General features: G+C 44.1%; 1 protein-coding gene and 1 long non-coding RNA gene across 3 annotated transcripts; one reads left to right on the top strand and one right to left on the bottom strand.

The window, feature by feature from the left end:
- Positions 1 to 11131: 11131 nt before the first annotated feature.
- Positions 11132 to 13265, top strand: LOC137419367 (uncharacterized). Of its 2 annotated transcripts, XR_013622555.1 has the most exons (4): positions 11132 to 11489; positions 11577 to 11705; positions 12137 to 12260; positions 12400 to 13265. It is a non-coding gene; the product is annotated as an uncharacterized LOC137419367 (long non-coding RNA). The 2 variants fall into 2 exon arrangements; XR_013622554.1 differs by having other exon boundaries at positions 11139 to 11705.
- Positions 13266 to 38150: 24885 nt separating this feature from the next.
- On the bottom strand, positions 38151 to 44248 carry LOC144890634 (uncharacterized). The gene is made up of 3 exons (XM_078771439.1): positions 44232 to 44248; positions 39271 to 39640; positions 38151 to 39132 (listed from the first exon to the last, which is right to left on the bottom strand). The coding sequence occupies exons 1-3, from the start codon at positions 44246 to 44248 to the stop codon at positions 38284 to 38286; spliced, it is 1236 nt and encodes a 411-aa protein (XP_078627565.1). The 3' UTR covers positions 38151 to 38283.
- Positions 44249 to 72089: the final 27841 nt, after the last annotated feature.

The following is a 72089-nucleotide window of genomic DNA, read 5'->3' as shown; positions in this document are numbered from 1 at the left end:
TTAATTAGTCTGTGAGAGTATATCGTGTTTCCAATGCAAGGCACATTTGAATAGGCTGAAACAAAATGGTGGCTAAGGTGTAATTTAAGGTGTTAATATTTATCCCAACACCCAGTTTTCATTCATGCACTCCTTTGGAGTTCGCTTAGTATGCATGCCAAGTTTTGGGCTGCTATATTTCATGGTTTTGGAGTTATGGAAGATACACTTTCTACAACATATAAAAAAACATTAAATTTTAATTTCTATTTTACTCACAGCTTTAAACTTACATTGCGTGTTCCTCTTTTCCACATAATCACCCGATCTTCTAACTGAAGTTCTTGTCCTGCTGGAGCGTTTGAATCATACCAACCAACAACCTTCAATTGCAGCTCGTTTTCTCCAACCAATTGCCAGTTTAGCAGTTCAAATATTCCTGGAGGATCTCCATTCTCATCAAAACTAATTTCATTCCGCATGTTGTTTACAAAACGCACATTTCGCATGTAGTACATCAGCTGAAACAGATAGTAAACCGGACAGTTATAGGATAGCTTTGATTCTCAACTAGACATTACACTGTGGATTGGTAAAGATTATTTTTAATTAATCATTACAATTCAATTTTTTTTTTCTTTCTTTCGCAATCACTTGCTGAAGTGTCGTCTATGGCAGATCACCGTAAATGCTATAAATATTCTGTTTCAGCTTCTTCTTCATCCGTTGTGAAAGACACCATGGGATCTTTATCATTCACGAAACGAATGCTACGTACAAGGGATGGCACACCACCCTGCCTGTGAATCACTAGGATGACAGTATCTAGCTGGGTTGGGTTGTTAACCCAGGCCAGACAGCTCAGAGGTGAGTGTGCATGTACTTCTAGGCAATCCTATTAACCGCTTTTCAGCTCATATAACCATGTTCTGTGATCGTTGCATTATTTAATTACTTTCAAATTAAATTATTTTGTGTGCACCTCTATCTTTACAAAGAAAGTCATGCACTCATTTTAATTTATGAAAAATGCAATCCCTGGAGTTTTGGCTACATACATACATACATACATACATATGTAAAGGAGTTTATGAATACATAAATAGTGCACAGCAGACTTGCTCGGAATCATCGGTGGTTTCCAGAGATTTGAAAGTATTTTTTAAACAGATGAAGGTTTTCTTGAAACAATCATTGCTGTTAAAGATAGTTCAAATTTACATATTTAATGTTGGTTTTCAGATTTTTCTATTCATCTTTATAAAAGAAGTGTCCTTGTGTCCCATAATTATGTTCGCCATTTCACCTTATCTCACACAATCTTGCATCATCTACGATTTAACATGTTATTCCACCGAGAGTGATTTCCAAATGTATGGTCATCTAAACTAAGCAAAAAGATGGGTTTTTGGCTAGGTTTTTTTTTGTTTTGCTCCTACTCATGGGTTCACTCATTTCTTTGATGGATGACTAAAACTTATTTGGAGAAAAGTATTCGTCGGCAATCATTACCCGCTTACATTTTGGTGTCAGGAGTGGGATGCAGATGAGACATCAAGGACAAAAAAACCCCCAGGGTGGCGTAAGTATACAAGTGGCTAGTGGTGATCCATCTAAAATTTGAAGATGTCCGTCCCGGGGAATATCTCGTGAAAATAGTGAGGAGAGGGTGGTGGACCAGTCAGATGAGATAATGCAAAGTTTAACCCAGGAATTGGAGGCACTTCAGGCAAAAATGAAAGAGGAAGAGGAGGATTTGGCTGCCAGAGCAAGTAAAACATTTGTTTTGGCAACAAGACGTCAACTTGTGTGCTTCAAAGATAAGCCTATTAAACTCAGGGGACATATCCCTGAAAGAACGGATCACTGACCTCAAAGTCACTGCCTAATTGAGAAATTTGAAGGATGAAGAGCATGCAATACTTATATGTGAAAACATAGGTGGACATGCCTAAGAATAAATTCTGGCCAGATGAGAGGAAATTAAGAAATCTCCTGACAACATTGTCAAAATTCTGCGGAAAGTCTTTGTGGGTGGGAACTATCTGCCATTTGCCCAACACAGGTTCTATTCTTACCGGTAGGCAGTGAGGCATTATTTGGTGACAACCTCCTTGGATCTTATCGAGTTGTATGATAAAATAATGGGTATCGATAGTACCTTTCTAGGCATGAGAGAAGTGCTGCTAAAGAGCCAAGTCACAGAAACTGCCTATCATGACATACAACTCAGGAAGATCAAAAGGCTTAGTAGCGAGCAACTGTAGCTTTCCTTCCTTGACCTAAGAGACCGGGCCATCGAGTGGCGAGGTAACACCCCCAAAGAAAAAAATAATCCAGATGCAAGAGCCTCAGGTTCAGATGGAGGACCTATTGAAGCACTAATAGTTCAAACTGATCAGACTAAGCGTTGTCCCTGTCAAATTATGACGTCAAAATTATGGCAGTGATGACATCATTGTTAACAACAGCTATTCCCCATGTGGAGTTCTTTTCAATGAGCCATGTTTTAAAAAAAATTCCATTGAGCGGTTTTGGAGATATAGAGGTGTAACATTTTTCGGTTTTTCCAAGATGGCGCCTGTACCACATGACCTACATCGTCATAATTATCATTATTATATTCTACAGGAGGAAGCGCTCCTATGGTGAAAATTTCGTGTCAATTGGACCAAGAATTGCAGAGAAAAAAATTCATACTGATCGAATAAAGCGTTCTACTTGTCGAATTATGACATCATAATTAAGGTAATGATGACATCATCATCAACATATATAATTTCCCATTGGGAGTACTTGACAATGAGCAATGTTTCAATTTTTTTCCATGGAGTCGTTTTGGAGATATGGAGGTGCAACGTTTTTCGATTTTTCCAAGATGGCGGCTCTACCACGTGACTTATGAAGTCATAATTATCATTTAAAAAAATTCTACAGGATGAGTCGCTCCTATGGTATAAATTTCGTGTCCATCGGACTAACAGTTGCCAAGAAAATGGATTTTTAAAATGTAGACGCGACATACATACGCACGTACGCCACACATATGTAACTGAATGCCTAACCCTGCTTTTCGCTTTGCGGGATGGTGACGTGAGGGGAGAGACGCCATCTTGTAGAGTCGGAGATATGTGAATGTTACGTGTTGTGGAATCAACTGGCTTGTGCCTTTCAATCAATCGCATTTTTTAGTGTCTGTTGAGCAACATAACAGTAGGGTTCTGTGAATTTATCGAACACAGAATTGTCACCACTGATGACACTCCCTTCAGGATTCCCCATCGCCTCATATCACCGAGTCAATGGCAAGAGGTCAAGGATTACCTGTGAACGTCTTTGGAGAACGGTATCATGCAATCCTAATGTGTCTCATGTTGTGCTTGTAAGGAAGGGAACTAAGCTGAGAGTCTGCAGTGACTACCACGCTTTAAATATCAAAACCTGGAAAGATGCTTACCCACTTCCAAGGAAAGAGGAAGCACTGACTGTCTGTCCTCAAAGGAGCAAAATACTTCTGCAGGTTAGATCTTGTGCACGGTTTCAATCAAATTGCAGTCTCAAAAAAATGTATTGAGAAAATAGCCTTCAGAGTCTGCACAGGTGCTCAAAAATAATTGGTGGATTAATTCAGTGACCTGATATGCAAATCCTCTTCAAATGTCGCCAATAGGATGAAAATTTATGATTTTAGAAATCTGACAAAGTCATTGACCTTTGGCCTACGTTGACCTTTTGATGTATTGAACTCAAAATCAATAGGCTTCTTGCTTATGACCAACTCTACCAATTCCTGAAGTTTTGTAAAGATTGGTTTAAAATTGTAACCTGTAGGCGATTGACATAGAGACAAACGGACAGACAGATAAACAGACAGACAGACAGAATGACGCACACGACCACCCAATATACTTGAAAAATCTTTGATTTTCATAAGTAACAACCAGACAGGGCTGAAAACTTAATCTCCCTCCACCTTTGTTGGACAGAGGTTAGTGTAAAGGCACTCAGTAGAGAGCATAATACCAGGATGAATAGTATTGTGGTTTTGGGAAACTCCTAAGAAGTAATGGCAACCACCATACAGGTCCCTTAGAATAGTTATTTCATAGCAGAACATTATCGTAGTCCCTTAACCTTTATATGGGTTAGTATGTCATGTGTTTGGAAGGGAAAGACAGGCCCTCTACTCATAAGGGGATAATTTGCCAGGCAATGCACACAAGCTCAAAGGTACACCATCCAAGCACCAGGTAAAAGTCCCTTCGAGAGGGCTTGTATGGACAGGGGAAGTGACACTCCACCAATCAGCAGCCCAGAGAACACCCTCAAACAGTCCCCACCTCTTGCCAGGGCTGGACAAAAAGGCCTTGCACACGTGCCTCTCGCTCTTGGCCTTGGACATTGTTCTCTCTGCACGTGCCTGCATGATGCGCTCTGCTGGATAAAAAGGCCTGGACTTTGTTCTCTCTGCACGTGCCTACTCTCTGCCTGCTGGTTTCACTCTGCACGTGGTCATTGGACTTTCTGCACGAGGCCACGACGTTCTATTTACTCTGCATGAGATCACGACATGCTTACTCTCCACATGTCCCCGGCACTCTTACCTGCATGGTTCCCGACGGACTCACTCTGCCGAGTTCCCGATGCTTTTTGCCTGCTCAAGTACATGCTGAGGATCACCTTTACCTGCTCAAGTTCATGCAGAGGATCACGTTTACCTGCTCAAGTTTGTGCTGAGGATCGCCTTTACTTGCTCAAGTTCATGCTGAAGATCACCTTTGTCGCCTTTACCTGCTCAAGTTCGTGCTGAGGATCGCCTTTACCTGCTCAAGTTTGTGCTGAGGATCGCCTTTACTTGCTCAAGTTCGTGCTGAGTATCGCCTTTACCTGCTCAAGTTCGTGCTGAGGATCACCTTTACTTGCTCAAGTTCATGCTGAGGATCGCCTTTACCTGCTCAAGTTTGTGCTGAGGATCGCCTTTACCTGCTCAAGTTTGTGCTGAGGATCGCCTTTACCTGCTCAAGTTCATGCTGAGGATCACCGTTGCCTGCTCATGTTCGTGCTGGGGTTGGGGTGCTCATGTTCATGCTGGGGTTGGGGTGCTTGGGTTCGTGCCTTTACCCACTGGGGTGCTCAGTGGCGACATCAAGACAAAGGTCGTCGCAAAGAGAAGCATCTGTTAACATCGTGGCCATTTTGAGATCATTATCCCAACGTTCGTTTCCCCTCTCCCTCCCCTGTGAATGTGTGCTGGGCACCCTTGTTGTGTTTATTCGTAGTGATCGTCATAAGGCTTAGAATAAGCTAAGTTTCTGTCTCTTGTCTCTTTTTCTTTCCTACCGATAAGTTTCACTGTAAATACTTGTAAATAAATCAAATCGTTAAACGTTTCCTTTCCCTCTGTCCGTGAATGTCCTTTCTTTAATTGGTCCGCCATTGGTCACACCCAGAGTAGCAATCGGCCATAACAAAATTAGCATCAGCCTGGCGGGTGCCAACGGTTGCTCGGCCATTAAAATTTCCATCCAGGAACAAAACTTCCTTGGGACCTCCGCTTCCGGTCCCTCAAGCAAGGAAGCGACTTCGACCTCTGCACGGCATCAAAGTTTAAGTATTTTCCCAATCGTGTCTTTGTCAAATTTCCACTTGTTATTTTATTATGTATATGTTACTGTGTGTTTCTAGTAAGTGTTGGTTTGCAATTCGTACAAACTTGTGTAAAATGAAATCGTTTTCTGTTCGCACCACTTGCACGGCCTGGTAACTTGAGGCTTCCCTACCCCCGTCGGTGTTTTGTGAAGTTCTTTCCTTCGCTGCATTGCTTATTTCGTAGATTTTTCTCTTCTCCCCCTAACTTCCCTGAACATTTACACTTTGTCTAACGTTTTAAATACAAAAAAAGATATTTTAAAAATTAATATTTCCTTCTCTCTGGGCATATGAGAGACAGCATGATTCATGAGATTAACGTTGAGAGCACATCATGAGACTGAGAGCACATCATGAGATTAACGCGGGCACATGCTTGTTGTCTCGCCCCGCCCCCTTAATATCCTTTTTTTCCACCTCTTCTTCCAACACCAGCCGATACTCGCCTTTCCAATTCTAGTTCCCTCCATCTCATTTGACCCTTTCTCCTTTCTGAGATCCACGCCCTCACTTCAGGGACTTTTCCCAGATTGTTTTCCACGGTTTTGTTTAAATATGTTTAAACTTTTGCATGCAGTGGAGAAGGTGAAGTTTTTGGTCAAACCTCGACTCTGATTCTGCAACTGGACCAGAACGCATCAGCCCAGGGGTCCTACAATCCTGCTCTGCCGCTCTATCTCACCCTCTCTCTGTTCTCTTCACCCTCTCTTTTGCTCAAGGTCATCTGCCATCTGCTTGGAAATCAGCCATCATTACCGCTTTAAACAAAAAATGTGCAAAAACAGATTCTTGCAACAACAGACCAATCAGCCTGCTACCAACAATCAGCAAGGTCATGGAATCCATCATCGCTTCTGACATCAAATCCTCCCTCTTCTCCAATGGCTTGATCTCAGATCAACAATTTGGATTCAGACCAGGTCATTCCACTCTGGACATGCTGCTTCTGCTGTCTCAACAATGGATGGAGGTCCTTCATGCCAAACAGGAAGTAAGAGCTGTCTACCTTGACATATCATGTGCCTTCGATACGGTCTGGCAAACCGCCCTGCTTACCAAACTCTCCTCCTATGGTATCCATGGAAATCTCCATGCTTGGCTTGCGGACTTCCTCTGTGGTCGTAGTCAACGTGTGGCCCTGAATGGATTTCTCTCATCGCCCCTCCTGTTCTGGCTGGAGTTCCCCAAGGTAGTGTTCTGGGCCCTGTGCTTTTTCTAGTCTTCATCAATGATCTCTCCGACTCTCTGGAAAATCCTCTCTATCTCTTTGCTGATGACTCCACTGTCTGCAGCTTCATACCTAATCCCTCAGATTGGAGGTCCACAGCCTCCTCATTCTCAGCAGACCTGGACAAAATCACAGACTGGTCAAACAAGTGGAACATGTCTTTCAATCCTGACAAATTTCACACTCTTTCTATGTCTCTGCGAAAAGATCGACTGGACAACCCTCCCATCTACTTTCTCAACAATCCCCTCCAAGAAGTTTTGTCACTCAAGCTTTTGGGTCTCACGATCTGCCATGACTTTTCCTGGGAAAACCACATTTCCAAGCTGGCCTCCAAAGCCAGACACCGACTGGGCATCCTCCATCGTGCGAAGTCCTTCTTTGGCACATCTGAGCTCCTCACCACATACAAGACTTTCATCTGCAGCTCAATGGAATACTATTCTCCCCTCTGTGCCGGTGATCCTCCCTCACACGTAGCTCGGCTTCACGCTGTTGAAACCAAAGCTTTCAGAATCATTGGAGTCTCACACGATGAAGCTAACTCCGAGGGCCTTTCACTCACTCACCGCAGGCAGGTTGGTGGTCTTTCTGTCTTCCACCGACTCTTCTCCGTCCTTGCTCCCCCAGCTCTGTCTGTACTCTGTCCCCCAAATATTCATCCAGGTCGCACAAGATCTGCCTGCATCCCTCTTATGGTTAAACTGCCAAACTCAAGACTCTGTATTCACCTTCACTCTTTCATTCCTCTTTTCTCCCGCATCTGGGACAAACTCTCTCACTCTCTTCAATCCCACTCCTCCCTCCAGGTCTTTATAACAGCTCTTCACCACCATCTCTTATCTTCCCCCATCCAAAACCTTGATCTTTTCTACCCCCATTAATTCACCCCAGAGCCACTTTTTTGAAATACCGACTTCTTTCCTGGAAGCCCTAGCAGTGTCCATGTGTTTCTATTTTTTACCTCTCCTACCCCCCCACCCCCCCTTATCCTGCCTCCTCCCCCCAAGCCCTCTCCCTCCCACAGATCTCCCGATGTCCCTGCTCTCTAATGTTGTACTTGTGTGCTTCCCTCTCTCTCCCCATCTTGTCTCCCACTCCCTTTATCTTATGTTTTATGTGTCAGTTTGTCTTTTTGTGATTAATGTTAGCTCTTTCACGAGCCTCGATCTTCTTTCCAAAAAAATAAAATAAAAGTGGTACACCGGAAAAAAACAAGTTCCCCGATTGAAACCGTCACATGGACCAGGTAAGCAGTGTCAGACGATTGGACCCTGCTATCGCGCGATGGACCAGTTGGGCTTCGTAGTTGCTGGTTCACAACCTACCGAAGTACTGTATGAAGTTATACGTGCGGCAGCCTCAGGTCCGGTAAGTTCGGGAGGGAACGGTGGCTAACCCCCTCATATTAGACCCGAACCCCGGGACGTAACAATAGTTTATCATTTGTATGCCACTGATAGGCTGGATCCCCATCCAGATCTTTGCCAAAATCGAATCAATTTGTCCAGGTCACACACCCAACCTGTTCACCAAGTTTCGTCTGAATCCGTCCAAAAGTTTGAGATATCCTTCTCACCCTATCTCTCAATGGATGGTGAAGAATCACTGAAAAAATGAAAAATTCTCGTATCCGGATCCAGATCTTCACCAAAATTGATTCAATTAATCCTTCTCATACAATAACCCTGGTGTTGGGCTAGCGGCTAAGGTGCTGGCCTATGATTCCTAGGATCCTGGGTTCGAATCCTGGTCGATCGCTGAATTAACGCCAGGGGGGTTGACTCAGCCTGTACATACCTTCCGAGGTCGGCTAATTGAGTACCAGTTCACTGGTAATTCCCTATTTGTCGTTAAAGGCGGCAAAAAGGGTTGGCGTCAGGAAGGGCATCCGGCCATAAAACATTGCTTCAAAAAGGGGACCAAAAAATCAACAACAACCACGGTTCCCGAAAAAGGCCAACTCCCGCTTTGCGGGGAAAAATGGCCTCTAAAGGTGGTTATACACACAACCTCACCTCGCCGCAGGCCATTTTAAACAACCTTTTATGATATCTTGCTCACAGACAAACAAACAGACACTAATTACATTGAAAGGCATAGTTCTCTGAATTCAGAATTTATTGTCACACAATATATCATTCTGACCAGAGACTCTTAAAACAAATTAAGTTTGGGAACCTTAGTTAGGTAAGCCAAATACTTTTTTGAAAGAATGTTACATATTGTTGTTGCAAATCAACATAAGGGCAAAATATATTATTATTCCCTTTCGGGAATAACGATTCCACGATTCCCCTCTCAGCACGTGTCGAGTGTCCCAGGGATACTCTACACGTGCTGAGAGGGGAATCATGGAGGATAGAAAGAACAATTAAGAGAGGGCTTTGGTGCTTGTGTGTACAAGTTGGATGATTCGTAATCAGTAAGTTTTCATTGGTATATCAATTGTCAAGAAGACAAACTGTTTAAAAATGCTCAAGGAGTGCATTAATCATAGCAACTTGACATTGTGCCTAAGATTAACTGTCTCACTATTGTTTCACCAGGAATATACACATTTGAAATACGGTCAGAATAAAAACGAAACCTTTTAATTATTGAGTTCAAATAGAGAATTGGTTCCAAAAATGAACATTGCAATCCAACAAGGAGCAAGACTCACCTGCCAGGGTTCAAAGTTGTCAATACTTTCACAAGATCCATTTTTGAAAGGGCAATGACTGGGTGTTCTTGAATGGAGATCATGTAAAGCGTGCGCAACAACATAAACTGCTAAGTATGATAAGTAGGATACACGAAGCTGTGAAACATCCGTAAATGATGGAAAGACTTCATCTAGTCTCTCAAGTCTGGTGCATATATTCATCTCGTCATGAAAAAGATTCCAAGAACAATTGAATGTTTCTTTCCAAAAATCATCCAAAAATACATTTGTGGAAGCAACAGGATTTTCAGAGCAGGTGTTATCTGTATAAAAACTGAGGAAATATCGTTTTTTGAGAAATTTTATTTCATACTAGCAAAAGTACGTGCATTGCCGGAGTCAATTTGTGCTGTGAATATGAAAAGAGGGGGGGGGGGGGGGAGAGGAGGGAGGGGAAGAAAGGGGAGGAAGAGTTGTGGGAGGGGAGGGGGAGGAAAGAGGAGAGGTTGAGGGAAGGGGGAGAGGGTAAAAGGAGGGAGAGGGGAAGGAGGGGTGAGGGGAGGTGGCAGGGGGAGGGAAGGGAGTGGAGAGTGGAAGGTGTGGAGGAGTGGAAGTTGGGTAGAAAGAGGGAGGGGAAGGAGGGGGAGAATAGGGAGGGGAAGGAGGGGGGAGAGTGGGGTGTGGAAGGAGGGAAGTGGAGGCTGGGAAGGAAGGCGGAGTGGGGCGGGAGTGGAGGACAAAGTGGAGGAAGGGAAGGGGAGAGGGAAAGGAGGGAAGGGTAGGGGAAAGGGAGGGAAGGAGATAGGGAAAGTAAGGGAGATGGGGAAAGAAGTGGGAAGGGTAAGGAAGGGGGATGGGAGGAGGAGGGAGAGTGAGGGAGGGGGGAGAATAGGGTAGGGGTAGATAGGGGAGGAAGGAGAGGGTTCTGAAAACATGAGGGTTCGCTGACTGATACGATACATGCTGTGACAACTCATATTACCCAGGTAGCTGGAGCCTCATGCTATCACATCACATTCCATTGAAGCTGTAATTTTCAGCTCAGCCTTCACTGCCTTCAAAACTGATGAATTTGATGTGGCCCTCGGTACATTCCATTCCAGCAGAGAGGGAGGGCCCTCACTGCCATCTTCTTGTGTTGTGTGTGTGTGTGTGTTTGTGTGTGTGTGTGTGTGTGTGTGTGTGTGTGTGAGTAGTGTAATAATGTTGCTTCTGGGACACCTCCGTTTAACATGGGAAATCCCTATCTAATGTCATTTACCCCCTTGTCTTTTTCAAAAATCATAAACACCTCTATTTCTCCCACCCTCATCTTTATGAACCTTTTGTCTGTAGTACCTATCCTTAATGTTGTTCATTAGACCACTCAAACACTACAAATATTTGTTTTCTCTTATAGACCTATCATCCTTCTTCTACATATCATCTGGCAGATTAATCTTTGACCCATTCACTTCCATATTAATTTTTCCCCTCCCTCATTGCCCCTAAACACCTATATTTCTCTCACCCTGTTCTTTACGAACCTTCTAACCTTTTGACATGTTATCCTTATTCATTAGACCACTTAAACACCTGTGATCCTTCTGACCTCATGGACCTTTTAACCTTTTACTCTTAATATCATCTGGTGAATATGGCCCACTCAAACAACGACCCTACAAATATTTGTTTATGCGTGGGAAATAATTTAATTCTCCTCCAACTTCCATCACCATACTCAAACCTTTTTTTATTAATTCTTCGCTTTTGAGAAATGACGTTGTTTCAATGACTTGGATAACTTCCCAGAAAGATTTCATTGTCTTATTTCCTGTTATTCACACACGCTCAGGGCTTCCCCGAAATGACTGCATGTCGTCATTTCAAGAAAATACATTTTGTTCATTATAAAAGAACGTGTTCAATTCAATTTTGATCATTGGGGATCGACATGTCTTACTACTCCATCCTTTACTCTGATAAAGAAGAAGAATACTCACCAAGGTAAGTTTCATTTAAAATTAAAGTGTTTAAAGCTTTGTATGGGATTAATTATACAACAAATGACTTAATATTCCTTTATCTTTACAGCAATGCGAATATCCTGGCAGAACTTCAAACTGGTTGGAATGAAAATACTGCAGAATCTCAAGAGTTGCAAAACGAAATGAACTTGAACAACCTGCCTGTTTCACCATTCTTGGAAGATTCATATGCAAGGTAAGATACTAAATATTAATACATTTGTGTTAAACGACGCTGCCTTAGTGTGTGTGTGTGTGTGTGTGTTCGTGTGTGTATGTGTTTGTGTGTGTTCGTGTGTGTATGTGTGTGTATGTATCTGTGAATGTGTGTGTGTATGTGTATGTGTGTGTTCTTGTGTGTATGTATCTATGAATGTGTGTGTGTGTGTGTGTGTGTGTGTGTGTGTGTGTGTATGTGTGTGTGTGTATGTATCTGTGAATGTGTGTATGTGTTTGTGTGTGCGTTCGTGTGTGTATGTGTGTGTGTGTATGTATCTGTGAATGTGTGTGTGTATGTGTATGTGTGAATGTGTATGTGTGTGTATGTGTGTGTATGTGTGTGTGCGTGTGTGTGATGTTTTGTCAAGCTTACTTCAACATAGTAATTTCTCCTTATTTTGTTTGCAGCCTTGAAGACCAAAGCTTGGAGTGGGACGATTTTGATTTTCCAAAGAGTGGTTATTTCCCGTCAACATGTGGTACCCTAAATTTTCAACTCGACCACTTGAACACAAAGCTCGATTTTTTAGAGGTATGTATCCCAATATCCTCATATCCTTGTGTGTGTGTGTGTGTGTATGTGTGTGTGTGTGTATGTGTGTATGTGTGTGTGTGTGTGTGTGTATGTGTGTAATATTTTCTCTCCCCTCTTGTCCTCTTGCCTTTGACAGAAAGAGATTCCAAACCTGAAGATATCTGCTGCTGTTGAAACTACCTTTGTCTTATGTTGGGAAGAGATTGATGATTTGTGCTGGGAAGAAGTTGAATGTATAATACCTCAAGGAAAATGTTTTTGTAATATGAAGCTTTTGTTTAAAATATTATTTATATATATATGCTTTGTCCAGAATTATTTAATTATTAATTACAAGAAAAGAATAAAGGTTAGAAGGAAGGGGGTGCGTTCCCCCACCCTTGATTTCCCCCATCCCACCCCTCCCCTCCCCTTGTGTGTGTGGGGAAGGTGGGGGTGGGATGAGGGGGGATCAAGGGTGGGGGACGCACTGGGGGTGGGGGATGATGGGTGTGGTCTGTGTGGGCGGGGTCTGTGTGGGCGGGGTCTGTGTGGGCGGGGTCTGTGTGGGCGTGGTCTGTGTGGGTGTGGCTTATGATTTTAATTTATTTAAATTTTTTTTTATTACCACTAATTAAATTAGCTAATCTGGGTGGGGTGAATAGAAATGTTGTTTAATGAATTATTAGCTTTGTTTTTTGTAATTCTTGCGAGTAAAATGAACCCAAGATTTCCTCTCCATTTAAATCATATAATTTGTAGGTCCAAGGGACTGTATCCATTACATCAATGATTTTAAATAATTCACGAGTCCATTTTTGTGTATAACCTTTCTCAAAATGGCTTTTCCATTTGTATATCCTTACCATATCACCAACTTTGAACTTGGGCTTTCTCAAATTAATCTCCTTTTCATATTCTAATTTTGTAAATGTTTCTGATGGTTTTGATTTTGTTGATGAATGAACTGTATTGTTGTAATCATCTACAATATCCTGAATTAAATACACCCATTTTTGAGAACCGAGTTCTGTGAATTTTTTATATAATTTCTCTTTCAAAGTACGATTAAAACGCTCAATAACAACTGCCTTTCCTTCATTAAAGGTGCTGTATAATTTAATACCCTTCCCCTTAAGAAATTTCATGAATATTTTGTTATAGAACTCTGTTCCCTCATCAGTCCATAACTTCTTTGGTTTCCTTTTATCCCGATCAAATATTAGCTTAAAGGCTAACATTAAAGTATCACCCCTTTTATTTTTTAAAGGGACAACCCAGGCAAATCTACTCCTCAAATCAATAACGGTTAAAGCATACCTGTATCCCCTGTCATTATTCAATTCAATTAAATCAGCGGACCATATGTGGTCGGTGTATTTAGAATAAACCTTCCTTCTTTTAAACTTTGTGATTATAGGTTTGTGTAATTCTTCAGCCAAAAGCTCCTCAGTCTTGATGACATCATTAGAGCCTAATAGTTTTTTGAGGAATAACCAAGACCAAGTTTCAATTTAGCATTTATCAAATTTCTCACAATAAACCTATCAACTTTCTCTCTCAACGTTGGATTTTGTATCAAAGACAAATTATACAACATTTCGCTGTCGGCTTTATGTTTTTCAGTCAACGTAGTGGTTTTCCCATAAGCAATATCATGCTTCATACACACTTCGTCAACCCTATTTGTAGGTTTAGACCAAGGTTTAGGATTGTCAGCCTCATCTAATCTTTTATCCAAGTTTGTTCCTGGACCACAGAAAGAATACCCTGGAAGGTGTAATTCCCCTGGAATTCCAGTTGTTGTAAATTTACTTCCTGACAGAAACTTTTGTATGTCTCCTCCTCTTTTAGGAGAGATGAATTGGCACTTTTTAGAGCCACATACTTGACATATTCCTTTTTGATAAACTCTATTATTTTTAGCTTTAACATAAGAGATATTTTTAGATTTAGTTTTCTTTTTACATTTGAGACAATAACTCATATTTATTTATCAGAAAAATTCCGACAGAGTATCAAAACCTTTTTGGTTTTCAACATACACATTTCAATCTTTATTTTTAAAACATAAAGAATCCTAAGGAATGCCTTCACTCTCTCCTCCATTTATTTACAAATAAAAACTAACTAAAGTCAATGACACCAACATCATCAATCACATAATCTTTTCCTTCTTCTTCTTCTTCTTCTTCACCACTTTCTCGTTTAAATCTCTGAAATTGAAGACATTGACGTTCTTATTTTTGAAACCATTATCTTCATAAGAGTTGTTAATTCTTTAATTTCCTCTTCGGTGCGTTGAGATTGATTTATTTGCTTTAATACACTCAATCTTTTATGAATCTCAGTGATTTCCATCTTTTTATATTTTTCCTCCCTCTCTCTTTGCTCCCTCTCCTCCTCCTCCATTTTCTCCCTCTCCTCCTTCTCCTTTTTCTCCCTTTTCTCCCTTTCCTCCTTCTCCCTTTTCTCCCTTTCCTCCTTCTCCTTTTTCTCCCTCTCCTCCTTCTCCTCCTTTTTCTCCCTCTCCTCCTTCTCCTCCCTCTCCCTTTCCTCCTTCTCCTTTTTCTCTCTTTCCTCCTTCTCTTCTTCAACTCCTTCCTCATCCCTTGCTACCCTTGAGTTTGAACCCCAAAGAATATTATACATATACTCATCTGGATTTTGAGATATTCTTGTATCTATAATTATTTTTCTCATAATAGGATACCAATAAGATTTGTTGACGATTTCTAAAAGAGTTTTATATTTCATAACTTTGAGAAGTTCATTTTTATTTAATATTTTAAACAAGTCTCTATTTGTGGGTTTAACAATATCAGTATAAGGCCAGTTTTTTATGACAAAATTCCCATGTATATGCTCCAAATCATAAGGTATGTAATACCGAGCACCCTTTTCTTGTAGGTATCCTTGAATACAAAAATTATAATTCTCTTGTAGTCTTCTTCCTGCCATTTATGTATCAGAAATATATGTGAGATTAATACTATGACAGGTAATACCACCCCATCTTCCCACTACCAAATCGGTTTGTATTCCTCGGCTTTCTATCCTTATCTCATTACCTTCCTTCTTTGTCATGCGAACCATCGCTATACTATCATATATTTTTATTTTCTTAAAATCACGTATTTGTTGTTTACTAATTGTACTTCCACATAAATCCTTATCTTCACCAAGTGGATAATATTCTTCTTTACGAGACTGATTTAAATCATGTAGGTCTTCTATGTTTATTGAAAAAGACCAATTATACCCTAAATCAGGCATATCATACCCCCATTTATTAATTCGCATATTAACTAAATGTCCTTCTTTATAAAATTTAATTGTAAGCAGGTAGTTAAATTCAATGAGGAAAGGTGTATGGTCAGTATAACCAGGTGTTGTGGTTGTAAATTTTACTTGTTTCACAAAACGTGCTGTTTTCTTTAAAGATATATATTGTGATAAATCACTGAATCTAATCAAGTCATTCGCATCTGTAGGGTTTGGATAATTGATTAATTTATAAGTATTCTTCATATTAATATTTTTACTTACACTATATTTTTGTCGTTCAGCCTGTGCCTTTGTATAATAATTTGATAAATCAATATCCTGAGAGGATTTTCCAAAGATAGAACCATCTTTTCCAACATAGGTCATTTATATTAGATAAAAAATGATATCATAAAAATTTTCATTATTGTTGAGTTGAAATAATACATATAAACATAATTGGCCACAACATTTAGAATTAATTTCTTGAACTTGGAATGTTTGATAAACACCATTCTGTAAGAATTGTATTACTTCAACAGGTGGTGGCATACCATAACTATCAAAATAATATTTATCCTGACTATTATGAATACAAACCCAATGAGAACCATTCTGTGTGTCTAAATTCATAATAATATTCTTTGTATTCTTATTTATATGTGTTAATTCATCTCTCATACAAATAACCACATTATCAATTTTTAGTGTTTTACAATACTTAGCTAGTTCTATATTTGACGTTGTATTCTTTCCAAATTGTTTAAACCATTTATCCATTTATTTATGAGAAAGATACAATCCATTACCCCGTTTAGTTAGTTTAACACCCGCTTGAGCGATAGAGGAAAGCATATCTCCAACCAACAATCTAGCTTTATCAGGTAGACTTTCAAGTTTTTGAGCAAAATCTACAATTACACCACTTCCACTAATTTGTTTCTCCAACTCCTTGTTATGTCTTTCCAATTCTTTTTGAGCTTTTAGTTGTGCCTTCCTTTCGTTAGCAGTTTTTACCGCTGCTGAAATACCACCAGTCAATGCTCCCGCCGCACTTAAACCAGCAAATAAAGGAATTAGAAACGGGAGAAATCCTCCTCTTGACTCATCTATTGAATATTTCTTTAACATAGGTTTCGTCATTTTAATTTTAAGTGATCCAACATCATTTAGTGTTTTTACTTGTGTGTGTGTGAGTAAAACATCAATTCTTACAGCTCCTTTTCTTTGAATTGTATTAACATTAATAATACAAGGCTTTTGATTTTGAATACAAGATGTTAATTTATTAAGATTGATTTGATTAACATATACCCCAACCATTTATTTATGAGAAAAAACCTATGTGATATTAATCATAACACCATTATCTGTATTAATCTGTAATTCTGTTTCCTCCAAAAGCAAACAATATGCATTAACCTCTTCACTCTCCCCTCTTTCAATGTATAGAGAAGTATCCACTCGATTAGACTTTATAGTTTCCTTTTGAGAACTCAGGTCAATTGCGTAGATTGTATATAAACCTTTAAATGCAACCATATCCAAAATAGGATCATTATTACCATTACTTTCACACACCTTTTGGTAGGACTTGTAGGCTTCCGCATAATCATTTTTTTCCCAATCAATTTCCAATCTATCTCGCGGATAAAATGTGCCATCAAGAGAAACCCGAAGTTGTTTCACCTTAGCATTATCACTCAGCGCATTATTCTTATTAGTACCGTCCTCTCCATCTGGTTTTTAAAAAATGAGCCAGAGGTATCGTGGCTTTCCTTGAAGAACACCCAAATTCCAAGTGTAGGTAGTGTGTTCCAGTTTAACGTGTTGACATCTTCTTTTAAGGTATGATACATTTAGCGGTTTCTTTGAGTTAAGTCTTCTATTTAACATCTCTTCCGTTTTAAGATTAGGAGTATATTCACTGATATACCAACACAAATCATTAATAACAAATTTATTGTTGTCTCCAAAAGCATTTTCATCCCCAAAAAGCAACCTATTTACATTATCATTCCTTTGTAGTTGAAATCTAATTTTAAGACCATACAAAACTTTATCATAATCGCAAAATCCAAATATACCTTTAAGAGGTACTGCTACGGTAAAACTATTCACTGCTTTTGTTTCATCATTATACATTGACTTCCTTTGACTATAACCAGGGTCTGCGTTTGTACCCGTTGACATATCAGGAATAAAACCTTCAACAGCTCCCTTACCCATTCTATCACTAAACGAATATAGTGTAAATTTCATCATTTCAGATGTAGCAGAGACATAATCAACCGCTTCAACCTCTTGTGTTCCAATATACAGGCGGACACTGTCAAACATTTTCCAGAAGAAATCATTTACGAGTGTAGCATTAGTATTATTCGCAGCCTTAGTGAATTTAAATTTACACAGCAAGAAACTATCAGCTATATTCAAGTAAGTTTGTTGATTATTTATTTCAAAACTTTTTGTTCCGTTTGAATTCCAGTCTGTTCCTGTTATAGCATTTACCTTAAAATAGTCTTCCTTTTTAGTGGAGTTTGAAATGATAATCGTATCATCCAAATCATAGATACTATCAATCGCTTCCATACTTGTATTTATATAGCATTAAAATTGTTGAAACCCTGACCCAAGTATTTTAATGATTTTTTGTCGTTCTTGTGAAGATAGTTGAGTTTTACCTTTTTTTATTTCTTTGATTGCTTGTAATTTATGAGACTCCTTTTGAGCATCTTTTATACTCTTTATAGCACCCGCAACGGAGCCCACGGCAGAAGCAGTTGAACCAATTAGGTCTTTATGTTTAAGGATGGTTGAACCAATACCCATTAGAGTATCAATTATCCCATCTCCTTTATTTCGAAATTGATGACCTACACCTCGTTGTCTCTTAGGTTTATAGTATCCTCTACCCACATACCTTGTATAGTCTGGTGAAAGGAACATGCCCTCCCCTGTAATTATTTTATATTTTCCCAACTCGTGTTTTCTCACAATAACCATTATTTATTTATTGAAAAACTTCACGTAGGTGAATTCTGATGGATATAATTTCATCATTAAAGGATATCATACGATTATCTTGGTCGGTTATCCTAAAATTTACTCTGTATATGGTTTTTCCTGACACAGGTAAATAGACAAGATTTTTTGGTTCCATATTAAATTTATAACCAATCGGGGTTGAGTATGCACTGAATGAAAATATTGTATTTGTTCTTATTCCATCGTTATAAGCACCATCAATCAAATCACAATGAATTAATACTGAATTTATACCGGAGGATATTTGGATAACATTATCACTGTAAAACGTCCCGTTATTTTCAATCTTTTTTGAAGAGAAACCCAATAGCTCTCTAAACGAATTTTCAATCGTGAAATCAACTTTATAATTATTTTTAAGTTTAATAGTTGATTTTGAAGTGTGTTTTTGAATATCTATTACAATATTTTTTGGTTCATCACCTTTTTCTTTCATAAGGCGAGAGACTTCTGAAGATATTTGAGAAATCTCGTAAGCTCCAGGTGAAACAGTTATAGTTTTATATCCACTTCCTGGATTATAACTAAACTTGCTGTTTTTCTCTGTGATATTAAACAAGGTATTATAAGTTTCCATCGACAATAAAGATGCCTCATATGAGGTAAGGGGGTCAAGTTGTAGTGGGTAAGGGAATGAAGCTGTGTAATCGCTCGTTGTGAAATTAAAACTAAGAATTGTGCTTCTCATCTTATTTAATATCTAATAAAATATCTTTGTATTGACATTTATTAATTATTTTCATATTCATCAACTGATCTAAAATGGCTGAGGATTCATTAAAACAATTGTTGTTTCCAGCCTTCTTACTACCTAACAACAATAATAGCCTATTAACTAATTGTGATGGGTCATTTGGAAGAAAACTAACACCTGAACCAAGTTTACTTAAAGCATCAATAATATGTTTCTCCTTCTCATTCTTCTTACTTTTACCAGCAACAGAAACTCCATAATCAAGTGCATTTAACAACTCAATATATACCCTATCTTCCTCTCTTTCCATATCAAGTGGTTCCTCAAAATATTTTGAACCGCTGAATCCGGGGTTTGTTAGAAGAAACATTAATCTTGGAGTTAATTTAACATTTGGTTGAGTAGAACTCAAGAACATCAATTCATCATTAAATATCAATACCTTTTCTTCCACAAGATGAAACACTGCTGGTTCTTCTGTTGGAATGAGACCTGCTCTGGTTTTTGAACCCGCCGAATATTCATTGTTTTGAAGAGCTTCCACAACATAATTAGGGGGTTGATTTACCTGCTCAAGTTTCCGAAATAATCCCTCGTCATCATATTCTAATTCACCAAGTTCTTGTTTTGTTATCTGACTAAAATCTTTGAGCATTTGAAGTTTTTTCGGAGTAAATTCTACCGTGGGAACTGTAGGTGAGTGTTGAGTTTTCAAAAGTGGTTTAAAGAATTTCTCTTGTTTTCTTTCAAAGGCTTCTTCACCAGTTAGTTTCTGTCTCCGTTTCTTCTTTATCTCTTCCTGTTGTTTAACAACTTTTGAAACTAATTGTTGATGTTCCTTAAACTTTCTTTCTCTTTCTTCGGTATTCATTTTCTGTATTTATTTATTGAAAAATATCATTTAGTATCTCATCTTGTTTCACAACAATATATTTATATTTTCCAATCGTGTGTTTCATATAATTTTCAAATTCTTTTTTACTACATAACGTAGAGCAATTATCTCTCCAAAAATTATTTACATCTATTGAATTTAACTTAAATAAAATAAAAGTATTGGCATTGTTTCTTATTGAGCGTCGAGGGAGTTGAAAATATGATTGACTAAGATATATACAATTACAAGAAGAATGTCTCCCTCTTGTATAGTAGCTATCCATTACTGTTTGGTTTCTCTCATTAACACAATCATCAAAGATGACGAGGTTCTTTTTTGATTTATCTAAATCTTGAGGTGAAGGTATATCATCCGTATTATCACTGAGAATACAAGTTATGGGTTTCGATTTTGATTTCTGTGTATCACAAAATAATTGTATTATATCATCAATATTATAATCATTTAGTTTGTTTTGAAGTTTAAATAAACCGATAATGTCTTCCTTTTTAAGACCCGCATTAAAACCCTGTGAGAGTAGTTGATACTCGGGTTGAAAACTTGACTTTGTAAAAATTATTAAATTATCATAATCTAAAAAATTAGAACCAAGGAGCATCTTTAAAAGTAAACAGGTTTTTCCACATCCGCTTGAACCAACTATTAGACATCTCAATGAATTTGGAATGTTTTTATGGTTATTAAATTTTATCTTATTTTCCCAAACGGGTAAAAAATCATTCATTTATATATTTGGAAAACAAGTTATCCAACTTTTTTTGAGCTATTTGAGAAACTCTATATTTTATCCTGAGTTCGGGTTTAATTTCAAAATAATCCATTATTTTATTTATATAGTATCTTGTATTAACATTTCCATTAAAATTATTTTGAATAATAAATATCATTAAACCCTTATACATTTCCTCAATACAATTAGTCTCTTCCCTTGAAAGAAATGGTGTATTATCATCACAATACTTAACATTCATCTCTCTTATTAATCTTGTAAAGTAATTCATTTTTGGTTCTAATTTAAAAGAGTTATATATTTTTTTATATTTCTTATTATCATTAATTAAAATTAAATCACAGAAAATACATTGTTTATATGAATCCTCATCATTAAGCCCCACTCTATCACAAGCCGGACAATTCTCTAATTTATCATATGGAGAGTCTGGAAATTCTAAATATCCTTCAGAACTTATCATATTTATGTGGTAAATTTTTACTTAAACTAAACGCAAGTTTATTCATTAATAAATACAATGTTTCAAAGCACAAAAGACAAATTTCAATCAATCTCTACTTCGGTGGAAGATATAGAAAAATATGTCAAAGATGTTAAATTGAACAAAGATAAATATGGAAATTTTTGGGTAAAACCAGTTATGGAAAATAACATGAGCCCCTCTATTTCATTTAAAGGAAGAGCTCTAACTATACCTGGAAAGACATCCATTAAAGTAAATCTAACAAAAGTTTCTCCTCTACTCCTGGCAATTTATTCAAAGCTTGAAAAAGTGATTGACCACGATACTTTGAAAAAGAATGATAAGACCATTAATAATTCTAGAGGAGACATTTGTATTTTCTTTAATAATCCAAAGGGTGTAGATCTAAGTAAAATGAATGATGTTAATATTTCTGGTGAAATGTCATTTCGTTCTATGATAGTTAGAGATTATTTAAAGATAACTTTTGATATAAAAATTGTAGAGATTGAATCTGTTAATGAAAGAAAGTATATAGATATTGATGGGAATATTTTTCTTGCTAATTAAATATGAGTCAATACAGCAGTGAAGATTTTACTATTTCATTGAACTCAGACGATAGTGATGATAGTATTTCATTGAACTTGGACGATGGTGATGATAGTATTTCATTGAACACAGATGATAGTTATGATACTAATAGTTTGTGCTCAAATGATAGTTATGAGAGTAGCTTTATTGATGACTCTGAGTATGATTCTGAGTATTCATGTGATAGTTATGACTTAGATGATTCTGAGTGAAAAAGTGTTTTAGTTTAAGCACAGCGATATATATAAAACGGAGCTGTAAAGCTCAAAAGTGTTTTATTTTAAGCACAGTGATATATATAAAACACCACGTTTTCTCACGCTATAAATATGGTTTATTGTGATACTTGCGAGAAGGAAGTAAAATATTATAAACAACATATTCTCACCGCAAAACATACATACAACATTTTAAACAAACTTTCCCCTCTTCCACCTGAAACAAAACACTGTTCTACATGTAATAAAAATATCCTCAAGAAAGGCTTCAAAATACATCTTAAAACAAATCTACATTTATCAAATTTTATCACAACTAAAAACTCTGATGGAGCATTCAAAGGACATATTAAAATAAGAGTCTTTAACTTCAAACCTCCTGAACCAGAGTCTATAGTTGATGCTGTAGAAATAGTTAAACCTGCTGTTCAAACGTTGATTGAAAAAACACTAAAGGAAATGAAACCACTTAAATTTTATATGGGAGTAAAATTAGAAATGACAAAGGATGAAGGAGTTATAGATGCACCATACATGAGAACTGAGCCACACTTTATATCTTCATATCAAGATTTTAAAACATCAGGAGTCTATGATGAACTTATTAAACAAGAGCAAGATGTGGATAATTCAATCGTAGGAAGTGGATTCAATATAGGAAAAATTATTTACATAGACATTCATATTCTTAAATCAGATCCTCTAAAAGCTTCTTCTTACATTGATTTACCCAGTGTTATCAAAAATAGAAAAGCAGTTATCAATATCAAAAATAAAGACAATAAATGTTTTCTCTGGTCTATTTTAGCACACTTACATCCTCCACATTTTCATGATGAAAGAGTATCTCATTATAAAAAATATGAGAATACATTAAATACGAAAGATCTAAAGTTTCCGATGACTTTAAATGATATTCCTAAATTTGAAAAGATGAATAATTTATCAGTTAATGTTTATGGTCTAACAGAAACAAACAACATTCAGGTTTTAAAGCTTTCTGACAATTGTAAACAAACTCATATTAATCTTCTATATTTTAATTCAGACGAAAATTCACATTATACATACATCAAAGATATTGCTAAATTAATAAAACCACAAGTCTGTAAGAGAACAAATAAAATATATATTTGTTTGCGTTGTCTTAACTTCTTCAATTCACAAGAAAGATTAGATAAACATTCAAATTATTGTGGCGAACATAAATCAACGGTAATCAATATGCCTAAAGAAGGCTCAAAGATCACATTCAAAGATGAAAATAAAAAGATCAAACATCCATTTGTTATATATGCTGATTTTGAAAGTATTTTAGAAAAAATTGATACTGCTTCTCAAGATCCAAAAGAATCATACACAAATAAATATCAAAAACATACTCCTTGTGGTTTTTGTTATTATATCAAATCATCCGTTGGTGATAAATATAACAAGTTAGAGATGTATAGAGGCTCAAATACCCCAGAGGAGTTTGTGAAACGACTAGAAAAAGACTGTGTTCGATTAACCAAGATAATGAGAGAAACCAATAAACCAATGTCCTTAACAAGTAAAGAAAAAAGGGAATTTATAAAAAACAATGTCTGTCATATTTGTGAGGAGAAAATTGGTAAAGGTCTAAAGGTTAGAGACCATTGTCATCTCACTGGTAAATATAGAGGTCCGGCTCATCAAAGTTGTAATATTAATTATCAACTCCCCTCTTTCATTCCTGTCTTTCTTCATAACAACGCTCATTATGATACACATCTATTTATCAAGGAACTCTCAAAGACTTCTGGAAGTATCTCAGCAATTCCAAACACGGATCAGAAATACATTTCATTCACAAAAACAATTCACACATCTCCTATTACTCATATCAGATTTCTTGATACATTTAAATTCATGGCAAGTCCATTGGTTAACTTGGTTCAAAATCTAAAAGAGTTTCCATGTCTTTCAGAGTATTTTTTAGATAAAGATTTTCTAACACAAAAGGGAATTTACCCCTATGACTATATGGACTCATTTGAGAGATTCAATGAAACACAACTTCCTTCAAAAGAAAATTTCTATAACAAATTAAATAATAGTCATATATCTGATAAAGATTATGTACACGCACAAAATGTTTGGGAAAAATATAACATCAAGAATCTTGGCGAGTATCACGATTTGTATCTCAAAACTGATGTGCTTTTATTGGCCGATGTATTTGAAGCCTTTAGATCTGTTTGTCGCACTGGATATGGATTGGATCCTGCTCACTACTACACAGCACCTGGATTGGCCTGGAGTGCGATGTTGAAAATGACAAAACAAGATTTGGATTTGATAACCGATGTTGATATGCTTTTGATGATTGAAAAGGCAAAAAGAGGTGGAATTTCACAAGTCTGCTCGAGTAGATACGCAAAAGCAAATAACAAATATCTTCCAAATTATGATCCAACGAAAGAGAGTTCTTACTTGATGTACTTTGACGCGAACAACCTGTATGGCTGGGCAATGTCTCAGGCTCTTCCTTATGGAAAACTTAGATGGGTAAAGGAAAAAGACTACAAAAACGTTTTACAAGATGTATGTATCTCTACACAAAAAGAATTGGATGAAGAAAAAGTTGGTTATTATTTTGAAATTGATTTAAAATATCCAGAGGAACTCCATAACCTACACAAAGATCTCCCATTTGCTTGTGAGAAAGAAAGTCCAAAGAAAGAATGGTTGAGTGATTATCAACGATCGTTTGATATAGGTGAATCAACAGAAAAATTACTTACTACATTATATAACAAGAAAAATTATGTTCTACACCAAAGAAATTTGCGACAATATTTATCAAAAGGTCTAAGAGTAGAGAAGATCCATAGGGTTCTAAAGTTCAATCAAAGTCATTGGTTAAAGGGGTACATTGATTTTAATACACAAAGAAGAACAGAGTCAAAAACAGATTTTGAGAAAGACTTTTATAAATTGATGAATAATGCGGTCTTTGGTAAGACTATGGAGAATGTGAGGAAAAGACAAAATATCAGACTATCAACATCTTGGGAACAAGCATCAAAATTAATTAATAGACCGAGTTTTACTCGAGCTGAGGTCTTTACTGAGAACTTTTGTGCGATCCATTTGATTAAAGAGAGTATTGAAATGAACAAACCTATTTATATTGGAACAACAATTCTTGATTTATCAAAGTCATTAATGTATGATTACTTTTATAATAACTTGAGGAAGAAATATCAAAATGATGTTAATCTACTTTATATGGATACAGATAGTTTTATTTTGAAAATTAATACCAACGATGTTTATTCAGACATGAAAAGAGACATTAATATCTATGACACGAGTAATTACAGTCCAGAGAGTGAGTTGTTCTCTTCTAAAAATAAAAAGGTGATTGGAAAGTTCAAGGATGAATTAGGAGGAAATGTTATGAGTGAATTTGTGGGATTGAGGTCAAAGGCTTATGCTTATAAATACATTGTGAATAACGTTGAAAAGACTGATAAGAAGTTAAAAGGTGTAAAGAAAAATGTTATTAAAGAAACAATAAACTTTAAGGATTATTATAACTGTTTAACAACAAAGAAAGAAGAGTTTAGAAAGATTAATGGAATAAGAAGTTATAAACATCAATTATATTCAGAAGAGATAAATAAGAAAGCATTGGGGGCTTTTGATGATAAGAGGTTTATTTTAGAAAATGGAATTGATAGTCTCCCTTATGGTTATATAAGTATATAAGTGATAAGATATATATATAAGTGATAAGATATATATAAGTGATAAGATATACATAAGTGATAAGATATATATAAGTGATAAGATATATATAAGTGATAAGTTAAAAAGGGGGGGGGTTGGGGATTTTAACGGGCTACCGCCGCCTTTTTTACTATTATATAAATGATAGAACCAAGTATCAACCAGACTAAAGAGTGGAGGTGTAATCAACCTTGGTATATAAATGGAAAACATAATGAATGTGAAAAATATCAAATAGGTATAATTGAAAAGGCAACTGGTAAAAAAGTTCACAAAACAAATAAGAGAATTAATTTAAATACCGGTGAATTGGGTAAAAAAGATGGAAATATTTTTGAGTGGACGGAAAACTTTGATGGTTGTCAGGAAAATATATACTTTAATTTAAAAATGGTATGTGGCACTGGAGGCGCTCAAGCAAGAACATTGAGGGAGGTTTACCATTTTATCTTAGCTCAGTTAAAATATCTTAATAAAGAACCAAACTCAAACATATTTTTTGTTAATATATTAGATGGTGAAGAGAGTTGTAGGAGTATTAAATTATTTCCCACGCATAAACAAATATTTGTAGGGTCGTTGTTTGAGTGGGTTATATTCACCAGATGATATTAAGAGTAAAAGGTTAAAAGGTCCATGAGGTCAGAAGGATCACAGGTGTTTAAGTGGTCTAATGAATAAGGATAGCATGTCAAAAGGTTAGAAGGTTCGTAAAGAACAGGGTGAGAGAAATATAGGTGTTTAGGGTCAATGAGGGAGGGAAAGAATTAATATGGAAGTGAATGGGTCAAAGATTAATCTGCCAGATGATATGTAGAAGAAGGATGATAGGTCTATAAGAGAAAACAAATATTTGTAGTGTTTGAGTGGTCTAATGAACAACATTAAGGATAGGTACTACAGACAAAAGGTTCATAAAGATGAGGGTGGGAGAAATAGAGGTGTTTATGATTTTTGAAAAAGACAAGGGGGTAAATGACATTAGATAGGGATTTCCCATGTTAAACGGAGGTGTCCCAGAAGCAACATTATTACACTACTTGTGTGTGTGTGTGTGTGTGTGTGTGTGTGTGTGTGTGTGTATGTGTGTGTGTGTTCTGATATACCAGCCACACCATTTGACCCACAGGGTTCTCAATTGGAATTAAGTGTGACCATTCCTCCAGAATGATTTTGCTTTGCATTTTGACTTTCCCCCAAGCCATCACCCCCACTCCCCTCGCAATCCCACCCCTTCCAAACTTCACCCCCAAACTCAGGTTCACCTGGTGACCAGGTATCTCCCCCACTCTGCTTTATACCCTCACGGCCCCTCGCCACTCCTCACACCAACCCCTCCAGAGCTTTCCCCCAAACTTATTTTAGCAAAAGTGTTACAGCCTCAGGTGCAACTTTCCTGGGAAAACCCCATTTCCAAGCTGGCCTCCAAAGCCAGTCGCCGACTGGGCGTCCTCCTTCGTGCGAAGTCCTTTCTTGGCACAACAGTTTCTCACCACATACAAAGCATTCATCCGCATCTTGATGGAATATTGCTCTCCCCTCTGGGCTGGTGCTCCTGCCTCACACCTAGCTCGGCTTCACGCTGTTGAAACCAAAGCTTTCAGAATCATGGGAATCTCCAGCAATGAAGCAGATTCTGAGGGCCTTTCACTCACTCACCGCAGGCAGGTTGGTGGTCTTTCTGTCTTCTACCGACTCCTCTCCAGTCTAGCTCCCCAAGCTCCATCAGTGCTCTGTCCCCCAAATATTCCTACAGGTCGCACAAGATCTGCCTGCAACCCTCTTACGGTTAAACTGCCAAAATCAAGACTCTCTATTCACTTTCATATTTTCATTCCTTTTTTCTCCCGCCTCCGGAACAAAATCCCACACTCTCTCCAATCCTTCTCTTCCCTCCAGGTCTTTATAACAGCTGTTAACCACCATCTCTTATCTTCCCACATCTAAAACCTTGATCTTTTATACACCCGTTAAAACAACCCAAATCCACCTCCTTCAAATTCCCACTTCTTTCCTTAAAGTCCTAGTAGTATGCATTTGTTTTATACTGTTTTTCCCCTCCACCCCCACCCGCTTAGCCCTCTCCCTTCCACAGATCTACCATTGTCCCTGCTCTACTGTTGCTTGTGTGCTTCCCACTCTCTCCCTCTCTTGTCTCCCACTCCCTTTATTATATGTTTTATGTGTCTGTTTATGTTTTATATGTTAGCTCTTACACGAGCCTCGACCTTGTATAGAATTTTTTTTAGTACAATCATGTGTAACATAGATAAACCACGCTTGAAACACTTCATTTTGCCTGCACATCCATGCGTGTAATCACTTGTTACGTTTCCCTGCAGAATGCACAGAACGATGTGATTTCATTTTTAAATATCCGTTTTTCACCACAAAAATTAAAAATACCAAGTCCAGTATTCCTCTGATAACATCATGCACTAGCTCATGCTTTTTTGATCTCCACCCTTAATTAAAATCATCAAATGAATTGTTACCTTGTGTTTTGTATTCCTGTCTTATAATTTGCATGAACAGGATTTAATGCATTTTCATAAAAATCAGGCAACAATATCTTTGTTTGATCAAGTGAAGCACTCTTTTGAAAATAATGATATTTTTCCTTCTTTTCAGCTTCCAAAAAACGTTTTGTTTGGTGATTATATATATATTTGTTGTTATTGATGTTTTGACCATTCTGAGGTTGGAGACTAAGAATAAACTTTTGTAAGCCTGGGATTTTTCCCTGGCGTTGGTCAAATCCAATTGTTCCATCATAAACGTGAGTATAACGTGAATTCTTCATAACAGGTGAACTGATCCATCCCAGCCATATCTTTTCAGTCACATTTCTTAACAGGAGCAATTCGCCAAGTTCAGCAAAATCATTTAGATGAATGATAACAAAGATAACAACAGCTTTTGTTTCTTTTAGCACTTCACCTGAATAAAACAGAAAATTATATGTTTGCTCAAATACCAGATGAAAATGGCAGATGTTGCAAATAGCACAAGATTATCCCTGTTCGTCTTTCACGATGTGATTTACCCGTTGTCCCTTATGGCACCGCACATAGACACTAGTGAGAAAGGCCCATTAATGACAACATAAATAACTAGATGGTATTTATAGAATACTTACCCTGTGCAGTCAACTTGGTGTGAGCCAACTTGGTGTGAGCGTTCTTTGCAATGAGACCTGTCTCATTTATTTGTGTGCAGTGGTTTTTGAGATATAGAGGTGCAATTTTTTTTGTTTTTTTTCCAAGATGGTGCCATACCACGTGACCTGTGACGTCATAATATTCACTAAAATATTCTACAGGAGGAAGACCTCCTTTGGTGAAATCTTTCATGTCAATTTGAACAATGGTTGCCAAGAAACTGAATTTTTAAAATGCAGACACGCACGGACGTACCCGAATGCTTAACCCTGCTTTCGCTTCACGAGCGCAGGGTAACAACAAGAAAAAGAGCAATCGGAGATTGCAAACCCTCGCCAGGATGTATTTTCAGTGGTTTTTTAAGGCTTTTATGTTAAAACAAATATGGCGGCCGAACCACGCGACCGATGACGTCATCATTTTTTTTTCTAAACTAATTTATTCCTAGATTATGCTCAAGAAATTTAATCTTGATCGGATGAAGTTTTATACTTGTCGAATTATGACGTCATAATGGAGGCACCAATGACATCATCATTAACATATTTTATTCCCCATGGAGAGTTCTTTACAATGAGCCATGTCTCTATTTTTTCTATTCAGCACTTTCGGAGATATAGAGGTGCAAAGTTTTCCGTTTTTCCAAGATGGCGGCCAAACCACGTGACCGATGACATCATTTTTTTTTCCACCAGTTTATGCCGACATGGCGCTCGAGAAATTTCATCTTGATTGGATGAAGTTTTGTACTTGTCAAATGATAACGTCATAATGGAGGCACCTATGACATCATCATTAACATATTTTATTCCCCATGGAGAGTTCTTTACAATGAGCCATGTCTCAATTTTTTCTATTCAGCACTTTCGGAGATATAGAGGTGCAAAGTTTTTCGTTTTTTTCAAGATGGCGGGCGAACCACGTGATCGATGACGTCATCAATTGGGCACAGTTTATTCCAGGGCAAGACATACATGTGTGTAAAGTTTGGTGATTCTACGTGCAACGGTCGAGACGTAGTGCTGCGCACAGACAGACAGACAAACAAACAGACAGACAGACAAACCAACCGATCAACATACTTGCCGGAATCTTTTCCGGCAAGTAACCAACCGATCAAAATACTTGCCGGAATCTTTTCCGGCAAGTAACAAACAGACAGACAAACCAACTGTGGAAGTGTAAAATTTATGAAGCAAGTAATTTCTATGAGCTACAACATGCTCACCTTGTGTGCAAGTGTTTTTGTGATTTCCATGCAGAAGTTGAGATTTCCTCCAGTAGGCGAATCATCTCAGACACTCTGACCAAATTCGTTTGCTCGAGAAAAGTAAATTCTTAGTAGAGGCAATGGTAGACCACATATTGTCATGGTAAAATCATTTTTATGACAGGGTAATATGATTACAGATAGGGTGTTTTTTGGAAATAATGTAATGTTAGATCGAGTATGTCTTACTGAAGATCCATAAGCAAATTGTAAGCAAAGATATTGTTTTCTTGGTAAATAATACAAACTAGCAGCTGGTGATAGATTGTCTAACCAGGCTGTCTGAAGTAATTTGCTTTCACTTAACTGGTTTATCGAGGCTTGCTTGTCAATACGCTTGGTAAACAAGCTTTCATTGTGACTGTGAATAATCGACTCAGTACGAGGTCGAAGCTAACATTGTTTTGATAAGTAAATGCAAAATACATAGTAATTATTTTCAGAGTTAGACAAAGAGTTCCCTGATACAATATAAGTGTATGATTTACTCTGCGCTGGCCGATGGGGGATGGGCCCAGTGCACTTTTCTCTACTTCCACTTACAAGTTAATCTAATCAATAGTTTTATGGAATTGTCAACGTTCTTAGTAAATCTTTAAAAAGAACAATAATTAAACACTGAATCAAATAAAGCTTATAGCTTATTAGTGTTTGATAAAAGTTAGTCTAAAGTGTAAAAATCCTACAAGCTTATTCCAAATATCCGCCACGTGCATGCAGTCGGGCAGGGTAGCTATCTCCGGCTCTCTAATCCAATACAGTACACAATATCCATAGGTTCTGTATATATATATATATATATATATATATATATATATATATATATATATATATATATATATATATATATATTGTTGCGGACATGAGGACTGTATTTTTTTGATTGTGTGTATTATTATTATTGTTATTATTATTCTGCGCCTCCTGCCTCCGGAGCTGTGTAAAGGTCAAAGGGCGTCCCATAATTAGTCCATAAAGCATCCACACCACAGCTAATCATAGAATACCCCTGTTCAACAGTTATATCTTATTATGTGTTTTAGGGTAAGGCTGTGTCTCCCATTAACTGAAATACTCCATTGCACCAGTGAAAGAGATAGATTCCCTTCATTCCCACTCCCAAAACTTCCATTCCCCCTTTTCGTCAATTGCCATTCACATTGCCAACTGCATTTTTGGCGGTTTTCTCTTCATCCGCCATTGACCACGAGGCAGGGTTGTGGAAGAAAGGCGGGTTCCCACCTCGTCATAGAGGGGAGGAGTGAGTCAGCCCCACTCAACCAACCACGAACAAGGGGTTGTACTTGGAGAGGGTGTGGAAAGAAACATCGAGGAGGTTCGCGAAGGTTGAGGAGTGGGGCCTATATAACCCATGGTAGGGCGTTTCCCAAGGGGCGGAAGGGAGATGATGAGCTTTTACCGAAACTGTGAAAGAAGTCCAGAGTTGAGCTGCAGATCGAGCCACCGAAACTGCGAGAGAAGTCCAGAGTTGAGCTGCAAATCGAGCCACCGCAACTGCAGCCACAGCAGCGTGAGGCCTGGACGGCAGTTTGGAGCAGGGCCGCGAAGGGGCGGCGGCTGCCCAACGAGTCGATCGGGGCAGGACCAGTTGGACCTCCCTATCCCGCCAGCCATCCATCTCCCGCCAGTCCTATCATCATTCCCCGTGTAAGTGTGCTCGTAGTCTGTCTTTTGTCTTGTCCCTGTGTAGTAACAATAAGTCTGTATAAGCTAGTATTTTCACTGTGTCACCTGCGTCTCATGTGCTTGTAAATAAACGTGACTGCTGTCTTTTTGCTTATGTGTGTGAATAGTAAATAAATTTAGTAGTATTTCCAAACCTTTCTTTGCCTTCGTTTTCCTCTTTGCATTCGGTCGCTTTAGAGTTTTCCATATTGGGCAGCCGCGGTGCGATACGGCCAACGTTTGGGTGGAATCGGGTTCTAATCGGGGAATAACTGTTCGGTCGCGGCAACACCACCGCTCGGTAAAATAACATCTTTAACCGCGTCCGTAACAATTGGTGTCTGGGAGTGAGATACGGACCCGAAGCACGCTTAACGCGCTCAAAATTACAAGCTGCTGGAAATTTGTGTTGGTTTACAAAAACCCGAATTTTGAAATCGCGCCATGGCTGGTCAAGGCGATCGGATGCAGGTGGGTGAGCTAGAGATAGACGGGGTGGAATCGACCCAGGACCTCGGGGAAATGTATATGGAGGATGTGGTTGAGGGGGTACCAGACGCGCAAAATGGCGCTCTCGCGCACGAGGTATCAGGCGCGCAAAATGGCGCCTTTGCGCACGCGGTTACAGCGGCACCAAATCTAGCCGCGCCCGTGACCGTAGCAGCGCTGCTGGGGAATTCGGACCTTTTTATGATACAAATGGGGGCCCTTATGGAGAGGCTAGAAGCCAAAATGGGACAAATGGGGAACCGGATGGATGCTCAGAGTGAGCAAATGGGGGCAATGAGGGACGAAGCGAGGGCTGACAGTGAGCGATTGGGGGGCGAAATGGGGGGCAAAATGGGAGAAATGGGGGGCAAAATGGGAGAAATGGGGGGCAAAATGGGAGAAATGGGGGAACGGCTAGAAGCTAAATTTGAGGGGTTAGACAACGGGATAAAAGAGGTAAAGAATGGGTTAACGGGGGTGGAAAATAGAATGGCTGCCCAGGAGAATCAGTTAGAGGGGGTTAGAAATGGGTTAATGGGGTTAGAAAATAGGATGGAAGACAAATTGCGGGAAATAGGGGAGCAATCCGCCTGGGAAATCGAACAGATGGGGAACCAGATGGAGGAGATGAAAGAGGAGATACGACGAGGTGTAAGTGAGGAGGTCTCGGGGGTACGCGAGGAGGTAAAGCGAGGCGAAAAGCGCATAGAGAAAGAGGTGAGAAATGGAACGGCAAGGTTACAAGGGGGGATAGAAGATCTGACGGAGGAGGTGGAACAGCTGACAGAGGGACAAACGGAGTTAGTGGAGCAGGTTCAAAGGAACACTGCGGTACTAGGAGGGTTAAAGGCGACACAAAAAGAAATTAAAAATGACTTAATAGCGACACAGAAGGAATGTCAGATGGTATGTGAGGGACTGACAATGAGGTTGGACGAGGTGACGGAGGTAATGGAGACGAAGGACCTGCAGGTGAGGATGCAAATAGAAACGGTCAAGGTAGCCTTAGAGGACGAACTTGAGGAGACGCACCGGGAAATAAAAGAGGTGAAGCAAAAATTAGAGGAAGTGGAAGAAGAGGTGAGTGAAATTAAGAAGAGACGGAGAGAAACTAAGAGAGAAATAGAGGAGGAGGTGATGGAATATGTACAAGGTCGGTGCTCAACTCATGATGTGCTGCTCACTAACCAAATAAAGAGTTTACAGGTGGCAGAGGAGGTGCGACGAAGAGGTGCCAAGGTGAGTGGCGATATATTCGGAAATGTACATGATGTGAGGGGAGCTTCAGTCGGCTTGGGGGTTGATGTGGACCCGGGTGTTCGTGAGAGGCCGTTGGTGAAGTGTGAGACAGGTCTGGTGTGCGAAAGAGGAGGTGTGCGAGAATGTCCGACCATGGGGTGTGTGAGGAAAAAGTGCGCGCCAAGGAGTGAGTGTGCTGTCAAGAGTGAGTCGGTCGTAGCGCGTGTGCAAGGGGGCACATGGAAGCGCGGTGTGGTGAGTGTTACAGAGGATGTAACGAGAGAGTGTACACCTGTGGTGAGTGTTACAGAGGATGTAACGAGAGAATGTACGCCGGTGGTGAGTGTTACGGAGGAAGTAACGGGAGAGTGTGCGCAAGAGGATGCGCGAGAAAGGTGTGTAACGGACAGGTGCATGGGGAAAGAGTGCGCTGTCAAGAGTGAGGGAGAATGCATGCCTGTGGTGAGTGTTACAGAGGATGTAACGGGAGCGTGTGCGCGAGAAAGGTGTGTAACGGACAGGTGCATGAGGAAAGAGTGCGCTGTCAAGAGTAAGGGTGAGTGCGCTGTCAAGAATGGAGGTGAAAGTAGTGAGAGTGACATGGAGCGTGAGTTGGTTGTGACAGGTGAGCGAGGATGTACACCTGGAATGGAAGGATGCACACCTGGAATGGTAGAGCGTGTGTGGGAATGCACACTTGATTTGGTCGTGAGGCACGTGGTTGGGTGTGCGAGTGAGAGCACACCTGTGATTGTCACAGAGGAGGTGACCGAGGAAGGGGCACGAAGAGGTGTGTTGGTGAGGTGTGCGAGCGACGAATGTGTGCCAAGGTGTTCGGTGGTCAGGTGTGTGACCAAGTCTGTGAGCGGAATGAGTGTACCGAGGTGTGTAAGAGAAGGTACGACGAGGAGCATGGGAACAGCTGGATGTATGAGCAAGAAAGGGGTAGCGTATGCGTGTGAGCATGCAGGTGAGGCATCGACGGTAACCGGGTTAGCGGTTAGAACGACATTTAGCCGAATCTGGCCCTCGGTGCGTGCCGGGCTTCGCGTGCTGCGAGAACCAGCGGGGATCCGAAGCACGGCGGGTTCGAAAGGACCGCCGTACGCGATCCACGCTGGGCCTCGCTTTGAACGGCCGCGTCCGTGCTCCACTAGGCGGAGTGGGCAGCCCGATAGGAAGGGTCGTCATGGCGACCACTTTTTATTGAGACGTTCCGGCAGGTCGAGATCGGGCAATTGGATGGCTCCGCGCCGAGATGGTGCGTGGGATCTCGGCCCGGGTAAGCCCCCGTCCCTGCCACGAATGCGGGACGTATCCAGCCGCTGTCACAAAACAACCCGCATTCATTGCTCGGCTGTACAAAGCCAAGCTTTAGAAGGGAATTGGCGCACCGAGAGGATCTAATAAGTAGACGGGTGATGAGGTTAGTGTTTTGGACCCAAAATTAGAAAAAGGCAAAATTTGATGATTGGCAGATGATTGGCAAATTTTTGATTTGTTGGATTTGGACGAGCGAAATTGATAGTAGGACCTCCCCGATGTGGTGGGATGGCAAATCCACCATCCCTCACAGGGGGGGGGGGGGGCAATGGAGCACTAGATTATGGGGTTGATGGCAGTGAAAACTAGCCCGGGTGGGTTAGGATATTGTGTGTAGGGCCCTAGAAGATGACATTAGGTAACGTTAAGATTAGTTAGTGACAAAGATACCTGTAGTGGGGACGCAGGTAGATTAGTGTGGATGACAATGACATGGTATGTGCTTAGTTTAAAGGGAAGACGGGGAGCACTAAGTTAGCAGGGCAACAGGTAGTTCAGATGATGCCGTGTGAGTGTTGGAGGTGTATTCAAGTGTATTGAGCAGTGTGTGAGGAACAGGTGTAATTGAACAGGTGTGATTGCACAGGAGTGCAACTGAACAGGTGAATGGAGCAGTGTTTGAGTGATAGTAGTGGTGATGTGTATAGTGATGACCAAATGGTCCAGGAAGAGGAGGAGGGTGCAGGTGGCACCAGGTGTGAGTGCACAGGTGTGCACCAACAGGTGTGTGGAATACATGGAGTGTGGAATATATGGAGTATTGAATGGATGGTCATGGAGTGAGTATGGTGGAAATTGTGGAGTGGAGTAGATGGTGCGAAGGTGTGAATGGGGGAAGAGTGGACCCCCATCACGAATACCCGGGGCGGGTAGTGTAAGTGTTAGGTAGAGGGTACAGGTAAATTGTGGTTGGATATTGGCATCTGTGGTGCGAGGTGAAAGAATGGTATTTGGATGGGTGCATTAGTTTGTGGAAATGGCTGGGCGTGTGGCCTGTTAGTGTGTGTAGTTGGTTTGGGCACTCCACCACTGTGAGGATGTCGGCCAGGTGAGGCCGCAGGTGGGCTCTGGGAGCTGGTAGTAGTTGTTGTGGATGGGGCCCGAGGATCCGGAGGATGGACCCGGGTAGCCCAGTGCCAGAGGGCACCAAGGGGTGACAGAGCCAGGAGGGGCCTTCCCAAGTTAGTTAGGTTAGGGTGAGGAGCTAGGTAAGCTCGGGTGGCAACTACAGTGGTGGAGGTGTGCAGGTGGGTAGACCTGCTGGGAGAGCTACACGTCACAGCCCAGAAATTGTGCAAGGGCACCGGGAGATGAATCGGGGGAGTGAGACCCCAAATTGAGAAGCACCACAGCTTGGGCAATGGGAATTGGTTATTAGAACCCATAGTGTAAGTGGCCAATGGATTGGCAGGGAAAGACCCCGGGTAGTGTAAAGTGTGTTAATGTCATTTAGAGGATAGTTAGGATTGGAGTCTCCTCGCACCATCTGCATCCACTCACCTGAGGTGACGTAACTCCACACCATGCCATGTTTAATTATTTTTGATGCAAATGTTTGGATTGTGAGACGCATCATGATGTGGGTGTGACATTGTGCTTTGATGTTCCATCTCTTCCTCCTTATGAGGATTGATGATGAATTGATGATGGCAAATTTTGGACAGTGGGGGAGTGGAGACGAATTTGGTGTAGAAGGGAAATAAGGGGAAGACGTGACGGTAGCGACGAATTTGTAAATGTGTAGATTTTGTACATATGGGGTAAGGGCAAGGGTAGTGTAGGTGACAGGGGGGTGACGTACGGTAGAGACGAGCTTTCTCATTTCGCTCTCCGTACGCATTTCGCCTTGCATTGCCTTATTGACGTGTACCCTTGTGACCTTACCCCTCGCTCATTTGTCTTCCCCCTTTTGTCTCCCACATGACCTGTGCGCCATTGGGCGACGAGGGGAGCGTGCGTGAGTCGGCCATTGTGCGCCCGTAACTCCCAGAACCAGCTGTCTGCATCGATGCACCACATTATGGACCACATGTCTGTGGCCGAGCCCCACTGATGGACCCCATGGGTTGGGGCATGGCCCCTCTGCTGGAACCGGCCATGAGGGCCCGAAATCTTGCTGGCGGACCTTGACCACAGGCCACCGATGCCCCACAGGTGAACCACACTAGTCGGCCCTGTGGGCCATAAATAAATAAAAATGGACATGTTGGGTGCATTTCATTTTATGCTCAAATAGGCCGCCAGTAAGAAAATGAAAGGAAATGACAACATCTGGAAGAAGAGATAATAATAGCCAGCAGAGGGAGCTGAAGAGCAAGAGACCACCTGCAGGGTTAGGGGTTGTTGATTTATTGGCGCTGAGGAAGCGCCTTTAGCGATTGACTTCCAGCCAGTGTAACGCTAATTCCTGTCACAGGAATTCTGAGATCATATAAGTGGGCGTGGCAGTTCCTGATTGGTTCGTGTTGGGGAACGCCTTCTCGCTGCCGACGTGACGTAAATTCGCGCACGCGCACTGGTGATTGGCGCTGAGGAAGCGCCTCTAGCGAATGACTTCCAGCCAGTGTAACGCTAATTCCTGTCACAGGAATTCTGAGATCATATAAGTGGGCGTGGCAGTTCCTGATTGGTTCGTGTTGGGGAACGCCTTCTCGCTGCCGACGTGACGTAAATTCGCGCACGCGCACTGGTGAAGCTTACTAGTCTAGTAGGAAGACTAGGTCCCCCTGCACCCCCCGGAGATATACTTCTAATCAGTGTTTCTAGATTGGAAAAAATGTGTAGAAAATGACTAGCTATGGCCCCAAGCTGAAAAAATGTCCCACATACCATTTTTATGCAAATTACTGCTGCCATTATCAAAAAAACGATTTTTGACATATCTCAGCCAATATTGCAGATAATTGAAAAATGAAGGTGTCTAGACCCATGTTTTGAAGGGCATAGATCATGATAGAACTATTCATAACATGATTACATGTGTCTATGGTATACTAGTATGCTAATTAGTGCTTTATTTACAAAATAATCACAGTTTTACGAAATAATAGACTCATATTAAGGTCCGTCTACACAGACGTTAACACAAAGTTTTATTTTTCTAAATATTACAACTGTCAAAATAGTCCTAGCACTCAATGTGACCACTCTTCTCTTGCTTGTTTTAGATAAACATCATTAGCATTAGTGATTCTACACTGAGTCAGTCATCATCATTTTCATCGAAATCGTCAGAGTCAAACTCTTCTTCTCCTTCCTCTTCCTCCTCCTCTTCGTGCTCTCCTGTGTTCAGAAGATCCACCAGTGAGGTTGGTAGGATGGGACCACTGGACCACATTGGTTTCAACAGTCCTTCATCAGTCCTTATCCATCCTTGCTCCTCATAAGGTTTTGGCTTTTCGATGATAGGTTGATCGGCTCTTTTGTACAATGCTACGCGGTGGTTCACACGCTGGATGTGCGGCTTCAGGGCAGACTGGCATGGAGGAAGGCGAGCCAGATCAACCTTGGACTTGGATGTGAGGGTCTTGTCCTCTCCCACCATTTTTCGTAGCAGCTTGGCACGGACAATGTCCACTGATGACTCACGACTCTGGCCGTACATCACACAGGTGAATTTTTCTAACTGCCTCTCCACCTCAGGGTTGGCATCCCAGTTGTCACCCAGTTCACCGAATGCCCTGTGAAACCTGGGATTCTTCTCCAGCTTTTTCAAGGGCCCGACTTTTCCCTTCCCTTTGAAGGCACTGGTGCAGTCTTCTCCGCTGAACACATAGTACCCCAGGAGAGTGGCACAGTAGTCCTCTCCCAGGGATTCTGCCAGCTCAGAGACGTTGACAAGTTGGCGATGCTTCCCTGACCCTGTATCCAGGTACACCGTCAGCTTGATGTTGTGGGCATGGTGGAGCAGGATCAGGAGGATGTCTGTGTCCGGTGTTCTGACTACAGCGTTCTTGTATCCGATGGTAGCAGCATGATGGAGGTACAGAACCACCCTGGTATCAGTCTCTTCCTGGTTGCTGTAGATCGTGGGGAGTTCACGTACCTCGACCTGAAACACAAAAAGGCACCGCATTTCAATCACCAGTCACTGCCAGTTTCAGATCTAGACAAACATCACAGGTAATCACCTTTTTTTCAGGAAAAATTACAAATTGAATCGCCATTCACGAAGGGCTTTCAATTTTACCTTGCCATTCGTTGAGGCAAGTTGGTGGGCCTTCCCCTCCACGATCAGCACAGCCATCTCTGTTCTCTCCAGCCTGGTAGCTGCCTCTTGTCCACTCCACACTTTCAGAAGAAGCTGGCACATCTGCTTTTTGTTGTCGTCATTTGCAAGGAACATTTTGAAGTCATATGGCTTCCTGGTTGCTGGTCCAGCCAGAATGCCGTGCACACTGGTAGTGGTTTTATTCAAGTTGTCCCACTCACAGTGGAATACAAGGTTGCCCTCTCCTGTCACAATTTGTGGTGTACGATAAGTTGAGACTTCATCCAGGACCTTGGCGAGAGCAGTTTCCAACTCCAAGGCGAAATCGTAGCTCTCAGAGTGTCCAAGCCTGTGTAGTATTGTGGTGAGCTGTTTGCTTCAGAACAGGTGCCTTACAGTCACACAGAGGAGAATGTGCTTTGGTAACTTCCATTTTCCATCTGACACTGCACGGCACAGATCTTGTCCAATGGAGAAGACCAGACGCTTCACCTTTTCTGTCTCGATGCCCTCCTTGCCAGTCATTAGCACGCTGAGAAAGCGGACAAGGTCTGGAGGTAGGATGTCTTCAGGATTGAGCTCCATGTCTTCAGCTGTTGGTGGCCATGGTTGGTCTTTACACTCTCTGAAAGCCTGTAGAATACCCTGGCGAAGTTGGAGGGCAACATTTTGGTTCTTGTTTGTGCTTCCGAGTGTGAATGCTCGTGCGAGAGCATTGGAAACTGTTATGTTTGAGCTGTGCACAAGCCAGAAAGAAATGACATCACATTTGTCATGATCAACCTTCGTGAAGTGGATATGCTCCTTGATTGGGTCATTCTGTAGGCGTTTCAGTAGTTTCTCTGACCGATAATTTGAGTTCTCATATCCATTCAGTTTCAGTTCCTCGACATAGAGCAAGCGCAAGGAAGAAAGCTGTAGAACTTTATTCTGCTGGATGACCTGGGTTTGAATGTGTTCCAGTACTGAGTTGAATGCCTTTTCATGGGCGGCTGACATGCAAGCCTGCTCCTTTGGTGCTTCGGCTCTGTGAATCGCACGCTCATAGTTGTAGAATGCTGTGCGGAAAGCTTTAAAACATGGCGGATGGTGTTTGGCCTCACATGCAAAGAGGTCTTTGTTTTTCACCTTTCGATGGAGGCGATAGAGACCCATTTTCTCAGCCCGTGTTTCGATTTGCTCCCATGCATTTTCTTTGTTTTTAAAGGATGGGAAGGTTGTAGGCCTCTCAGTATTGCGATGAGCATCTTTGGTCTCAACTTTCTCACAAAATATACACTCTGGCGGGAAGATGGGTTCAGCAGAACCTCCTGGTTTACGAGGAGAGTGATGCCATGATGAGGTTGATGGCCCTGGTTCTGTATCATCTCCCAGACGATGAAAGTGGCGGACAAAGTGCTTATAACACTTGCTGTGATATCCTACTCTTTCTAGGTCATCAGGAAGAGTTGCCGGGATCTGATCACATACTGATTGCATACGACATGGGGAGTCATGCGGTTGGTTGAGACGTCTATCCCGGATCTTTTGAAGCAGTTGCAGTTTTTCTGAAGCAGATCCTTTAATTTTACGGAGGGGCGTGAAATCCCCATGATCAGACATGGATGGTACATGAAGGATGCATGTAGGAGGAGAGCTTTGGGCTGCAGGTTCTACACTCCGTTTTCTTTTGGGCATGCTTGCTGTCGATGTCTACCATCACTGTTAAATGACAAATAAGAAATCACGAATGATGTTAAAAGTGCCTGTGAAAGGAGGCTCTGAGTTTTCAGTGAGGTAACAGAGGTTCTGAGTCATGTTCTACACTAGGGTACTTTTTAGCTGACTAAACCATGTTTAGTGGCATCAAAAGTGCTAATAGCTAAAACATCTAAATTCTTCCACACTAACGTTAGCTATCTAGGCCAATGAAACATTGTGCTAAGTTACTGTAGCTAGCTCAGCTGTCGTGCCTCTTTCTGGTTCAATTCATATACAGAAGTCAACAGATATGTCTCATGTTTGGCATTAACAAAAGTTTAAGTTACACCGACATTAGGAACATACTGTACATAGATGAGGCTAGCTTTAACGTTAGCTAACATGGTGCTAGCTGGCTCAGCTGTTATTCTGCCTGTTTATGATTTCATGCAGAAACTGAAGTCAAGAGTGTGAGTAACATTATAGTTAGCATCTTACCTGGCTAGATTGGAGGATGAATACCAAGAACAACACACAGATGGAATGGAAGACTGAACTTTCAACTGAGGTATTCAATAACATCAACGTTACCAATTGATACGAGCGCGCGACATTACCAATTGATACGAGCGCGCGAGCGCGCATGTTACATGGATGGAAATGTAAAATGGCAGCTATAGCAGCACTAATTTGGATCTCTAGTCTGTCATTTCTGCACTGTGATTGGATAACATAAAAAAATATGTTTGGGAGTTAACAGCAGGAGTTGGTAGATTTTACGTGGGCTGGGTGAGAAACCTTTAAATAAGCAAGTGAAAATCTCTCGCAATACAAAGTCAATGGTGGGAAGAAAAGTTGAGTGGTACCAATGTTACTGCCAATGTCCCGCCCCTATGCAAGACTCAGGAGCATCTTGTTGACATTTAACCTTGAAAATACCTGGGTTTAGACCCCTTATGTACCATGTTAAGTTATCTGCAGTATTAACGTATCCTTATCATTTGTAAAACTGATTATTTTGTAATTACAGCATTAATATGCATACTAGTATACCATAGACACATGTAATCATGTTATGAATAGTTCTATCATGATCTATGCCCTTCAAAACATGGGTCTAGACACCTTCATTTTTCAATTATCTGCAATATTGGCTGAGATATGTCAAAAATCGTTTTTTTGATAATGGCAGCAGTAATTTGCATAAAAATGGTATGTGGGACATTTTTTCAGCTTGGGGCCATAGCTAGTCATTTTCTACACATTTTTTCCAATCTAGAAACACTGATTAGAAGTATATCTCCGGGGGGTGCAGGGGGACCTAGTCTTCCTACTAGACTATACTCGATCTTACTCGATCCCATATTACATGTACTTTCATTGCATACAAATTATACTTCCTCCTAGAAATTCCATGCCCGAACCTCAGCGCAATCCAAGAGGATTCACTTGTTTTTATTATTAAACATGCATTGAACACTGATGAACTGTGGTGACTGCACCGATTGGTGCTTGAGGGTGCTTGTATTGGTGCGTTTTTAGGTGCTTTCATGGTGCATTGATGCAGAGCAGACTGTCTCCCCCCCAGAAAGAACAATTACAGGTCCTGGGTTAGTTTTGTAAATAAAAGTAGAGTCATTGTAAATAATGCTCCCCACCGTCAATGTATAGTTTGAAGACCATTCCGCAATTCGGTTAACTGTGGGCGTAAGTCTGTTAGGCAGGGTGCAATGGAGCAGCGGGACACATTTATTTATGTTTTAAAACTGTCGCACTCAGGGTCAGGTTAAAAGTAGAGGGAACTACACCTACGTGTCACACGAAATAAAAAGTTGTAGGCCCGGGCCGTGCCTAAGATGAGGAGGGTGCAGTGTTGCGGACATGAGGACTGTATTTTTTTGATTGTGTGTATTATTATTATTGTTATTATTATTCTGCGCCTCCTGCCTCCGGAGCTGTGTAAAAGTCAAAGGGCGTCCCATAATTAGTCCATAAAGCATCCACACCACAGCTAATCATAGAACACCCCTGTTCAACAGTTATATCTTATTATGTGTTTTAGGGTAAGGCTGTGTCTCCCATTAATTGAAATACTCCATTGCACCAGTGAAAGAGATAGATTCCCTTCATTCCCACTCCAAAAACTTCCATTCCCCCTTTTCGTCAATTGCCATTCGCATTGCCAACTGCATTTTGGGCGGTTTTCTCTTCATCCGCCATTGACCACGAGGCAGGGTTGGGGAAGAAAGGCGGGTCCCCACCTCGTCATAGAGGGGAGGAGTGAGTCAGCCCCACTCAACCAACCACGAACAAGGGGTTGGACTTGGAGAGGGTGTGGAAAGAAACATCGAGGAGGTTCGCAAAGGTTGAGGGGTGGGGCCTATATAACCCACGGCAGGGCGTTTCCCAAGGGGCGGAAGGGAGATGATGAGCTTTTACCGAAACTGTGAGAGAAGTCCAGGGTTGAGCTGCAGATCGAGCCACCGAAACTGCGAGAGAAGTCCAGAGTGGAGCTGCAGATCGAGCCACCGAAACTGCGAGAGAAGTCCAGAGTTGAGCTGCAAATCGAGCCCCCGCAACTGCAGCCACAGCAGCGTGAGGCCTGGACGGCAGTTTGGAGCAGGGCCGCGAAGGGGCGGCGGCTGCCCAATGAGTCGATCGGGGCAGGACCAGTTGGACCTCCCTATCCCGCCAGCCATCCATCTCCCGCCAGTCCTATCATCATTCCCCGTGTAAGTGTGCTCGTAGTCTGTCTTTTGTCTTGTCCCTGGGTAGTAACAATAAGTCTGTATAAGCTAGTATTTTCACTGTGTCACCTGCGTCTCATGTGCTTGTAAATAAACGTGACTGATGTCTTTTTGCTTATGTGTGTGAATAGTAAATAAATTTAGTAGTATTTCCAAACCTTTCTTTGCCTTCGTTTTCCTCTTTGCATTCGGTCGCTTTAGAGTTTTCCATATTGGGCAGCCGCGGTGCGATACGGCCAACATTTGGGTGGAATCGGGTTCTAATCGGGGAATAACTGTTCGTTCGCGGCAACACCACCGCTCGGTAAAATAACATCTTTAACCGCGTCCGTAACAATATATATATATATATATATATATTATGTATGTGTATATATATATATATATATATATATATATATATATATATATATATATATATATATATATATATATATATACACACACACATACATACATACATACATACATATATATATATATATATATATATATATATATATATATATTCACCGCAGCTCTGAAACCATCGCAGCTTTGGGACCATCGAAGCTTTGAGACAACCACAGTGGTGACCACGGCAGCTTTGGGCTTTTGCGAAGCGACGCCGCCGGGCGAACACGATTGAGGAAGGGCGGCGGCTGCTCACTCCCGGCCCGGCCATCCTCCCGTGTCCAGGCGAACCTTCCTCCCCTTCCAGTCATCCGTGCCTGGCCTCATCCATCCATTCATGTGAGTCTGACCGTAGTCTGTCTTTTATCTTGTCCAGGGGTTGAGTAAGACTGTTTAGGTAAGTTAATAATTGCTCTGTGTCTTCTGGTCCTTCCATCCTTTCTGTAAATTATTTTATTATCTTTCCTTCTCCTTGGTTCCTTTGATTGTGTAAATATTAGTAATAAATTATATTTGTATTTCCTACCTTTGTTCTTCTTCTTCATGCTCGTCCGGTCGCTTTAGTGATTTCCCCATTGGACACCTGTGGCACGATTCGGCCAACAAATAGGAATCGGGTCTAGTTCTTGTTAATAGTTCGTGCCGCGGTTGCTAAACCGCTCGGCAATTAACATCTGTCCGCGGTCGCGAACGGGGTTGCGCCCCTGCCTCTCCGGAGGGAGCTGTGCAGCGTCAGGACTCACGTCGGTCAGTCACAAACAAGGGGACTAATCCCCCCTTCTTAAGGGTAAGAAGGCCGACGTAGAGATCCGCAACAAATTGGTGCCAGGAGCGAGATTCGGACCTGAAGCGCGCTTAGCGCACTCAAATTATGAGTGGCCCACAATTTTATTTAACATCTTAAATTTAAAATCATGCCATGGATGGTCAATGCGATCGGGTGCCGGTGGGAGAGATAGAAGGGGTAGGAGTGACCCAGGACCCCAGGGAAGAAGTGGGAATGATGGAGGAGGAAAGCAATGAGGATGTGGTTGCAGAGGGTTCAGGCGCACAAGATGGCGCCCTCGCGCACGATGTTGAAGCGGCACCAAATGTCGCCGCGCCCGTGACCGTAGCAGCGCCGCCAATGGACTGGGGCCTATTCATGCTGCAAATGCGGGCCCTCATGGAAGAGAACAGGGGGTTGGGGGGCCAAATGGGGGCAATGAGGGACGAAGCGAGGAGTACCAGTGAACGGTTGGGCAATCAAATCAAGGGATTAAAAACGGACATGGGAAATCAAATCGGGGGGCTAGAAGCTAAATTTGAGGGTTTAGACAACAAATTTGAGGGTTTAGACAACAAATTTGAGGGTTTAGACAACAAATTTGAGGGTTTAGACAATAAATTTGAGGGGCTAGACAATAAATTCGAGGGGATAGACAACAGGTTGGAAGGGCTAGCAGGTAAATTGGGGGGCCAACTGAATGACATGGGTAACCAAATCGGGGAAATGAAAGAGGGGTTAACGGGGTTGGAGAATAGAATGGCAGCCCAGGAGAACCAGATGGAAGGGGTGAAGAATGGGTTAGGGGGGTTAGAAAACACCATGGAAGGCAAATTGAGGGAAATAGGGGAACAATCCACCCGGGAAATTAAACAAATGGGAGATCAGATAGAAGAGGTGAAAATCGGGTTAGAAACTAAATTGGATGCCCAGAGGAATGATTTGGAGCAGATGAGGGTGGCATCTACCAAAGAGATGGGAGAAATGGGGGAGGAGATCAGACGAGGTGTTGGCGAGGAGTTCGCGGGGGTACGCGAGGAGGTAAAGCGAGGTGAGGAGCGTATGGAGAAAGAGGTAAGAAATAGAACGGTTAGGTTACAGGGGGGCATAGAAGATCTAACGAGGGGAGTAGAGTAGCTGACAGTGGGACAAAAGGAATTAGTGGAGCAGGTGGAGAAGAACACTGCGGTAATCATGGGGTTGAAGGCGACACAGAAAGAGATAAAAGGAGACTCGTAGTGACGAAGAGGTAATGTCAGATGGTACATGAGGGGTTGACAAAGAGGTTGGACGAAGTAACAGAAGTAATGGAGACGAAAGGACGGAAGGTGAGGACGCACATACAGATGACTAAGGTGACATTAGAGGAAGAAATTGAGGGGGCGCACCGGGAAATGAAAGAGGTGAAGAAAAAATTAGAGGATGTGGAAGAGGGGGTGAGTGAAATTAAGAAGAGACAGAGGGAAACTAAGAGGGAGATAAAGGAGGAGGTGATGGAATATGTACAAGGTCTGTGCTCAAATCATGATGATGTGCTTACTGACCAAATAAAGAGTTTGCATGTGGTGGAGGAGAAGCGGAGACGAGGTGCCAAGGTGAGTGGCGATATACTCGGAAATGTATATGGTGTGAGCGGAGATTCAGTCGGCTTGGGTGTTGGTTTAGACCCGGGTGTTCGTGAGAGGCCGCTGGGAAGGTGTGCGACAGGTACAGAGTGTGAAGGAGGAGGTGTGCGAGGATGTCCGACTATGGGGTGTGTGAGGAAAAAGTGCGCGCCGAGGAGTGAGTGTGCTGTCGAGAGTGAGTTGGTTGTGGCGCGTGTGCGGGGGGGCACATGGAAGCACGTGATGGGGAGTGTTACAGGGGATGTAACTAAAGAGTGCACACCTGTGGTGAGTGTTACGGAGGACGTAACGGGAGAGTGTGCACAAGAGGATGCGTGAAAAAGGTGTGTAACAGAGGAGTGCATGATTACAGAGTGCGCTGTCAAGAGTAAGGGTGAATGCGCGACCGAGTGTGGTGGTGAGAGTAGTGGGAGTGACACGAAGCATGAGTCGGTTGTGGCAGGTGAGAGGATGTACACCTGGAATGGAAGGATGCACACCTGGAATGGTCGAGCGTGTGTGGGAATGCACGCTTGAGTTGGTAGTGGAGCACATGATTGGGTTTGCGGAGGAGAGCACACCCATGGTTGTCACAGAGGATGTGACCGAGGAGTGGGCGCGAAGAGGTGTGTTGGTGAGGTGTGCGAACGACGAGTGTGTGCTCAGGTGTGCGGTGGTCAGGTGTGTGACGAAGACTATGAGTGTACAGGGGGGGGGGGTGTGTAAGAGAAGGTGCAATGACGGAGAGCATGGAGACAGCTGGATGTGTGAGCAAGGAACGGAACGCGGGGTGTGAGCATGCAAGTGGAGCATCGACGTTAACCGGGTTAGCGGTTAGATCGACTTGTAGCCGAAGCGAGCCCTCGGTTCTTGCCGGGCGTTGTGCGCCACGGGAACCAGCAGGGATCGTAACCACGGCGGTTTCAAAGGAACCGCCGTACGGGATCCACGCCGGGCCTCGCTCCGAACGGTCGCGTCCGTGCTCCGCTAAGTGGAGCGGGCGGCCCGGTCGGAAGGGTCGTCACGGCGACCCCTTGTGGTTGAGGCGTTCCGGCAGGGCGAGATCGGGCCATCGGACGGCTCCGTGCCGAGATGGTGCGTGGAATCTCAGCCCAGGTAAGCCCCCTTCCCTGCACCGAATGCCGGACGAATCCAACCGCCGTCAACAAACCACCCGCATTCATTGCTCGGCTGTGCGAAGCCGAGCTTTGGAAATGAATTGGCGCACCGAGAGGCTCAAGTGAGTAGACGTGTGAGGGTGGTAGCAGTAGCAAATTGGAAAAGCAAAATTTGTGATTAAAATTTTTTTTGATTGGCAGTGATTGGCAAATTTTTGATTGACTGGAATTTGATGAGCAAAATTGATAGTAGAAGCTGCCTGATGTGGTGGGATGGCAAATCCACCATCCCTCACAACGGGGGCAAAGGAGCTATAGTTTTACGGGGTTTGGCAGTGAAAACTAGCCCGGGAGGGTTAGGATAATGATAGGGATCTAGAGAAGGAGGACCATAGGTAACGGTAAGGTAAGTAGCGACATTGGACAGGTAGTGGGGACATAGAGAGTGTAGTTGGATTATAATGACGAGGGAGCGCAATAATGTAAGGGGCGACAGGGAAGCGCGAGTTTTAGCAGGGCACCAGGTAGATCAGATGATGCCGTGTGTGTGAGAGTATTGATATCGAGCAAAATGAGGAATTGCTAGGCAATGCTCGTGAATGGTGCAGTGTGTGTGTGTGTTGAAAGTGTACTCAGCAGCGTATTGTGAGAAGTGTGAGATGAATGATATTGTGTTGAGTGAATGAGCTTGCATGGGGTGCAAGTGACGAACAGGTGTGTGGAACGCTTGGTGGGTATGCCCGAGGTGCAGCCAGGGGGTGTGCCCGTGGTGCAGCCGTTGGGTATGTCCGAGGTGCAGCCGGGGGGTGTGTCCATGGTGCCGCCGGTGCGTGTGTCCATGGTGCCCCGGTGCGTGTGTCCGTGGTGCAGCCGGTGGGTGTGTCCGTGGTGCCGCCGGTGCGTGTGTCCGTGGTGCAGCCGGTGGGTGTGTCCATGGTGCTGCCGGTGCGTGTGTCCATGGTGCAGCCGGTGGGTGTGTCCGTGGTGCAGCTTCTGGGTGCCTGGGGCAATGGTTTGGAGATTCAGAAGTGTATTGTGGAAAGTGTGAGGTGATTGTGAGTTGTATTGAGCGTGGAAGTGTATGGAGCAGTGTATGAGTGAGTAATGGTGATTGAGTGTTGTGTTGAGCAAATGGTCCTGGAGGAAGGAGGGTGCAGGAGGCACCAGGTGTGATGGCACAGGTGTGCAAATACAGCTGTATGGAGAATGGTTGTATGGAATAAATGGTCTGGAATATATGGAGTATGGAATGGATGGTGTGGAGGGAGTATGGTGGAAACTGTGGCGTGGAGTGGTTGGTGTGAAGGCAGTGGATGGGGAGGATGGACCCCATCATGAATACCCGGGCAGGGTAGTTTAAGAGTTAGGTAGAGGGAGTAGGTAAATTGTGGTTGGATATTGGCATCTGTGGTGTGTGTTGGAAGAATGGTGTTTGGATGGGTGCATTAGTGATGTGGAAATGGCTGGGCGTGTGGCCTGTTAGTGTGTGTAGTTAAATGGGCACTCAGCCACTGTTAGGGTGTCGGCCAGGTGAGGACGCAGGTGGGCTCTGGGAGCCGGTAGAGTTGTTGTGGATGGGGCCTGAGGATCCGGAGGATGAACCCGGGTAGCCCAGTGCCAGAGAGGGCACCGAGTGGGGTAAGCGCCAAGGAGGGCCTTCCCCAGTTAGATAGGTTAGGTTAAGGAGCAGGTAAGCTCGGAGGCAACTACAGTGGTGGAGGTGTGCAGGTGGGTAGACCTGCTGGGAGAGCCACATGACCCAGTCCTGAAATTGTGCAAAGGCACAGGGAGTTGAATCGGGGGAGTGGGACCCCAAATTGATGAAGCACCACAGTTTGGTCAATGGGAATTTGGTTCTTAAAACCGCATAGAGTAAGTTGGCCAATGGTTTGGCAGGGAAAGACCCCGGGTAGTGTAAAGTGTATTAAAGTCATTTAGAGGATAGTTAGGATTGAAATCTCCTTGCACCATCTGCATCCACTCACCTGAGGTAACGACGATGCTCCACACCATGCCATGGGTTGTTGTTTTTATTTTTCTGTGCAAATGTTTGGATTGTGGGATGCATCATGACGTGGGTGTGACATTGTGCTTTGTTGTTCCAACTCTCCCTCCTTATGAGGATTGATGATGAATTGATGATGGCAAATTTTGGTCAGAGGGATTGTGGTGACGAATTTGGTGTAGGGGAAATATAGGGAAGACGAGAGAGTGGTGACGAATTTGTAAATGTGTAGGTTTTTGTAAATACGGGGAGGGACAAGTGGGGGTAGTGTAGGTCACATGTGGGGGGCGTACGGTAGGGACGAGCTTTCTCACTTCGCTCTCCGTACGCACCTTGTTCTGCATTACCTGTTTTGATGTGTACCCTTGTGACCTTACCCCTTGCTCACCTGTCTTCTGTTCCCCTGTCTCCCACCCGAGGACTGTGCTCTCTGGGGAGCGTGCAGGAGTCCGCCATTGTGTGCCCGAATCCTTGCAACCAGCTGCCTGCATCCATGCACCACTTATGGACCACATGTCTGTGGCTGAGCACCACTTATGGACCCCACGGGTTGGGGCATGGCCCCTCTGCTGGAACCGGCCATGATGGCCCGAGATCTTGCTGGCGGACCTTGGTAAAATGGCACCTATGCCATACAGGTGAACCACTCATAGTCGGCCCCTGTGGGCCATAAATAAAATGCGGACACGTTGTGCAATGTTCATTTTATTATGTCCAAATAGGCCGCCAGCAAGAAGAACATGAAGAAAGACAACATCAGGAAGAACATTGGCCAGCAGAGGGAGCCGAAGAGCAAGAGTACCAGGGGTTTGTTTTGTTTATTATTGACTGTGGTGACTGTGCACTCTGGTGCGTTTATGGTGCTGTATGGGGCCTTTTGGTGCTTTATGGTGCTGATTATTGGTGCTGGTGCGTCGATGCAATGCAGGCTGTCTCCCACCCCCCCCCCCCCCCAAAAGAACAATCGCAGGTCCTTGGTTGCATTGTGTAAATACAATTAGCGTCATTTGTAAATAATGCTCCCCACCGTTCATGTATAGTTTAAAAACGATTCCGCAATTCGGTTAGCTGTGGGCGTAAATCTGTTAGGCAGGGTGCAATGCAGCAGGGGGACATACTTATTTGTGTTTTAAAACTGTCACACTCAGGGTCAGGTTAATTGTAGAGGGAACTACACCTACGTTTCACACTAAAGTTAAAGTTTTATAGGCCCGAGTACGTGCTTAGAGGATGAGGGTGCAGTGTTGCAGATTTGAGAATCCTGTGTTTTTTTGTATTGTTGTAAGTGTCATGAGAATTGTTTGTAAATATCACCCTCCGTGTGTAAAGGTAACAGGACGTCCTCCTAGTTACTCCATATACATACACGTAGCAAATCATATACCCCTCTTAAATAGTTATCTCCTTATTCTATGTAGTTGAAGGCTCTGTTCCCACTAGTTGACACTGCATTGCATCAAATTGAAATAAGGTAGAATCCCCTGTCTAGAGTGAAGCCTCAATTGCCAACTGCAATTGCCTCCATTGAGCACGCGGTCAGCTCAGAGAAGAAAGGCGTGTCTCCGCCCTCGTCACCAAAGGGTGGAGCCAGGAGAGCCCACGCCGACCAACCAAACACCAGGGGTTTGGCTTGAGAGGGCAGAGAGAGAACGATCGGGGAGGTTCGCGAAGGTTCGAGAGTGTGGTCTATATAACCCGCGGCGGGACGCCCCCACAGGGAGATGAGTCCTTGGAGAGCACGCGATGCACCTGAGGAAGCACGCCTGAGCTTTAAACCACCACAGCTCTGAAACCACCGCAGCTCTGAAACCATCGCAGCTTTGGGACCATCGAAGCTTTGAGACAACCACAGTGGTGACCACGGCAGCTTTGGGCTTCTGCGAAGCGACGCCGCCGGGCGAACACGATTGAGGAAGGGCGGCGGCTGCTCACTCCCGGCCCAGCCATCCTCCCGTGTCCAGGCGAACCTTCCTCCCCTTCCAGTCATCCGTGCCTGGCCTCATCCATCCATTCGTGTGAGTCTGACCGTAGTCTGTCTTTTGTCTTGTCCAGGGGTTGAGTAAGACTGTTTAGGTAAGTTAATAATTGCTCTGTGTCTTCTGGTCCTTCCATCCTTTCTGTAAATTATTTTATTATCTTTCCTTCTCCTTGGTTCCTTTGATTGTGTAAATATTAGTAATAAATTATATTTGTATTTCCTACCTTTGTTCTTCTTCTTCATGCTCGTCCGGTCGCTTTAGTGATTTCCCCATTGGACACCTGTGGCACGATTCGGCCAACGAATAGGAATCGGGTCTAGTTCTTGTTAATAGTTCGTGCCGCGGTTGCTAAACCGCTCGGCAATTAACATCTGTCCGCAGTCGCGAATGGGGTTGCGCCCCTGCCTCTCCGGAGGGAGCTGTGCAGCGTCAGGACTCACGTCGGTCAGTCACAAACAAGGGGACTAATCCCCCCATCTTAAGGGGAAGAAGGCCGATGTAGAGATCCGTAACAATATATATGAGCGTTATATATATATATAGTTGCAGTTTTGAGAACCCCTCACTTGTAAATACTTGTAAATAATTCTTGTAAATAATTCTCTTCATTTAATAAGGTCGCACCCATAGTTAGTCCGCAAGCAACACGTAGGACACCATGGGACTTTAGTTATTTCCTTAATATGTGTTTCAGAAAAGGCTGTGTTCCCAATAGTTGAATCTGCATTGTATTAATTAAATAAGATAGGTCCTTTTCAATTCCATTCATTTTGTAGCTTGACTCTCTCCAAATTCTATTACTCGCCTTTTGTTAGCAGCGTTCGCTGCCTCGCTGAGCTTCCGCCCAAGCGCCGCCTGTAGTGAAATTATACCAAAGTTGAACCCAGGATAGTTACTCGCTTCAGCCACTGAAGGGCGTCTATAAAACCTGGGACGTCCGTGACGCTGGCCACTCCTGTGACATTTACTTTACATGTAGTCTTGAATGGTACGTATATGCTAGACTCGCACATATATGCTAGACTCGCTTGCTTTGACTATTATTATCGGTCTTCTCTGTATGACACCAAGATCCTGATATCTATTGCATGACTGTATTTTTACAGGATGATGCCAGAGATCTAATTGAGATTAAACCTACCTATGGGACAAAGTTGTGGACCTGATTGATTTTTCACAACATTTAATCTCAATTAAGATCTAAGGAAATGGCGGGACACAAGATGATCAATGTACCGACACTCGGCTCCGACCCACAAGCTGAGCAATCGGGCTCGGTGTTCACTCACTGGCTCAAAACGCTGGAGAACCAGTTCGGTGCCCAGGATGCCGTACCCACCGCTGAAACGAAGCTGTCTGTGCTACAGACCAAAGTCGACCACCACGTTTACAGGAGCATCGCTCGATGTACGACGTACGATGCCGCCGTGGCAGAACTAAAGCGACTTTACATTAAGAAACGGAGCGTGGTGTACAACAGGCATCTGCTCGCCACGCGACATCAACAGCCAACCGAGTCGATCGATCACTTCGCTCAGGAGCTGCGGCACCTCCTCACGGACAGCACTCAAGAGGTACGGACACACGAGCAAGTCCAGGACGATCTTGTCCGAGACGCTTTCGTCTCTGGGATCAGCTCTAACAGATCTGAGACTCAGGCTCTTGGAGACAGCTGACCTGACGTTCGCGGAGGCCCTACAGTTCGCCAACGTTTACACTGAGGCCCGGAAACAATCCACCGCTTATGACCACGCACGGGTCGTCGCGGGGACTTCTCAACTCACGCGACCGGAGAGGGCTACCGCCGAGGATACGGGTGCGGGCTCGACTGCGGCCGAGCCCCTGGCCGCTCCCGAGGTGGACTCGGATTCCGGCCTGGCAGCAGCTACAGCAGCCAGGCCCAGGCCTGACCGGAACGCGACGTGTTATTTTTGTGGCAATAGGCAGCATCCCAGGTCAGCGTGTCCGGCTCGGGAAGCCATATGCCATTTGTATTCCACTAAAGGACATTTTGCGAAAGTGTGCAAGAAGACCGCGCAGGGCACACGAGCACGCGCGACCTTGAACGGGCTTATCGCGGAGCCAACGGACCGAGCACAGAACGGGGCGCCTCACCCGGCTTTGATGAGCGATCCTCCTCCTCCTCGCGGGCCCCTGGCTGCACGCACGTCCTTGGTGAGATACACTGGGCCGCCGAAACAAATGGGGCAAACGCGGCCGGCCGCGGAGCGGCCGACCTTGACTGGCGTTCGAACACCTTCCTCAAACAAACAAAAAGTTCCGGCTTTGAAAGCTCCTCCTGTTGAGCAACAAACGCTGCACGTGACACGAGCGCCATCTGACGGCTGTTCGTACGAACTACACGCTCTTGCTCCAGCACGTGAAAGTACAATTGACTGCGGTCTTTTGCACGGGACACGAGCGCCATCTGACGGCAGCTTGTACAAACTACACGCTCTTGCTCCGGCACGACCAACTATGCGTTTGGCATGGGGGCCCTCCGGAGGCTCCTCGAACGACTGGAAAACTGCAGCTGGTGTGGGATCCATGCGTGAGGCGCGATCTTCTCGCTCGGACAGCGCAATACCTGCCGGATCTTCTGGCCTTGATCGGGCCATTATCCCGCTCTTGGTCGAAGGCATTTTTGCACGGGCCCTAATCGACACAGGATCTACGGATAGTTTCATCGATCAGCGGCTGGTGCGTCAACATGGGCGGCCGGTCATCGGGACTACACGACGGATCTTCATGGCCTCCCAAGGACTTCGGCTCAGCACGAAGGGGGAATGTCGATTGAAACTTGTGATAAAGGGACGCATGTTTTCCGATGCACATCTCATGGTCTTGCCTGCATTATGTGCGGACATCCTGTTCGGACACGATTTTCTTAAGCGACATGGACGTTTGGAAATTGAATTCGGTGGGATGGACATGCTTGCTGTGTGTGCACTCGCGAAAATGGAAATTGAGCCTCTTTCGCTGTTCCCCAACCTGACCACTGACTGCACTCCTGTAGCAGTAAAATCACGGCGCTACTCATGAGCGGACGCGCAATTCATTGTGGAAGAAATGGCCCAACTCTTGAAGGACGGTGTTATCGAACCTAGCCGGTCGCCGTGGCAGGCACAGGTCTTAGTGGTGCGAAGTGAGGCCCATCGCCGGCGCATGGTAATCGACTACTCACAGACGGTTAATCGCTTTACACAGCTGGATGCCTACCCCTTACCGGGGATGGACGCGCTCGTACGACTGATGGCCCAGTACTCCGTCTACAGCACTCTCGATCTGCGTAGTGCATATCATCAGATCCCCATCTCTAGGGCTGATCGCATCTATACCGCCTTCGAATCGGGTCAAAGGTTATACCAGTTCACCCAATTACCTTTTGGGGTAACGAACGGGGTCGCCTGTTTTCAGAGGGCTATGGACGACCTCATTACAAAGGAGAACTTGACAGATGTCTTTGTCTATCTGGACAATCTTACGGTTTGTGGGTATGACCAGGAGCATCACGATGCTAATCTGAAGCGCTTCCTCGAGGTCGCGCATAGGTATCGCCTAACCATGAATGAGGCTAAGTGTCGTTACTCTCAATGCACGATAGATCTTCTGGGGTACACCGTGACCCATGGCTCAGTCTCTCCGGATAAGGAGCGTCTGTGACCTTTGCTTGATATGGCCCCGCCCGGCGATCAAGCTTCGCTGAAGCGAGCTCTCGGGCTGTTCGCCCACTATTCGAAGTGGGTGCAAAATTTATCTGCGAAACTCCGCCCCCTCGTGGCCTGTGACACGTTCCCCATGAGCCCGGCGGCCTTGGCGGCCTTCGGGGGCCTTAAGGCCGACATCGCGGGCGCCGCTGTGGTGACGATCGACGAGAGCGAATCTTTCGTCTTGGAAAGTGATGCCTCGGATAATGCGATAGCGGCGACTCTCTCCCAAGGGGGGTGCCCTGTGGCTTTCTTTTCGCGGACTCTCACCTCCGCTGAGCAGAGGCATTCATCTGTCGAAAAGGAAGCGTACGCGATCGACGAGTTGATTCGGCAATGTCGACCGTACTTACTCGGGCGATGCTTCCAAATCATCACGGACCAACAAAGCGTTGCGTTCATGTACGACACCTTACATGCTCAACGTATTAATAATGAGAAAATCACTCGCTGGCGTATCGAACTCGCCGACTTCTGCTACACCATCAAATACTGCCCGGGGAAGGATAACCTGGTCACCGACGCTTCATCGAGGCCGGCTACGTGCGCGGGGATCGTAACTTTGGAGGGGCTGCGCATTTTGCACGACACTATGTGTCATCCAGGGGTGGCGCGTTTCGCTCATTTTGTGCGTAGTGGTAATCTGCCGTACTCGATTGAAGAAATCCGCCGGATCTGCCGAGACTGCGCTATATGTGCGGAACTCAAGCCGCGTTTTTACAACCCTCCCATGGGGACGCTGGTTAGGGCTACTAGACCGTGGGAGAGATTGGCAATGGATTTCAAAGGACCACTGCCGGTGTCGAGCAACTCTCGTTAGCTGCTCACTATCATTGATGAGTACTCGCGATTCCCTTTTACTTATACGTGCGGGGATATGATGGCAGCCACGGTCATACGGTGCCTGCAGAATTTGTTTTCTATGTTTGGGTATCCGGCCTACGTGCATACCGATCGGGGTGCGGTGTTCCTGTCGCAGGAGGTGCGAGGTTATTTGCTCCAAAATAATGTTGCTTAGAGTTACACCACACCGTACAGACCCCAGGCGAATGGGCATAATGAACGCTTCAATGGTATTATATGGAGGGCCGTCATGCTAAGCCTCCGGACCCTCGGCCGGGGTCTCCATAAATGGGTTTGGTCGCTACCTGCGGCCCTGAACTCGATCAGGGCTCTCCTATGTACGGCCACCAACCAGACTCCTCACGAAAGACTGTTCCACCACCCTAGAAGCTCGGGTAGTATCCGATCTTTACCCAGCTGGCTCGCTGAGCCGGGGCCGGCCTATCTCAAATGAGCGGTGTGCACAAGCAAGTACGACCCCTTTGTGGATAAGGTGCAGGTACTCCAGGCTAATCCCGAGCATGCGCGTGTGATGACGGCAGATGGACGCGAGTCCACTGTCTCCGTACGCCATCTCGCCCCTTGTGGGGTCATCGACCCTTGTAGGGATATCGACGAACCGATTTACGAGTCTATGGACTCTATCGAAGCTTCCTCTATGGAACCTTTGCCGTAACCTCTGTCGTCACCTACACCCCTGCCTGAAGGCTCTGAGGTGCCCCCTCCGCCACCTGCCTCCAGCGGCTACTCCGACGCAGGGGACTCCGGGCTTGGGGACGCCGTACCCAGTAGTTTCCGGACACGGGCTGGCAGGGTAGTTCGCCACCCTGACCGCTACGGGTGGACCGACTGACATGGAATGACGTACCCAATCAATTAATGCTGACGCACGCTTGCGATATGCCTAGTGGCAATATAGTTCTAACGGCGGGGAGAATGTAGTGAAATTATACCAAAGTTGAACCTAGGAGAGTTACTCGCTTCAGCCACTGAAGGGCATCTATAAAACCTGGGACGTCCGCGACGCTGGCCACTCCTGTGACATTTACTTTACATGTAGTCTTGAATGGTACGTATATGCTAGACTCGCACATATATGCTAGACTCGCTTGCTTTGACTATTATTATCGGTCTTCTCTGTATGATACCAAGATCCTGATATCTATTGCATGAATATTTTTACAGGATGATGCCAGAGATCTAATTGAGATTAAACCTACCTATGGGACAAAGTTGTGGTCCTGATTGATTTTTCACAACACCGCCATTACGCATGCGGTCTAGCTTGGAGAAGAAGGGGGCGGAGCGCCCAGAACGAGGCGTGGCCCTGTTAGGGGCGGAGCCGGTGAGTCCTCTCTAACCAACCAGGGCTGAGGTGAGTTCACCAGTGGGCGGAGTGCGAGAGTACGCGACTTGATTTCAAAGCGCACTATATAAGCGCAAGCGCGGCACCTTTACACAGAGAAGTGCTGAGAGGAGGAGGTGCTAAGAGAGAGAAGAGAGAGACGTGGGGGTGCTCGCATTGCTGCAATAGGCTGAGGCCCTCTAGACCCCTATTGTTGCCGGTTGCTGAGCTCGTTTGTACCAGATGCGCGAGGAATCATTAAGCTGCGCTGAACACCTGAGAAGCTGAGTAAGGAGGTCACGAGCGGAGAACTGCGCATACGGACTTGCGAAGGAATACCCCACCCCACCCCCCCGCCATATGTAAGGTCCGATCACGCGCCAGCGACACGCAAGCTGCCTCCCATTCTTCAGCCTGGACCGGAGCCGGACCTCAACGCCCTACCATCTGCCTGGACCTTCCTCCCCTACCATCTGCCTGGACCTTCCTCCCCTACCACTACCCTCCCATGTAAGTCTGTCTGTTTGTCCTGGGGTTAAGTAAGACTGTATAGATAAGCTTGCTCGGTGTCCTGCTTCTTCTTCTTCTTGCACATTCTTCCCTTTCGTTTCCTCTTCTTTGTTTGTTGTAATAAATCCTTTGTTCTTCCTTACCTTTTGGTTTCCTCTCCATTCGATCGTCTTCGTCTTTTCTCTCCATTGAACACCTGTGGCACGATCGGAACCGCTCAGGATCGGGTTTAGTCCTTTGTTAATGGCTGGGGCTTCGGATTGCTAAACTGCTTGGCAATTCCCATCTTGTCCGCAGTCCGAGCGGGAGTTATCTCGCTGCTTTGCGGTCGGATTGGCACTCAGGTATTTGGGACTCCATTGACCAATCACCCTGGCCAATCTCGACCGGAAAGGAGCGTTACAATTTCCAGGATTGGGGGACGGCCAGCTTAAAAGACAAGGGGATTAACCCCCCCTTGATAACGGGAGAGCCGACCCCCGAATCCGCAACAATTGGTGTCTGGGAGTGGGATTGGACCCGAACCAAATTTTATATATCTAAAAAAAAAAAAATATTTGGTCGAAATTACGAGCGGCCGAAATTTCATTAAAACATCCAAATTGAGTCGTGCCATGGATAATCAAGGCGATCGGATGCCGGTGGGAGTAGATGAAGAGGGGTTAGAGGCAACCCAGGACCCCAGGGAGGAAGTGGGAGAGATGAAGGAGGAGAACAATGAAGGTGCGGTAGAGGGGGTTTGCAGGCACACAAAATGGCGGCGCCCTGCACATGGCCGCGGCAGCCGAGCCCGCGGCACCAGTGAATCTGGACCTTTTTATGGCGCAAATGATGGGGTATATGGAAAAGATGGCTGACAAATCTACCAGGGAAATTAACATGGGGGAGCAATTGGGAAGCCAAATTGGGGGATTGAGGAAGGAGATGGGAGAAATGAGGGCCGATAGTGAGGGAATGGAAAATAGAATGGGAGAGCAATTGGGAAGCAAATTGGGGGGATTAGGAAACAAAATTGAAGGATTGGGAAACAGAATGGGTGACCGAATAGAAAAAATTGGGAGGGACAAGAACCGCAAGGCGGGCGAGGAGGTCGCATTTGTATGCGACGAGGATTAGAGGAGCGCAGGAAAAGCGAGTTGTAGCAAGGCACAGCCGGGTGGACCGGGATAGAAATCGCGACTCGGGGTGTGAAAAACCCGACGGCCGCCGAATTGGACAGGGCAAATTCATATGCAGAGGCGGAAAAAGAAAAATAATTAATTCAAATTGGAAAAGAAATAGTCGAAATTGAAATTGTAGAGACGGCAGAGAGAGGAATTAAATCGGAGATTGAGATGGAATGCACGCAATGTCTGTATTCGCATTGTGATGCCGTGCTTAACCCCAATGAAAGTTTGCAGGTGCTGGAGCGAGGAAGAAGAAGTGCCAAGGTGAGTCAGGCTGTGTATGGCGTGCGGAGATTTTGCAGGAAAGTGTTTAGCGCCAAAATAATTTTCGCGCTTGGGATTCCAGCATAACCCGGGTGTTTGTGGGAGGTCCGTGGTGCGCTGTGTGAGTGGAAATGGCGCGCATGTGCGAACGGCCCCAGAGCGCGAGTGTGTTACCGAGTGCGAGCGTAAATGCACATCGGAACATGATAGAGAGGGTGAGAGTGACACGGAGTGTGAGTTGGTTGTGGCGAGTGTGCGAGAATGCACACCTGAGTTGGTTGTGGCGAGTGTGCAAGAATGCACACCTGAGTTGTTTGTGGCGAGTATGCGAGGGTGCACACCTGGGTTGGTTGTAGAGCGCGTGATTGGGTGTGCGACTGGGGATTGCACACCCATGGGTAGGTGTGCGCTAAGTGGGTGTGTGCAAGAGTGCACCCCCACGAGTGTTATGGAGTATGTAACGGGGGAGAGGTGTGCAACCGAGGAGTGGTGTGTAACAGAGAGTGCGGTGATAGAGTGCAGGGAAGGTATGGGTTGTATGAGAGGCGTTGGAGCACTGAGGTGTATGAGTAAAGAAAGGAACGCGTGGTGTGAGAATCGAGCATCGACGTAAACCGGGACAGCGTTCAGGCCGATGTTTAGCCGATGCGAGCTCTCGGTCCGTGACGGGCTTTGTGTGCTGCGGGGCCCGGCCGGGATTGTAGCTGGGTCGCTCCTGCACGGAGCGCCGTGCACAATTTGGGGCGGGCTCCGCCCTGCACGGTTGATTCCGCGCTTTGCCAGGCAAAGCGGGCGGCCTGGTTCGAGGGAAAGGAGAAGGGCTCGGAGCAGCGCCCCCTTGTGGTGGTGGCGCTCCGGCTGGGCAAGGCTGGGCCATCGCGCTTGGGAGCGCAAGGCCTTGTGCCGGGATGGTGCTTGGGGTCTTGGCCCGACGAAACCTCCTCCCCTGAATCCGAATGCCGAACGGACCCAACCTGTAGGAGACAAACCACCCGAATTCATTGCTCGGCTTTGCGAAGCCGAGCTTTGATAATGTATTTCCCGCACCAAGAGGCTCAAGCATCGTGGACGATTAATGGTAGCAGTATTGATGGCAAATGGTATACGGTGTAGAGGGATGGTAGATCTACCATCCCTCACATCGTACTTTGGGCACATGAGCTATAGTTTTATGGGGTATGGTGGTGAAAACCTAGCCCGGGAGGGTTAGGTTATTGATAGGGAATCTAGAGATGACCATAGGGGACTATAGAATTAAGTTGTGACATTGTACCTGTAGTGGGGACATAGGTAGATTAGATGGATAATAACGATGTGGAATGTGCATAGTGTAAGGGATGACTGGGAAGCACGAGTAATAGAAGGGCAGTAGTTAGATTAGATGATGCTATGTGTTTGTAGTGAGAGTGATGAAATGAGGAATTGAACGAGAGTATTTGTAGTGAGCATGATGAATGGCATTGCATTGAGTGGATTGACTTGCAAGGTGTGCAAGTGGAGAAGTACAGGTGTATGGAGAATGGTTGTGTGGAATAGATGGTATGGACTAAATAGTATGGAATGGATGGTGTGGAGTGAGAAGTGTGGAATACGTGGAGTGGAGTGTATGGTGCGAGGGAGTGGATGGGGGAAGTATGGACCCCCTTCACGAATACCCGGGGAGGGTAGTTTAAAAGTAGGTAGAGGGAGTAGGTAAATTGTGGTTGGATATTGACATCTGTGGTGCATGTAGTAGAATGAAGTGCTTGGATGGGTGCATTAGTGGAGTAAAATGGCTGGGCGTGTGGCCTGTTATTGAGAAAGATTAAATGGGCAGTCTGCCACTGTTAGGCTGTCGGCCAGGTGAGGCCGCAGGTAGGCTCTGGGAGCCAGTTAGTGTTCAATGGGGCCCGAGGATCGGGAGGACGGACCAGGGTAGCCCGACGCCAGAGAGGGCGGTATTGGGGTGAGGGAGCCAGAGGGCCTTCCCCAGGTTAGGGTGAGGAGCAGGTAAGCTCAGGTGGTGACGTACAGTGGCGGTGGTGTACAGGTGAGCGGACCTGCTGGTGAGACACATGACCCAGCCCCGAAATTGTGCGAGGGCACAGGGGGAAAGAATCGGGGGAGTGAGACTCCAAATTTGGTGAGCGCCACAGTATGTTCAATGGGAATTGGTTTTTAGAACCGCATAGAGTAAAGTGGCCAATGGTTTTGCAGGGAAAGACCCCGGGTAGTGTAAAGTGTGTTTATGTCATTGAGAAGGTAGTTAGGAGAAAATCTCTTCGCACCATCCGCATCCACTCACCCAAGGTGACAGTAATCCACACTATGTTTTTCAGATGTTTGGGAATGGTAAGACGCATCATGACGTGGGGGTGACATTGTGTTTGTGATTCCATCTCTTCCTCCTTAGGAGGGATTGATGATGAATTTGGAACTAGAGGGAGATATGGGGGACGAGACAGTAGAGACGAATTTGTAAATGATGTAAATACGGGGAGGGGCAAGGGGTAGTGTAGGTGACATGGGGGGTGACGAACGGTAGGGACGAGCTTTCTCAGCTCGCTCTCCCGCGCTCTCCATGTTGCATTATCTTGTATTAATGTGTACCCTTGCGCTCTTGCCCGCTGCCTTGCTTGTCCTCCTTCCCCCACTCATGGACTTGTTTTTTTTGGGCCCAGGGGGAGTGCACAGGTGACTGCAGTTGTGTGCCCGCACCTCCGCTGCCTCCGGCCTGCACTGGTACACCACTTATGGACCACACGTTCTGTGGCATAGCACCACATATGGACCCCACGTTTTGGGGCCTGGCACCTCTGCTGGGGACCGGCCACTGTGCCCAGCGGTATCTGGTTGCGGACCACTGTTCTCAAAGTGGCATCCATGGCATGCAGGTGGACCACCGGAGTTGGGCCTGCTGGCCATAAATAAAGAGCGGACACGATCGGTGCACTCTTATTATAAATAGGCAGCAAGCGTGAAGATCAAGATCAACCAGAACCAGCGGCCCAGCAGAGAAGACATCCCATCATCATTGCTTATTATTTTAAAATGTGTGTTTTGTGCATTTTTTGGTGATGGTGCTTTATGGTGCTTTTGGTGCATTTTTATGATTGATGCATGTGAGTGCTTGTGGTATGGTGTATCAGTGCAGTGCAGTGGGGCAATGAGTTTCCTCTTTTCAAAAGTTCTGCTTTTGTCTCCCAAAAGACAGGTCCTGGGTTCAAGTTGTAAATAATCAAAATAGTAGTCTTGTAAATAATGCTCCCCACCGGCTTGATGTGTAGTTTCAAAACCATTCCGCAATTCGGTTAGTCTGTGGGCATGAGTCTGTTAGGTAGAATGCAACGCAGCAGACGGGACATATTTAGTGTTAAAACTGTCGCACTCAGGGTGAGGTTAAAAGTAGAGGGTTACTACACCTGAGTGTCACATTAAGTTAAAGTTTTGTTGGCACGGAACGTGCCTGGAGGAAAGGAGGGTGCAGTGTTGCAGTTTTGAGAACTCCTCACTTGTAAATACTTGTAAATAATTATCTTCATTTAATAAGGTCGCACCCATAGTTAGTCCACAAGCAACACGTAGGACACCATAGGACTTTAGTTATTTCCTTAATATGTGTTTCAGATAAGGCTGTGTTCCCAATAGTTGCATCTGCGTTGTATTAATTAAATAAGATAGGTCCTTTTCAATTCCATTCATTTTGCGGCTTGAATCTCTCCAAATTCTATTACACGCATTTTGTTAGCAGCGTTCGCTGCCTCGCTGAGCTTCCTCCCAAGCGCCGCCATTACGCACGCGGTCAAGCTTGGAGAAGAAGGGGGCGGAGCACCCAGAACGAGGCATGGCCCTGTTAGGGGTGGAGCCAGTGAGCCCTCGCTAACCAACCAGGGCTGAGGTGAGCTCACCAGTGGGCGGAGTGCAAGAGTACGTGGCTTGATTTCAAAGCGCACTATTATATATAAGCGCAAGCGCGGTGCCTTTACACAGAGAAGTGCTGAGAGGTGGAGGTGCTAAGAGAGAGAAGAGAGAGACGTGGGGGTGCTCGCATTGCTGCAATAGGCTGAGGCCCTCTAGACCCCTATTGTTGCCGGTTGTTGAGCTCGTTTGTACCAGATACGCGAGGAATCATTAAGCGGCGCTGAAAACCTGAGAAGCTGAGTAAGGAGGTCACGAGCAGAGATCTGCGCATGCGGACTTGCGAAGGACTACCCCCCCCCCCCCCGCCCCCGCCATATGTAAGGTCCTAACGCGCGCCAGCGACACGCAAGCTGCCTCCCATTCTTCAGCCTGGACTGGAGCCGGACCTCAACACCCTACCATCTGCCTGGACCTTCCTCCCCTACCATCTGCCTGGACCTTCCTCCCCTAGCACTACCCTCCTGTGTAAGTCTGTCTTTTTGTCCTGGGGTTAAGTAAGACTGCATAGATAAGCTTGCTCTGTGTCCTGCTTCTTCTTCTTCTTCTTGTACATTCTTCCCTTTCGTTTCCTCTTCTTTGTTTGTTGTAATAAATCCTTTGTTCTTCCTTACCTTTTGGTTTCCGCTCCATTCGATCCTCTTCGTCCTTTCTCTCCATTGAACACCTGTGGCATGATCGGAACCGCTCAGGATCGGGTTTAGTCCTTTGTTAATGGCCAGGGCTTCGGATTGCTAAACCGCTTTTCAATTCCCATCTTGTACGCAGTCCGAGCGGGAGTTATCTCCCTGCTTTGCGATCAGATTGGCACTCAGGTATTTGGGACTCCATTGACCAATCACCCTGGCCAATCTTGAATGGAAAGGAGCGTTATAATTTCCAGGATTGGGGGACGGCCAGCTTAAAAGACAAGGGGATTAACCCCCCCTTGATAAGGGGAGAGCCGACCCCCGAATCCGCAACAATATATATATATATATATATATATATATATATATATATATATATATACATATATGTATGTATGTATGTATGTATGTATGTATGTGTGTGTGTGTGTATGTATGTATGTATGTATGTATGTATATATATGTATGTATGTATGTATATATATATATGTATATATATATATATATATATATATATATATATATATATATATATATACATATATATATATATATATATATATATATATATATATATATATATATATATAGCAGTAAAGTATGTTTGTTTGTCCTCTTATAACTCGAGAACTACTCATCGCAGAGAAAGACCAAAGGAATATTCGGAATCAGTACGTCTCAGAGCAACTACAGCACACCTTAAATTTTTAAAAACTTCGGGTTTTAAAATTAGCGTTTTTTTTTTTTTTTTTTTTTGTGTATACAAGATCGAGGCTCGTGAAAGAGCGAACATTAATCACACAGAAAGACAAACCGACACATAAAACATATAACATCGGGAGCGGTAGACAAGATGGGGAGAGAGAGGGAAGGACACAAACACAACATTTGAGAGCAGGGACCGAGAGACATGGAGACATCGAGAGATCTGAGAGAGGGCGAGGGCTTTGGGGGGGGGGGCATGGGAAGGGGGCGGTGGGAGAGGTATAAAACATATGGACACTGCCAGGACTTCCAGGAAAGAAGTTGGAATTTCAAACAAGGTGGATCTGGGGTGAATTAGCGGGGGTAGAAAAGATCAAGGTTTTGGATGGGGGAAGATAAGAGATGGTGGTGAACAGCTGTTTTAAAGACCTGGAGGGAGGAGTGGGATTGAAGGGAGTGAGGGAGTTTGTTCCAGAGGTGGGAGAAAAGAGGAATGAAAGAGTGAAGGTGAGCAGAGAGCCGAGATTTCGGCAGTTTAACCATCAGAGGGTTGCTGGCAGATCTTGTGCGACCTGTAGGAATATTTGGGGGACAGAGCACAGAGAGAGCTGGGGGTGCAAGGCCAGAGAGGAGTCGGTAGAAGACAGAAAGACCACCTACCTGCCTGCGGTGAGTGAGTGAAAGGCCCTCAGAGATAGCTTCATCGCGGGAGATTCCAATAATTCTGAAAGCTTTGGTTTCAACAGCGTGAAGCCGAGCTAGGTGTGAGGCAGGAGCACCGGCCCATAGGGGAGAACAGTATTCCATTGAGCTGCGGATGAAAGCCTTGTATGTGGTGAGGAGCTCAGGTGTGCCGAGGAAGGACTTCGCACGACGGAGGATGCCCAGTCCGCGACTGGCTTTGGAGGCCAGCTTGGAAATGTGGTTTTCCCAAGAAAGATCATGGCAGATAGTGAGACCCAAAATCTTGAGCAACAGAACTTATTGGAGAGGATTGTTGAGAAAGTAGATGGGAGGGTTGTCCAGTCGATCTTTTCGGAGAGACATAGTAAGAGTGTGAGATTTGTCAGGATTGAAAGACATGTTCCACTTGTTTGACCAGTCTGTGATTTTGTCCAGGTCTTCAGAGAGTGAGGAGGCAGCAGACTGCCGATCTGAGGGAAGAGGAATGGAGCGGCAGAGAGTGGAGTCATCAGCAAAGAGATAGAGAGGATTTTCGAGAGAGTCAGAGAGATCATTGATGAAGACCAGAAAAAGCACGGGGCCCAGAACACTGCCTTGGGGAACTCCAGCCTGAACAGGAAGAGGAGATGAGAGAAACCCATTCAGGGCCACACGTTGACGACGACTAGAGAGGAAGTCCGCCAGCCATGCGTGGAGATTTCCATGGATACCAAAGGAGGAGAGTTTGTTGAGCAGAGCGGGGTGCCAGACCGTGTCGAAGGCACGTGATATGTCGAGGGAGACAGCTCTAATTTCCTGTTTGGCATTGAGGACCTCCATCCATTGTTGAGACAGCAGAAGCAGCATGTCCAGAGTAGAGTGACCTGGTCTGAAACCAAATTGATGATCAGAGATCAAGCCATTGGAGAAGAGGAAAGATTTCATATCCGAAGCAATGATGGATTCCATGACTTTGCTGATAATTGGGAGAAGGCTGATTGGTCTGTAGTTGCTAGGATCTGTTTTTGCACCTTTTTTTGTGCAAAGCGGTGATGTTGGCTGATTTCCAAGCAGATGGCAGTTGACCTTGAGCAAAAGAGAGGGTGAAGAGAACAGAGAGAGGGTGAGATAGAGAAGCAGAGCAGGATTTTAGGACCCGTGGGCTGATGCTGTCGGGTCCAGTTGCAGAATCAGAGTCGAGGGTTGACAGAAACTTTTCCACCTTGTCAGGAGGAAAGGACACGGAGTCCAGGAGCAGCAGGGTACGACTGGGTATGGTGGGTACAGAGAGGGATGGGTTTGGGACACAAGATTTAGAGGCAAACACAGACTTGAGGCATTCAGCTTTTTCACGTGCGGAGTCAGCTGTGTAGCCGTTTGAGGTAAGGGAGGGGATGGAGGGGGAACAAACACCAGAAACGGATTTGACCAGACGCCACCAGGATTTGGAAGAGGGAGACAGATAAGAGAGTTCGGTCTTGAGAACGGAGAGATGTTGTTTCCTGGCTCTCCTGAGGGTGGACACACACTTGTTTCGGGCTTTGTGAAAGGAAATGAGATTTCCTTCTGTTGGATTTGCTTTCCAGGAGACGAAGGCAAGTTGTTTCTGGGCAACAGCCTCACCACAAGATTCCGTGTACCATGGACGGGAGGAAGGGTATGACAACTGAAGACGAGATGGGATAAATCTGTGCATGAGAGAGAGTAATTTACTTTGGAAGAATTCCCAGGATGAGTTGATGTCAGAGGTGGTAGAGATGGGAGACCAGTCCAGATGATTGATGGCTGCTTGAAGACCGTGCCAGTTGGCCTGAGTGAAATGCCAGACTCGTCGACGCTGAGCAGGCTCCCTGAGGATGGTCAGAGAGATGTCCACTTTAACAAGGACATGATCAGATGATCCGATCGGAGCAGAAGAGGAGCAGCAGACATTTTCAGGGAAGTTAGTCATAACCAAGTCCAGAAGAGAAGATGTTCCGTTGACTGAGATCCGGGTCGGGAAATTGACAGATTGTGTCAGTCCCAGTGAGTCGCAGAAGTCCTTTGCTGAGGAGCCATGGCTGGTGAGAGAGGTACCCACACCCAGCCAACTGGCATGATGACAGTTGAAATCACCACATATGAGGAAGAGAGAGTTGGGATGAGTAGATAGAAGTTGGTCCATATCATCAGCGCAGAAGTATCCAGGGGAGGAGGAGGGGAGGGCGCTAATACTGTGCTAATACTTCTGCAGCGCAGAAGTATTAGCGCAGAAGTGCTAGCAGAAGAGGGAGGGATTCGAAGGGAGGGAGCGCAGCGCTCCCTCTAGCGCTTCGCAGCGCCAGCGCTTCTGTTAGCATAATTAGTGTATTTCGGAACGTTAATTTTTCAACTTCATTATTCGGAATCAGTACGTCCCAGAGAAACTTCGTAATGTTAATTTTTCAACTTCATCCGATTGACATGGGACCAACGGCATGTGACAGAGAGTGAAACATACATGCTACATTTATTTGACGACAATGAGTTCCGACTTCCGGGTTCGTGCCGCCAACCCTGTTAGGCGCCTCTTGCGGCACACAGGGAATTACCAGTGAACTGGTACTCAATTTGCCGACCTCGGTAGGATGACAGGCTGAGTCAACCCCCCTGGTGTTAAGGGGGAGGAGGAGGGGAGGGAGAAGAGGAGGGGAGGGGAACGGGCGGGAGGGGGGAGGGGGAGGGGGGAGGGGTGAGGGAAGGGGGGAGGGGGAGGGGAAGGGGGGGGAGGGGAAGGGGGAGGGGGGAGGGGCCCTTCTTCCCCCAGGCACCCCCACACCCTCCCCTCCCCCCCTTCCCCTCCCCCCTCCCCCCTTCCCCCTCCCCCCTGTTCCCCTCCCCTCCTCTTCCCCCTCCCCTCCTCCTCCCCTGCCCAGCAATGCCGGGTACTTCTGCTAGTATATATATATATATATATATATATATATATATACACATACATTGTTACGGATCTGGGGTCGGCGCTCCCCTTACCAAGGGGGGGGGGGTCAATCCCCTTGTCTTGTACACTGGCAGATTCCCCAGTCCTGGTACTTGTAATGCTCCTTTGCGGGGGATTGATCAGGGTTATTGGTCCAGGTATTAGCCCGAATACCTTTATCAATCCCTCCGCAAAACAGGGAGACAAGTACCGCTCAAATCCCGGGCAAGATGGTATTTTGCCGAGCGGTTTATCAGTCCGGAATCCGAACCGTGTGCAATTACTAACCTGATTGTAAAGTGGTTCGGCCAAAAATCGTGCCACAGGTACTCAATTGACAGAAGGAACGAAAGCGATCGAATGAGAGAGAAACCAAAGTAAAGGGAGAACAGATATTTATTATTATTTACACAAAACCCAAAGAAGAAGAACGAAGTTATTTACAGAAGAAGAAGAAACACAGTGCAATCCTTAGCTTATACAGTCTTACTTATACCCAGACAGGACAACACAAACAGACTCACACGAATAGGGAATTGCAGGTAGGATTGGCTGGAGGGAGAAGAAGGTGGGACCACAGGGTTGGAGGGATGACGTTCGATTCCGTACAGGACGGCAGGACTAGAGGCGAGCAGCTGCAGACTCTCCGCGCTCGGGTCCACACAGCAAGGTTTGCTTGAAGCAGCACGTCAGAGCTGCACGCGGCTGGGGGCTGTTTGAAGCAGCTTGAGAAGTTAGGAGAAAGTAGAAAGTAGTTCGGAGAAAATGCTCTCCCCTTATCAAGGGGGGCTCGTACCTCTCGCAAGCGCCTTCCTCCTCAGAACCCAACTCGGTCAATGCACCTCCCTCCACGTATCTCTCCGTGCGTGCTCCCTCACTCATCTGCATAAGCAGTCCCTCATTCACCCTTTTATGGCCCTCCCCGAGATCAAGCCGCTGGCTACAAGGGCACGCCTACCGGGTCGCTCACCGCAGGGCCGATTGGTTGGTACGGGCTCTTCCTGGCTCCGCCCACGATGAAGAGGGGTGGGCCACGCCATTCTTCTCCGAGCTGACCACGTGCGTAATGGAGGCGAATGCTGTTGGAAATGTAGGCAACGCTGCTGGCAATGTAGTTTCGGGGCTATTGAAAAGGGGATCTATCTCATTTGATTTGGTGCAATGTAAGATCGACTATTGGACACACAGCCTTATCTGGATCACAGAATAACGATATAACTATGGAGACGGTCCTATGGTGGCCTTCGTGGTGTTCATGGACTAACTAAGGTGCACTCATTTCAATTAACAGCCAATTAAAGGGGAAATGTACACAGGGGTTATTTATAAGGAATTTTAATACTAAATTTGATAAAGTGAAGGTTCTAAAAACTGCAACAATATATATATATATGTATATATATATATATATATATATATATATATATATATATATATATATATATATATATATATATATATATATGATTTTTGACTTATGAGGGAAAAGATGAGTTTGCAGGTTGACAAAGGATGTGGATATCATAGCTACTGAGTGACCGATTGATTAAATAAGGACCTTCTTATTTAATTGCATGCCTGTTTGAAGTTTTAACATGACTTATTAAGTCTCATGTTACTATTGTGTCAATTTGCAATATGGTATGATAACCCTTGCATCAACTGGCAGAATACTCAGGTACTGTGAAAACAATAATGTTAAAGATGATTGAATTACAGATAACATGCAGATTTGGAATTTGATGTGCTTGCAAAACTCAGGTATTTCTAAGTTTGATATTTAAAAGTTTGAATTAGTAAATATATATAATGTTTTTGCAGTTACATTCACATGAAGTGAATGACTTTACATGTAATTGGGAGAATCTTGGCGTCGCAGAGTCTAGAAGAACATATCTTCTTCATTAAGGAGATTTTAATATGCATTCCTTAATCAGCGGGATATCCCGCTGCTCAATATTTCACTCGACCAATCACATTGTATTCCTCGATCTTTGCTCCCTCCCATCTACACTTTGCCTAACCAATCCTACTGCTCTCCTCCCCTTTCTTTGCTCCTCCCTCTCTACTTTCTCCTCCCACTTCAACTTGTATAAAGATCAGAACTGACGTCCAAATATTTAGGATTATCACTGGGATTGTAAAATGTTGGTTTGTTGTACTTAGGATTTTCACTGGGTTTGTAATGTTGTAAATGTTGTACTTAGGATACTTCACTTGGCTGGTCGATTCTGTATGTTTACACTGTATGTTGACTGTATACTGTGCATGCTACTGTTATTTGGTGTATCCTTATAATGTTTCCTCTGATGTACATCTCTACTGTACCAGGATTTTCACTTGGGACTTTCTGTGAATCTTGCAATGTGCTTTTGTGAATTGTCGTATGCTCTTCTTGGTTTGATAAAGGTTATTGTTCCTTGCTGTGTATTTCCTTGTAAACAAAAGTGTTTATCCTCCTCGGGAATTAAAATTTGTGATTCTTCTTCTGACAAAAGTTTATGGACATTGAATTTCTTGATTCATCTATTACATACTGTCTAAAAAATATATTCATCAAATGGCGACCGTTACACCTTGCTAACTCTGAGACGACCTGGAAAACAGAGACTGGAGCACAAACTGTCCTCTCCTCTGGCTCCTTGTCACTTTTAATGTATCTAATGAACTGATTACAGATTTTGATTCCCGAGTATTATGGTCACAGGGTGTTGTATTGTGTTAACTATTTGTATCATCTGTCTGTCTGTCTGTTCTTGCATAAATTTGCTGCAGGTTGAAATCTCAGTTGGATGTTTCAGTGTGGTGTGCGATTTGGTGTGTGAGTTGGTTGCTTATTTGGTTGGTGGGTATACCGGACGGTTGATCGCGTGAAATACCCCAGGTGTGTTTGGTCAAAATTAGATTTTGACAGGTTAAACACAGGTGTCCGCATTTGTAGCGGTGGTTTTCACTGTTTTCACTCACTTAAGCAGTGGTGAACAGTTATTTGTTGTTGTGTGCTTCTTGCTGTAGCCCTAGCCTGAGTGCGTAGGGTGCAGTGATTTGACATTTTGGTCAAGTGTATTGTACATTGAAAAGGGAGGACTGTGTATTTGTGTTTTCCTTGTATTTTGTCATGAGCTCAAGCGATTGTGTGCATGTCTTGAAGTATCAAGAGTGAGTTTTGGTGTGTGGCAGGGTGTGTGCTTTGCAATGGTGTGTCAGAGATATGGGTGAAAATATTGTGTTTGCAGGTGTGCGTGAAATGCATGCAGTGTGATAATTTTTTAGAAACAGGTGCACCTGTTAAAATTAGGCTGTGTGCAACTTGGGTGTGAATGTAAAATGCTTTGTTGGTGTTTTACAGACAGGCTGAGAACTAACATTCACTCGAATGGTGGTAGAAGCTGACCTTCATATAAATGAATGTATTTATGACAAAAGTATGCACATGAGTGATATCACTTACAGAAATGGACGAGCATTTTTGATCTGGCAGACATTCTGAGTGACGATTAAGAGATGTTTTATGATCAATGTTAAAGATGCAAGCCTTTCTGTGTCATTTGCATGGGGACCTTTTGTTCAATATAGATATCTAGGATTATTGCATGACAAAATGATGGAAATTTAATGAACAGGCTAAATTTGCATACATAATTTGTGAATGGGAGAGATAACACAAAATTACGATGTTGTTCTTGTAAATTCCTGCATGTTTTATGTGCCTTGAAGGAACAGGTGGATTCAACAATGCAGGTCCAGGCTCAGGAAAACAGATTTGGTTGGTACATATATTTTTTATTGAAAGGTGAAAAGTATATATTGGTTTGGAATGCTGTCAAAATGATGGGCTG

This window comes from Myxine glutinosa, chromosome 1, assembly GCF_964187855.1.
Source record: "Myxine glutinosa chromosome 1, kmMyxGlut1.1, whole genome shotgun sequence".
Taxonomy (NCBI): Eukaryota; Metazoa; Chordata; class Myxini; order Myxiniformes; family Myxinidae; genus Myxine; species Myxine glutinosa.
This window is presented reverse-complemented; position numbering and strand designations above follow the sequence as displayed.

Excerpts from the sequence above, each read along its gene's own strand:
- LOC144890634 (XM_078771439.1), bottom strand. Across the intron at positions 39,133-39,270 it reads TTGCCTCAACGAATGGCAAG|GTCGAGGTACGTGAACTCCC; the intron begins GTAAAATTGAAA and ends TTTGTGTTTCAG.